Consider the following 72,089-nt stretch of genomic DNA (forward strand, 5'->3'; position numbering starts at 1 on the left):
ATATTAAGAGATTAGAAATCCCAGGCTTAAAAACAAAGGTGTCATTGTACGCTGATGATTCATGCTCTTTTAAAATCCACAATCAGAATCCCTCCACAGCCTCATAGAGGATCTAGATACTTTTTCTAACCTCTCTGGGTTAAAACCAAATTATGATAAGTGTATATTACGTACTGGATCACAAAAAATACAACTTTTAAGTTACTGTGTAGTTCACCAATAAAATAGTCTGACGGGGATGTGGACATACTTGGTATACATATCCCGAAAGAAAGAAATGATCATGACACAAGGCGAGACCCAGATGCAGACAAAGGAGGCAGATGGTTGGAATTTAAGATGTTTAATAATCCAAAAAAGAGTAGTGAAGAGAATGGTTATGGACAGGCAAAAGGTCAAAACCAGTTCAGAGTCCAGGAGGTACAGAGTGGCAGACAGGCTCAAGGTCAAGGGAGGCAGAATGGTCAGGCAGGCATGTACATAGTCCAGAACAGGCAAGGATCAAAACCGGGAGGACTAGAAAAAGGAGTATAGCAAAGGCAGCAGTACGGGAAAAACTGCTGGTAGACTTGGAACATACAAGATGAACTGGCACAGAGAAACAGGAAACACAGGGATAAATACACTGGGGAAAGCAAGCGACACTTGGAGGGGGTGGAGACAATAACAAGGACAGGTGAAACAGATATGATCTCAATCCAATACATTTTAATAGAAAGTTAGAAAAAATAGATAAGATCTTGCTACCATGGAAAGGAAAATAACTGATTAACTCTTTAGTCATATCACAGTTTACCTATTTGCTTATGGTTTTGCCTACACCTTGCGACCAGTTTTTGAAAATTATATGAGCAAAAAATATTCTATTTTATTTGGAATGGCAAGCCAGACAAAAGTAAAAGGGCCTATTTATATAATGAATATGAATTCGGAGGGCAGAAATGATGAAATACTAAAGCATTAGACCTCTCACTAAAGGCATCAGTCATACAAAAGTTACACTTAAATCCGAACTGGTTCTCCAGCAAATTAGTAAGAATGTCTCACCCCATGTTCAAGAATGGCCTTTTCCCCTTTATTCAGATTACAACCTCTCTCACTTTTGACGATTAGAAAACAAAATAATCTCCAAAATATAATTATTTTTTAAACAAGCCATAGAAAGTTAGTTGCGATTTCAGTTTAATACAGCAGAAAATACAGAACAAATAATACAACAAATATTGTGGTTAAAACTTCTTATGGACGAGGTCCCTGTGGCGGCTGGATATTTTAGAGTGCCACCTATTGTTTTCGATAAAACTCAAACTTTCATTAAAACACAAATGCAAGGTAGTGAATTAAAGCTACACTCGTTGTGAATCTAGCCACCAAGTCAGATTTGTCAAATGCTTTTCGGCGAAAGCATGAGAAGCTATTATATGATAGCAATCACCCCCCCAAAATACCAGACCGTCAACAAAACAACAGATTTTGCGGTAGCCGGCGCTACCCAAAACGCAGAAATAAAATATAAAACATTCATTACCTTTGACGAGCTTCTTTCTTGGCACTCCTATATGTCACATAAACAGCACAATTGGGTCTTTTTCCCGATTAAATCCGTCATTGTATACCCAAAATGTGATTTGCTGAAGACCGGTCTGATCCAGAAAAATGCCCCTTTACAAGACGCAACGTCACTTTTTAAAATTACAAAAGTTGCCTATATACTTTTACAAATCACTTCAAACTACTTTTCTAAACCAACTTTAGGTATTAATAAACGTTTATAATCTATTAAATTGATCACGGGGCGATCTGTATTCGATAGCAGCAAGTCTTGAAATCATCGTCCATGTTTTCACAATCATAACATCCTGTGGTGAGCCCAAAGAAAGGAAGTGCTTATACGTAACCAAACCAAGGATAAAGCCGCCCCTAAATGACAGCACTGGCAACATCGTGTGGAAGCTGTAGGCGTTTACAGGGGATTCCCATGTATTTTTTTCAGCCTTAGACAATACATTGACTGGCGGATGGATATTTTTTTGTGTGTTTTGGTGAACAGTTTTTCAACGGATTTTGACTCCTAAACACGTTATGTTATAGCCACAGACACGATTTAACCAGTTTTAGAGACTTCAGAGTGTTTTCTATACACACACACTTATCATATGCATATACTATATTCCTGGCATGAGTAGCAGGACGCTGAAATGTTGCGCGATTTTTAACAAAAAGCTGCGAAAATTCGCAGCCTCTTAAGATTAAACTCAAATATTCTCATTGATAATTTTTTTTATTTAATTACATTTAAAAAAAAGGTATAATCTTTGTAAATGATATCATAAATGGGACTGATGGAGTTGTCACACATGCAGCTAATACAAATATATGGAAATGTCTGCTCTACCCAAAATTACAACAAAGTAATTGCAGCATTACCACAAAAATGGAAGAGGCATGTGGAAGGCGGGAAAAGTGTCAGTCCAGCATGAAAGATCAAAATTAGCTAAATAAAATTGTGATTAAAAAAAATACATACCAGTTTCATTTAAGGACCAAAAATGACCAGCTGTGCCATATTGATTGCTAAATAGATGGGAAGAGATTTTCGATGTACCGATTCCATGGCACATGACTTGACACGCAACACAATGCCAGATTCAAAACTTAAAATGTTTCCATTCAAATTATATGCAACCAATAGAATGTTATATACTGTTGAAGTCTGAAGTTAACATAAACCTTAGCCAAATACATTTAAACTTACACCTTAGCCAAATACATTTAAACTCAGTTTTTCACAATTCCTGACATATAAATCCTAGTAAAATCCCTGTCTTAGGTCAGTTTGTATCACCACTTTATTTTAAGAATGTGAAATGTCAGAATAATTGTAGAGAATGATTTATTTCTTTCTTTCATCACATTCCCAGTGGGTCAGTAGTTTACATAGACTCAATTAGTATCTGGTAGCATTGCCTTTAAATTGTTTAACTTGGGTCAAACGTTTTGGGTACCCTTCCACAAGCTTCCCACAATAAGTTGGGTGAATTTTGGCCCATTCCTCTTGACAGAGCTGGTGTAAGTGAATCATGTTTGTAGGCCTCCTTGCTCGCACACGCTTTTTCAGTTCTTCCCACAGATTTTCTACAGGTTAGATGTCCTAACCGACTTGCCAAAACTATAGTTTGTTAACAAGAAATGTTTTAAGTGGTTGAAAAACAAGTTTTAATGACTCCAACCTAAGTGTATGTAAACTTCCTACTTCAACTGTATATTTACCCCCAAAATATATGGGGGATTGGAAATTATGCAGACAATTACATTGATGGAAGCTACAATCTATTTGCAATATTAAAGCTGATCTACCCAAATAATATTTTAACACAAAAAGAAATGGTAAAGAATTCTGAAAAAATCACTAGTCTATTTTGTTCAGAATAAATCGTAAAAAGGTGGTCCTATTTTACCAAAATGGCCTACATTTTCTAACTGTGTGAGACATCATTTTTGAGGTGAAATGGTGAGACTATTCATAACCCAAGGAAATTTAAAACAATGATGAGCATAATGGTCTGAAAATGCTGAGCACACATAAAGTTATATAGCCCAAGTCCATTCTGCCTTCTTTTACTCTTTCTGGGCATTATATAAGAAGATGCTGTAGACACATGGAATGTTTAATTTGCCAAAGAGAATATGAGAGGAAAAATTAGATCTGCCTGAGACTTTAAAAAATGACTCCAACTTTGACATCAGCATGGAAATGGAGTGTCACTGTGGTCGAGAGGGGCTGTTCAAATTGCTGTTTGGATTAAGAACTTATTTTATGAAGTTATTTCAGTGCAGTGTGACTCAGTTGGTAGAGCATAGTGCTTTCAACAACAGGGTTGAGGGTTCAATTCCCATGGGGGACCAGTACAAATATGTATGCAATCACTACTGTAAGTCACTCTGGATAAGTGTGTCTGCTAAATGTAAATATTAAAGAGAAATAGATTTTAGATTAGCACAATTCATGCATTTGCAAAATGTTGAAACTTATTAAAACCGAAAAGTAGGTTAGTGATGATGTTACACAAGCCACAATTTACATAAACACTAACCTTCGACCTTTGTAGTCATGAGTGAGATGCCCTTGTGAGTTAGAGGCCTAGTCGGAGCAAGCACGTTAAAGCTTTAAAAAATGGTGTGTTGTAGCCTTTTGTATGTCTCTCTGGAATACTAAACTAGTCTTCACTTGACATTTTTAACTGAGTGCAGTTGCCATACTCTGGAACACAGTGCAATGGTCTTGAACAAAGAAAAGCTTGAATGTTGCCAGCTTACAGAGATTCTAGGTTAAAGAGCAATGCGTGTCTGCATGACACTCAGTACCTGGGGAAACTAGTGCTGGTAGATGTACACATGAAGAATAGCAAAGTTAACCCTAGACATTCCATCCTGTTGATGTGTTTCATGTGAATGTAGCAGTTAACCTCTCTAGGGGGTTTGGGACGCTACCGTCCCACCTGGCCAACATCCAGTGAAATTGCAGAGCTCCAAATTCAAAAACAGAAATACTCATGATAAAAATTCATGAAACATACACGTGTTATACATTGGTTTAAAGATTAACTTCTTGTTAATCCAACCACGGTGTCAGATTTCAAAAATACTTTACGGCGAAAGCAAACCATGCGATTATCTGAGAACAGAGCCCAGCAGACAAATCATTACAAACAGTAACCAGCCAAGTAGACGAGTAACAAAAATAGCAATAAAAGTAATCACTTACCTTTGATGATCTTCATATGATTACAGTCACAAAACTCCCAGTTACCCAATAAATGTTTGTTTTGTTTGATCAAGTCCCTCTTTATATCCAAAAACCTCCATTTTGTTAGCGCATTTTGTTCAGTAAAACACTGTCTCAAACAGCATCCGGTGAAATTGCAGAGCGTGAAACTCAACAAAACAGAAATTCTCATAATAAACATACATAAAAGATACAAATGTTATTCACCAGCTTAAAGATAAACTTCTTGTTAATCCAACCGCTGTGTCAGACTTCAAAAAGCCTTTACGGCGAAAGCAAACCATGCGATTATCTGAGAACAGCGCCCAGCAGACAAATCATTACAAACAGTTAGCAGACAAGAAGAGGAGTAATAAAAGTCAGAAATAGCGTTAAAATGTATCACTTACCTTTGATGATCTTCATATGGTTCATATGGTTTATGTTACACAATAAATGTTTGTTTTGTTCAATAAAGTCCCTCTTTATATTCAAAAACCTCAGTTTTGTTGGTGCGTTTAGTTCAGTAATACAACAGACAGACGAAAAATCTAAAAAGTACCATAAAAGTCAAACGGCATTTATAATTAACCCTCAGGTTGTTTTTGTCATAAATAATCAATCATATTTCAACCGGACAAAATTTTCGTCAATTGAAAAGGAGAAACAAGAAAGGCACGCTCCCGGTCACGCGCTGGGCTCATGTCTGGAAATTTCCACTGTCCACTCGTTGAAAGTGATGTTTCTCCCTCATTTTTCAGAGTAAAGCCTGAAACAATGCCTAAAGACTGGCCACATGTAGAGGAAGCCACAGAGATCGTGAACTGGGTCATACATCTTTGTATGGTGGATAGGCTTTCAATGGAAAAACAGGCATTTCAAAATAAAAGCACTTCATGAATGGATTTTCCTCAGGTTTTCGCCTGCCATTTCAGTTCTGTTATACTCACAGACATTATTTTAACAGGTTTGGAAACTTTGGAGTGTTTTCTATCCACATCTACCAATTATATGTATATCCTAGTTTCTGGACCTGAGTAGCAGGCAGTTTACTTTGGGCACGCTTTTCATCCAAAATTCCAAATGCTGCCCCCTACCCTAGTGAGGTTAAAGGATTTTCAAGGATCTCTAAAGGCCTTGTGAGAAAAGGGTAAGACAACAGAAAAAAGGAGAACTTTCACTATGATTGAATCAAAGCTGCGTGTAGCTCAACTCAGCTGTACCAAAGGAGGCATAACTAGAAGTCTTCAAAGATAACATGGCCTGTGTCTCCCTAAATAGGTTTAAATTAAAATGAAGCTGTTACACTTGTGCACCTACAGTTGAATAAAAATGTCTCCATCAGTTTCAGGCTTCACCTCTATTACAGAACAATAATTTACAGAAGAGTATTATAACCTCCTTTCGATCACCCACCCACAAACCGCTCAAATTATGCAATGACTTATAGGACCTTGAAGGGTTAACCTGCTGTTCACCATTAGCCAATTCAATAGCAAAGACTTTGAGCATTATGTTTAGTAACCATTACTTCCTCGATCTGTCCTGTATGTTGACATCAATATATCACAACTCCTTCCCTATTAATGGACTGTGTTTCTGCGTTCCTTCACCACACATTGAGAGATACAGTTGAAAACATACGATTTTAAGATATGCTCTATCAATAATTTAGTGTTTTTCCCCTCCTTCTACAGTTTGCAGCATTATATTTCATTTAGCCCTCCCCTTCAAAACCACCCATACTTCCGTATGACTTTTAACATAGAGAAATGGCGCAGACAATTGTGTCATAAACAAAATCTGCAGAGGTGACAGACGGACTAAATAGAACAACCATCGTTAAATGACGGCGCTTGGCATTTGCTTTCACCTGCTGCCTGTTTCTCTTTTGATATATGGCAGACAAATAAATTGTTTTGTCAGAGTGAGCAAGTACTTTGAAATTGCAAAGGGCTCAAGGGCTAACATGTTTGTAGTACGCCTCTTTCCTTTGCGTGGTTCATTTCCCCTCTAACTAATTGGAGTATTTTCTAATCTGAATTCCCTTAGCCAGCACCAGTTTTAATGCCTTCCTCTGCCTTATTAAGAAAGTCCTTATCTCTGCCTCTTTATTAATGTGGACTAAACTTCTCTATATGAAGACAGATAGAGGCAGTGTATCAGCCTACAACGACGCATCTAATGACTATGCAGAAGGGGACTTCATGTGGCTGTAAACCACAGTGGTTGGTTACCCCACACTTACAGTACATAGCAGCTCGTGTTATTATTGATCATGTTCTTGTCCCAAGAGGAAGCAGCCACTCAAACATTTCCCTTGTTGTCTTCGGGGCCCAGATCTCTCTCTCTCTTTCTCTTTCTCTGTAGTCTGTTTCTCTCCATCTCTCCCTCTCTCTCTCTCTCTTTCTCTGTAGTCTGTTCCCTCCCTCTCTCTCTCTCTCACTGTATCTCTCTGTATTTTTCTATATCTCTCTCTGTCTCTCTTTTTCTCTACCTATGTGTAGCACAACACAAATGGCTGCTTGCAAAAAACATATGCCAAACAATACATGAATACATGCCAAACAATATATGATTAAATATGGTGGTATCTACCAGTTGTGACACATTTATTTAGCACTGATGAATCTATTATATTTGCTTTATGAGAGAGTTCAAGCAAAGTGTACATCTATGAAATATGGCCAGGCCAATAACATTTCCTGACAGTGTAGCTATTTGCAGCAGATAGATAGAGTACTGGACTAAAGATGTAGAGATGAGTCCTTTCATGGGACTGTATTTGTCACGACTTCTGCCGAAGTTGATGCCTCTCCTTGTTCGGGCAGTGCTCGGCGGTCGACGTCGACGGTCTTCTAGCCATCGCCGATCCATTTTTAATTTTCCATTTGTCTTGTCTTGTTTTTCCACACACCTGGTTCTCATTTCCCTCATTATGTGTTGTGTATTTAAACCTCTGTTCCCCCCATGTCTTTGTGTGGTGTGGCTTATTCTGTTTCATGTAATGCGCACGTTAATCTGTTGTGCTGGGTTATGTTAACCCGAATTGTTATTTAGTGTTTATTTTGACATTTGCTTCTGGTTCGCCTAAATAAAAGGCTCTGTTGGCTACCCAATGTCTGCTCTCCTGCACCTGACTCCCTTACAGCCATTTACGCATACCTGGCAGCATTATTATTTTGTCACATCGTAGCACCTGCCTTCTGTACATAAGACACACTACAGTCCCTATGGTCCCTTGTGACTAGACAGGCAGGCTTTGAGCAAAGAGATATAATGAGAATCAGTGCATCACAATTGCCTGGAGTTAGACTTTGTAGCTGTGTCCGTTATTAAATAAGGAGATTCATGTCAGTCAGACTGGCAGATTGAACTGTTCAATAGAAAAAGAATGATAAATAATGATGATCCCTACATTCTATATCAGGCAGGATTTTGCTGGTTCGTACTAAAGAATATACCCAAGTAGAGGCTTGGAGTGGTGTAGTGGTCTAAGCCTCTGCCTCTGGAGCACATGTACAAAGTACAGCTGCCAGCATGACCTACAATCCAACCCACTACTCTCTCAGCACTGTTTCTCCTACCTTTCAGCTCTTGTATCGCTCTATCCAATAAGCATACAACATCCCTAAATATATATATAAACAAAAATTATATAAATAAATAAGGAGCTGATGCTTGAAATTAGAAGTTACCGTGATGTATTTTTTGCAATCTACAGTTGTCATCTCATCAGCCCAAGTTAATAGAGGTTGTTGGTGGCAGTGCCTAGCTTTAATGGTAGCCCCGTGGCACTATGGCGGGTGTGAGCTGTTAGTGCCCATGGTCAGGGATGTGACTGGAGAAGACAGGCGGATTGATAGGAACACTGTTCTTGTCATGACAAGGACATTCAAACCCATGAGGTGTTTCTGATCATGTGTGCATCCCAAATGGCACCCTATTCTCTATATAGTACACTACTTAAGTTCTGACCAGAGCCCTATGGGTCCTGGTCAAAAGTAGAACATTACATAACGAACAGGGTGCAATTAGGGGCGCAGCCCACCTCTGTTCTCTCTGTCCTTTACACCCCATGGGAGATGGGTGGATGTCGTATAGAGGCAATGGTTTCTTCCTCTCTTTTCTACTTTATATTCTATTGGGTGATTGTGATTGATTTGACACAATCTGTTTGATCATGTGCTTGTTCTGTCATGAACATTTTAAGATGTCATTGTTCTATAGTGGGTTTGCAGTGCTGCATACATAATGGTCCCGAGAGCATTATGTCATCTACATAAAAAAATGGCACAAATGATCTCAACTGCCTCCTTGGTAATATGTTTGCCAGTTCGATTTCAGTCCAGTGGCTGTAAGTATTTGGGCCTTTTGATTTACTGTCATCAGTATAGTATCTGATGTGATGTCTGCAAAGCACAGTTGTTGCAACTGTGGAGGAGCACATTTCTGCCACTGGGAGTAAAACATAGCAAATTTGTCAAACTTACTATACTGTTTAATGAAGTGAAGACTCACACCTCACACCTCACTCAAGTCACACCTCACGTGTTCTAATATTATATGCCAGTCATTGTATTTGTAAGCAAAGGCTACGCTGTATGTGTTAACTTCACATAAAATCCCAAGTTCAAGAAACATCGGGAAACTGCGGCACTCCAAAACGTTTCTTTAAAAAAATGGACAAAAAGACATCACTTCAATTCACCTTTCTATTGTTTGTCCGGGCAGGCTAACGCGTTTCGGCAGTTATGCCTTTCTTCAGAGATGTGCGGAAGCCATTGTTTTTTTTTATGAGCTGGTGAATAGGTGATAACTACAATTGCCCACACCTGTGGAAGGGCGGTACATAGTGGTAATAACAACATTAGTGAACCAACAATTATTACAATATACATATAAATACATATACAAACACAGATCAGCAGAATAAACTTGATAAATAGCATTCAGGTATCATGATGACATATTGGAAATTTGAGACATTTTTAGTGGATTTAGTTACTTCCTACTGCACAGTAAAGGCTACAAAAATAGATGCTTGGGGGTATCTGGATAGAGAGACTGTAGTTGAATGTATGTAGGAAAATATACATAGGTACTCAAAATACAGCACATCCATATGATCTACATGTTAGCATCTCTGTAATCCTATGGGTTGGTAAAACGTATTTTACTGTAAGAGTGGCATATTAGAAATCAATTGAAATCTTTAGGAAAAGTTATGGTCCTATTCTTTAGAGAATACTTCCAGTTGCCTTACTAGTGTGTGTGTGTGTGTGTGTGTGTGTGTGTGTGTGTGTGTGTGTGTGTGTGTGTGTGTGTGTGTGCATGCGTAAGTACAGTATGTGACTGGAGCATGGTTCTCTAAAGGGGTTTTAGGAATACACTGAACTTTTCAACTTTGTGGAAACACTCACCTGCTCCCTTTTAGGAATGTAAATGGCATAGTTTGGTAAATGAGCAGTTTTATTTTCACATGAAATATGAATGTTGACCTTGTGATCCAAGACACCCACTACCTATAAATGTTTGTCATTGTCTCTCAATCCAGGTGTGAACAGATCATTGGTCATGTAAAACTTGATTCACACCTTTACATGAACATCTTCAATTGCTTAATTTATAAATAACGATGAACAACTTGCAGGCATCTCTATAATTGTCTAACATAATGCCCTTTGGGACTCCTTAACATATATTTAAAGAGGCATCTCCTTAAAATATTCTACATCGAATTTAGGCGGGCCAACAATTCCACTGTCATTCGTATTAAAATAATACAGATATGTCCGGCAGACTACATAAACTCAAGATAACTGTGTCTTTTAAAGAGAAAAATGCGCTTATGCTTTCCCCCCCAAAGGTTTAAGAACTAGCCCCGCCTTAATTTTACAGTCTGTTCTGCTCGTTATAGTTGGAGCGACTGTTCCACCGTCAGCGTTGAAGGTTACCTCGTGCATAGTGCGTAAACGGTGCAGGGGGAGACGGATATTCCGCTGCTCTCACACACACTCTATCAACCGCGCGGTAATGATGCTAGCCTGAATCTTACCTAAGGTTTTCAACAAACCAAAATAATATGAACTTGAGTAGGATATTGTAAAAAAAACTATGTTTTTGTGAAGAGCGTTCGTCAGACCATATGGCAGTGCCTTTGGTGGAGCAACTTATCATTTGCTTCTGAACAACCAGACTCGATGAACAATTTGAGAACTTTGAGCAAAATGTTCAAGCCAAACGGAGGACTTCAAACGCGGTGAATTTGGATATCGTTGGATTTAAAAGACGGATCCCTGTAAGAGCAGTGATTCAATCAAACTTATGGCGTGAAGGTAAGAGCATATCTTGCTCTGACATCTTAATTAACACAGGTCTAACGCTCTAGAGGTTAAATTGTCCACATTTAAGATAGACTAACCGATACCTGCACTATAAAGGAAAGTGTAGACTAGATCCAGTTGCTTAAAGTGATATTTCAAGATCATAATAGTTTTTTTTCATGTAATTAATGCTTCTTCCTTTTTAAGTTTTCAATTGGTAACAATTTGCGCACGGCTGAATTTGAGAAATCGATGAGGTATTGAGTAATTTTATTGAATTGGAGCATATGCTGTAGGGCAGTGAAAATTTCATGATCAACTAAACGATGTGCTCTAGGCTATGACATTTGCGTGCGTGAGTGCCTGCGTGCGTTATTATGTGTGTTTTTTCGTGGGTGTCTGTGTGCATGCATAAATATGTATTTATCTGTTGCGTGTTTGTTTGCAAGCATGCTCTCGGCATCAAAGTGAATTTTTGTGGATTTAAGGATGATTTCTGTGTAATATGCCAGTGATGGAACATGAAAAGGTTGCATATTGGTTTTCTTCAAAGGCCTTGATGATGGAGCAAAGCAAACATGTGATTATGTACACACTCACCACTAGTAAGTAATTTAAAGACTTATTGAATGTTTATGGTCTGCTGTGCCCCAGTGACGGTGTGTTTTTGTGATCCTGTGAGGGAACTGCCTGTTTATCTCATGCAGCTTCTTGTTCCTATCAACAGTCTCCCGAGAGCAGCAACACCATCTTTAATATGTCTTAAATGTTTTGCCTTAGAATAGAAACTACTGTTACATACAGTAGGCTACACCTGAATCAATGAGGGTTGTACATGTAAGGGGTTTTGTTTTGACTCTACTCCACTTTATTGTTGTATTTATTACTCTTTATGGGGTCTAGCAAAAATTAAGGCAATTATACAACAACATAGATTTCACAACAGATTGAGTGTATGCCCTCAGGCCACTACTACCACCACATATCTACAACACAAAATCCATCTGTATGTGTGTATTTTATCGTGTGTGTGTGCATGTCTGTGCCTGTGTGTGTGTGTGTGTGTGTGTGTCTCCTCACAATCTCTGCTGTTCCATAAGGTGTATTTTTTTAAATCAGTTTTTAAAAATATATATCTAATTTAGCTAAAACAGTGTTTAATCCCTCAATTAAATTTATTATATGAGCAATGATAAAAATAACAAGGTGGAATCCACAGCCGACAGTCGTACTCATGAAAAAAGATGATGATAATTGCTATTTTCATCATTGCTCATATAATAATTTACTTGTGAGGTACCAAACACTCTTTTAGCATAAAATGCCAGCAGGCTTTTGGAACATATTTAAAACAATTACACAATTACTGAGAAATACCTAATTAGCCTGAATGGTGACAAATTAAAATGACTCAATACTCTCCAACTGCAGAGAAACATCTTTAAATGCAAACTGCGGAGAGACAGGAATAAATGGACACACTGTGTGCAATAATTATTTTAAGCCACAGAGAATAGCAACTGTTATTACAACTGAATTGCAGTGATTTTGGGTCTGATCAAGCTATGTTATGCTACTTTTATGATTATTTCTGTTTGTGCTGTCCGTTGTCTTGCTTACTGGCAGGTCGGAAGCCTATAGCTCCATACCATCTCAATTACGATCCTCTCAGCTCTCTGGTTACTCTGTACTGTATCTCACTCTTGTGCTGCTGATGGCATTCCAAGCTGCTGCAATTACCCTACAGATCAGGGTTTCCCAAACTCAACCCCCCCCCCCCCCCCCACCCCCCCACCCCCGGGTGCATATTTTGGTTTTTGCCCTAAACAGCTGATTCAAGTCATCAAAGCTTGACTATGAGTTGGTTATTTGAATCCACTGTGAAGTACTAAGGCAAAACCCAGGAGGGTGCACGTTGCCTACCCTATTTTCTAAACTAGAAGGATTCGAACAATCTAGCTTTGTTTACACGCTTGAGTCATGTTTGGTTTGTTTGGAGGTAGACTGTAGGCTTCAGCAGATTTCCCCCTTGCAGATAGCTAGCTGTCTCCCATGATTTATGAAGACCTCCATTTGAATAGTTGAGACACCACCACACTAGTACTGTAGTCTGCCAATACATCATGGCTCATGTTTCCATACCTTCAGTTTCAATAACCACAACATTAAGACATCATTTTCTGGTGTGGGTAGACGTTATGTGACATTGGGGTTTTTCACATGTCATCTACAAAATTGCTTCCAACACTCTACTCAGCAAACTGGATGCAGTTTATCACAGTGCCATCCGTTTTGTCACTAAAGCACCTTATACCACCCACCACTGCGACTTGTATGCTCTAGTCGGCTGGCCCTCGCTACATATTCGTCGCCAGACCCCCTGGCTCCAGGTCATCTACAAGTCCATGCTAGGTAAAGCTCCGCCTTATCTCAGTTCACTGGTCACGATGGCAACACCCATCCGTAGCACGCGCTCCAGCAGGTGTATCTCACTGATCATCCCTAAAGCCAACACCTCATTTGGCCGCCTTTCGTTCCAGTTCTCTGCTGCCTGTGACTGGAACGAATTGCAAAAATCGCTGAAGTTGGAGACTTTTATCTCCCTCACCAACTTCAAACATCTGCTGTCTGAGCAGTTAACCGATCGCTGCAGCTGTACATAGTCAATCGGTAAATAGCCCACCCATTTTTACCTACCTCATCCCCATACTGTTTTTATTTATTTACTTTTCTGCTCTTTTGCACACCAATATCTCTACCTGTACATGACCATCTGATCATTTATCACTCCAGTGTTATTAATCTGCAAAATTGTAATTATTCGCCTACCTCCTCATGCCTTTTGCACACAATGCATATAGACTCCCCTTTTTTCTACTGTGTTATTGACTTGTTAATTGTTTACTCCATGTGTAACTCTGTGTTGTCTGTTCACACTGCTATGCTTTATCTTGGCCAGGTCGCAGTTGCAAATGAGAACTTGTTCTCAATTAGCCTACCTGGTTAAATAAAGGTGAAATAAAAAAAATAAAAAATAAAAATCATTTAATTGTATTGGTAAACAACTGAACTGATATTCCCACTTCGAGTACCTTTTCCCGAGTGTGTCAACTACCGGACATCTCTTGCAAGCAATGCTCACAGAAAGGACTGGAGATGGAGGAGGCAATTAAGTCCAAAAACCAATAAAATGTATGGTCTGCTTATGATGGTGCAGGTTACAGTCATACACTGACACAGTGCATCTGTCTGGTCATTAAGGGGCTGTAGGGGCCAACACGATGAAGGGGGTGTAACGTGTCTGACCAGGAATGAGAATGTTATGTATTTTAAATGGTATTTATGGCATGTGTCATATGTTCAGACAAACTTGGGTTCAAATAGCATTTGTTTTCTTCCAAATTAAAATATGGAGTGTTTGATTGTCTGCCAGCTATGAGGGGTATACACTTTTAAGACTTATTCCATTGGTTGCAATGTGCCATGCAAGCTCAATCAAGCACAGCTCAATTATTTTATAGAAAATGAATACTACTTGAACCCAGGTCTGATGTACAGTATCCCTAGTATTTGTTGCATCCAAAATACCATCTACTGTATACTGTCTGGATAACAGCTCTTCTTATTGAAACACAGAGGAGTACATTTTTACATAACATAGGGAACATTTCAATTGCATACTCCGCACGTCCTCTCTCATTTCTCCTCAAAACCCATTGGAGGAGAAGGTCAGAAGGGAGGGACCGTATAAACCTTTAGTTGGCCCTTAGTCCCTTTGAACTCTTATCCTAAGCTGATCAAAACGTCATATTTCTGGCATCACACTTGATTTTAAATGTTTCCTGACAAACCTTATCTAAACAAATGGTCCACGGTGAAATCCTTGCCTTATCATAAGTAAGCAGTCTTGGTTATTTTGGGTTCTTAGAAGCAGAGATCCTTTCTCCCCCTCTATCTCTCTCTCATCCACTGCAGGATTATAAAGAGACAATGCTCCCCTGGGAGACGTTTAACTCCTTTTAGTCACAGTCAGGCTAAATTGTCAAAGCTCTCTCCACAGACATACGAACACGTGCACACAACAATACACACAGGCATAAACACACACATTCATATGGGTGTCCTCTATGGTTACTTCTGCATGGCATGATAAAGTATCACAGGTACAGGAGCAGTGCGTGGGTAAAATCACCAGTGAAGCCAAGCCAGGAAAAAAATCTGTATTACAACCTATGTGTTGTGATAATTGCGTCGTTCACCTGTTAGTTCATATGCCTTGGCACTGTTATATATCTATATCTAGGCCTAAGGCCGAGACCATAAGAAGACACAGTGGCAGAATAAATTCAAGTCCAGAAAATATATTGCATGCAACAAACAGTTACATTACCTACAGTATGGTCAAGCAAGTTCATGTTTCTGACATTTTTGGACTAATAAACAACTATCGATTTAAAACCAAAGAGTTGACGCAAATCACAAAGAATACACTATTGCAGCATCATTTCAACTTAAAAATTTCAACATCAATCAATCATCAATCAAATTTATTTAGAAAGCGCTTTTTAAATCAGCTGATGTTACAAAGTGTGCAGGTGTAGAAGCACGGTGGCTAGGAAAAACTAGGTAAGGCCGGAACCTAGGAGGAAACCTAGAGATGAACCAGGCTATGAGGGGTGGCCAGTCCTCTTCTGGCTGTGCCGGGTGGAGATTATAACCGGCCAAGATGTTCAAATGTTCATAGATGACGAGCAGGGTCAAATAATAAATCAAAGTGGTTGTAGAGGGTGCAACTGGTCAGCACCTCAGGAGTAAATGTCAGTTGGTTTTTCATAGCCAATCATTCAGAGTATCTCTACTGCTCCTGCTGTCTCTAGAGAGTTGAGAACAGCGGGTCTTGGACAAGGTAGCACGTCCGGTGAACAGGTCAGGGTTCCATAGCCGCAGGCAGAACAGTTAAAAAAGGAGCAGCAACACGACCAGGTGGACTGGGGACAGCAAGGAGTCATCAGGCCAGGTAGTTCTGAGGCATGGTACTAGGGCTGAGCGAGAGAGAGAAAATATACTTACATTCACACAGGACACTGGATAAGACAGGAGAAATACTCAGATATAACAGACTGACCCTAGCCCCCCTGACACAAACTTTTGCAGCATAAATACTGGAGGCTGAGACAGGAGGGGTCGGGAGACACTGTGTCCCCGTCCGACGATACCCACGAATAGGGCCAACCAGGCAGAATATAACCCCATCCGCTTTGCCAAAGCACAGCCCCCACACCACTAGAGGGATATCTTCAACCACCAACTTACTACCCTGAGACCAGGCCTAGTATAGCCCACGAAGATCTCCCCCACGGCACGAACCCAAGGGGGGGGGGGCGCCAAACCAGACAGGAAGATAACGTCAGTGACTCAGTGGCGCACCCCTCCTAGGGATGGCATGGAAGAGCACCAGTACGCCAGTGACTCAACCCCTGTAATAGGGGACAGCAAGGGTGGTTCGTTGCTCCAGTGCCTTTCCGTTCACCTTCACACTCCTGGGCCAGACTACACTCAATAATAGGACCTACTGAAGACATGAGTCTTCAATAAAGGCTTAAAGGTCAAGCCCGAGTCTCTCTCCTATGGATAGGCAGACCATTCCATAAAAATTTAGCTCTAAAGGAGAAAGCCCTGCCTCCAGCTGTTTGCTTAGAAATTACTTGGGATAGGAGACCTGCGTCTTGTGACCGTAGCATACATGTACGTCAGGACCAAATCGGAAAGATGGGTAGGAGCAAGACCATGTAATGCTTTATAGATTAGCAGTACAACGTTGAAATCAGACCTAGCATTAACAGGAAGCCAGTGTAGAGAGGCTAGCACTGGAGTAATATGATCACATTTTTTGGTTATAGTCAAGATTCTAGCAGCCGTGTTTTTAGCACTAACTGAAGTTTATTTAGTGCTTTATCCGGGTAGCCGGAAGTAGAGCATCGCAGACTGATATCTAGCCGACAGATAAGATCAACACCAGGCCAGAACTTGTCTGTGAAGACCAATTTGTGTTTACAATCTCTCCAAAAGTATGTGGTGATCGATGGTATCAAAAGCAGCATGAAGGTCTAGGAGCACAGATGCAGAGCCTCGGTCTGACACCATTAAAAGGTAATTTACCACCTTCACAAGTGCAGTCTCAGTGCTATGATGGGGTCTAAAACATTGTTTGTCTTCAGGAAGGCAGTGAGTTGAAGCGCAACAGCTTTTTCCATTTTTCTTTTGAGGAATGGGAGATTCCCTTTTTTTTTCTGGGTCAAAGTTTGGCTTTTTCAAGAGGTTTTATTACTGCCACTTTTAGTGAGTTTGGTACACATCCGGTGGATAGAGAGCCGTTTATTATGTTCAACATAGGAGGGCCAAGCACAGGAAGCAGCTCTTTCAGTAGTTTAGTTGGAATAGGGTCCCGTATGCAGCCACCAGAGGACTACGACACAACCTGATGCAAGTGTTTTCTGTCAATGACATTTAGCTTCTGGTGTGACGTGATTGGTATGAACCAAATCTAAACTGGCTTCCATTGACACTTTTTTTGGTGCGCCAGGAACATTCAAAGATGAGCTCACTCAGATTAGCTCAACTCCGATTGGACAATTATTTTATGAATGTTTTATCTAAGGAGGCCAAATGCTCGCTGGCTTGCTGTGCATTCAATGCTATGAATGGCAACAATATCATACCCTTTTTGACCAGACAGCATCAGATGGATGGGCTACACATACTGAGACAGAGGGGTACTGTTTTGTTTGCTCGGACGCTTTCTCCGGTGAGATACATTCCGCTTCTTGCGAATTGAAGGAAATTCATGAAACACAGAAACTATTTGTAAATGTTTTGGGGAAGCCTGGCTTCTCTTGGCAGCCATGAATACACACCACTGCACAGGTAAAAAAAAATGTACAAAAAGATGCATGTTAAGCTCTGTACAAGATCGAGACAACGATTGTCCAAATAACTGACTATTGTGCACAAAAAGAGAGAGAAGAAAAGTGCTTGAGTGACATGAAATCTCTCAACAACATCTCAATGTGGTAACGTGTTCAGTCAAAAGACCATTAACTGTGAATGTGGCACTAGATCTGGCCTTAGACATTTAGTCAGAATGACTAGCTTTAGATTAAGCCTTGGTACAAACAGATGGTTGGTGACATTGACAGACTCCGAGGTGTGTAGGGAACAACATTTACCCAGGTATGAAGTGCAGTACCTCTCTTTTGTGATGTTAGTCTGGAAATGTTTCAATAAGATCTAAATGTTAGACTACACAGTGTGGGTTAGAGTGTGTATAGTTTAAATAGCTTTTTAACTGCAGTTTAGAAATGTTCCCCCAAACTGGTACAAAACCTTACTGTGTGACCATTACTCTGGGCTTTGATACATACAAGTAATGGTCCAATCAAATATGTTCTTATTAAAGATGAAAGATTTACATCTGGAAATAGCATGTGTCCATTTAGACCTTGGCCCATAACCTCATCATCACATGCATTCATTAAAGGGTTCAGTGTTGTTATGGCTTAGGATCTGCCATGATCGGCGGGCTGTCAGTCATTCTGGGATGTTAGCTAGTAGCTACACCATGGGAGCCCTGTTCATGTGGAGAGTGAAGGTGGTTTGTGAAATAAGAATGGGTTAATCAGGCTCTTGGGAATGAAGTAGAAGCATAGGCTATATGTAAAAAATATCTCTCTCTCTCTCACTCATAACAAAGAAGTATGTGGACACCTGCTAGTCAAACAGCTCATTCCAAAATAATGGGCATTAATATGGAGTTGGTCCCCCCTTTGCTGCTATAATAGCCTTCCACATTGCTGTGGGGACTTCCATTCAGCCACGAGCATTAGTGAGGTCGGGCACTGATGTTGGGTGATTATCCCTGGTTCGCAGTCAGTGTTCCAATTAATATTAAAGGTGTTCGATGGGGTTGAGGTCAGGGATCTTTGCAGGCCAGTCAAGTTCTTCCACACCGATCTCGACAAACCATTTCTGTATGGATCTCGCTTTGTGTACAGAGGCATTGTCATGCTGAAACAGGAAAGGGCCTTCCCAAAACTGTTACCACAAAATTGGAAGCACAGAATCATCTACAATGTATGCTGTAGTATTTAGATTTCCCTTCACTGTAACTAAGGGGCCTAGCCCAAACCATGAAAAATAGCCCCATACCATTATTCTTCCTCCTCCAAACTTTACAATTGGCACTATGCATTCGGCCAGGTAGTGTTCTCCTTGCATCCGTTAAACCAGTTTTTGCGTGTCCAACTGCCAATAGGTGAAGCGTGATTTCTCTCCCCTGAGAACGCATTTCCAATGCTCCAGAGTCTATTGGCGGCAAGCTTTACACCACTCCAGCCGGCGCTTGGCATTGCGCATGGTGATTTTAGGCTTGTGTACGGCTATTCAGTCAAAGGACCATTAACTGTGAATGTGGCACTAGATGTGGGCTGGTCCTCTTAGACATTTAGTCAGAATGACTAGCTTTAGATTAAGCCTCGGTGCAAACAGATGGTTGGTGACATTGACAGACCCCGAGGTGTGTAGGGAACAACATTTACCCAGGTTTGATGTGCAGAACCTCTCTTTTGTGATGTTAGTCTGGAAATGTTTCAATAAGATCTAAATGTTAGACTACACAGTGTGGGTTAGAGTGTGTATAGTTCAAATCGTTTTTAACAGCAGTTTTGAAATGTTCCCCCAACTGGTACAAAACCTTACTGTGTGACCGTTACTCTGGGCTTTGATACATACAAGTAATGGTCCAATCAACTATGTTCTTATTAAAGATTTACATCTTGAAATAGCATGTACCCATTTAGACCTTGGCCCATAACCTCAACATCACAGGCATTCATTAAAGGGTTTAGTGTTGTTAAATGAATAATATCTCTGCAGCGTAGCCTAGTGGTTAGAGCGTTGGACTAGTAACCGGAAGGTTGTGAGTTCAAACCCCCGAGCTGACCAGGTACAAATCTGTCGTTCTACCCCTGAACAGGCAGTTAACCCACTGTTCCCAGGCCGTCATTGAAAATAAGAATGTGTTCTTAACTGACTTGCCTGGTTAAATAAAGGTCAAATAAATTAAAAAAAATTGCTCCTGTGTGGGATTCATACTCTCCATAGGCTCCCCTTTTCATAATTTAGTCCTTGATCTCTCTGATTGAACTGTCTTACGCACAGATTTTCAAGTTTACATTTTCAAGTTTTTATGTCACATGTACAAGTACAGTGAAATGTCTTTCTTGCACACTCAAAACCCAACAACGCAATAATCAATAACAATGTAATACTAGAAAAAAAACACATGAGCGATAATAAGAAATATGAAAAACACTAAGTAAGTAAGCATACTATATACAGGGTAGGGCTGACTCCATTTAGTAGACTGGTAAATTGTTTGGTCGATAGGCTGTTGGTCGACTGAGATTTTTTTTGTTGAGCAGTCGAGCAAATAATGGTGCAATAAATCTAATGTTATTTAAGGACAGACAAATGCGGTTTCTCCCACGCTGGATATGGTCGCTGTTTCAGAACCGCGGACAATCTTCAGTGTGCAGTAGAATTACCTTATTTCCCTATGTTGCTATGTGCATAACAGCAAAGTTAACCAACATATTGGGATGAAAACAATGTGGGGGAAGCAGCAGCAGCAGAGACAAGGAAACGGCCCTTTCTTTAGCCTGTCTCCAAATTGAGGAGGTCTATAATCAAAAGCCTAACTTTTAAATGTGCCTGGCTTTATAAATCAACCATATACAGTGGGGCAAAAAAGTATTTAGTCAGCCACCAATTGTGCAAGTTCTCCCACTTAAAAAGATAGGTACACTTCAACTATGACTGACAAAATGAGAAAAGAAATCCAGAAAATCACATGGTAGGATTTTTTATGAATTTATTTGCAAATTATGGTGGAAAATAAGTATTTGGTCAATAACAAAAGTTTATCTCAATACTTTGTTATATAACCTTTGTTGGCAATGACAGAGGTCAAACGTTTTCTGTAAGTCTTCACAAGGTTTTCACACACTGTTGCTGGTATTTTGGCCCATTCCTCCATGCAGATCTCCTCTAGAGCAGTGATGTTTTGGGGCTGTTGCTGGGCAACACGGACTTTCAACTCCCTCCAAAGATTTTCTATGGAGTTAAGATCTGGAGACTGGCTAGGCCACTCCAGGACCTTGAAATGTTTCTTACGAAGCCACTCCTTCGTTGCCCAGGCGGTGTGTTTGGGCTCATTGTCATGCTGAAAGACCCAGCCACGTTTCATCTTCAATGACCTTGCTGATGGAAGGAGGTTTTCACTCAAAATCTCACGATACACGGCCCCATTCATTCTTTCCTTTACACGGATCAGTCGTCCTGGTCCCTTTGATGTTCCCACCCCCATGCTTCACAGTAGGTATGGTGTTCTTTGGATGCAACTCAGCATTCTTTGTCCTCCAAACACGACGAGTTGAGTTTTTACCAAAAAGTTATATTTAGGTTTCATCTGACCATATGACATTCTCCCAATCTTCTTCTGGATCATCCAAATGCTCTCTAGCAAACTTCAGACGGGCCTGGACATGTACTGGCTTAAGCAGGGGGACACGTCTGGCACTGCAGGATTTGAGTCCCTGGCGTCGTAGTGTGTGGTAGGCTTTTTTACTTTGGTCCCAGCTCTCTGCAGGTCATTCACTAGGTCCCCCCGTGTGGTTCTGGGATTTTTGCTCACCATTCTTGTGATCATTTTCACCCCACGGGGTGAGATCTTGCATGGAGCCCCAGATCGAGGGAGATAATCAGTGGTCTTGTATGTCTTCCATTTCCTAATAATTGCTCCCACAGTTGATTTCTTCAAACCAAGCTGCTTATCTATTGTAGATTCAGTCTTCCCAGCCTGGTGCAGGTCTACAATTTTGTTTCTGGTATCCTTTGACAGCTCGTTGGTCTTGGCCATAGTGGAGTTTGGAGTGTGACTGTTTGAGGTTGTGGACAGGTGTCTTTTATACTGATAAAAAGTTCGAACAGGTGCCATTAATACAGGTAACGAGTGGAGGACAGAGGAGCCTCTTATTAAAGAATAAGTTACAGGTCTGTGAGAGCCAGAAATCTTGTTTGTTTGTAGGTGACCAAATACTTATTTTCCACCATAATTTGCAAATAAATTCATAAAAAATGCTACAATGTGATTTTCTGGATTTTTTTTCTCATTTTGTCTGTCATAGTTGAAGTGTACCTATGATGAAAATTACAGGCCTCTCTCATCTTTTTAAGTGGGAGAACTTGCACAATTGGTGGCTGACTAAATACTTTTTTGCCCCACTGTATATATCTACATAAATAAGACAGATCTGGCTTCTGTTGCCTCTTTGAGTGTTTGTTTGTTTAATAGCCTACTACTGCCTTATGCAACTGCAAAATGTTGGATCAAGAAATTTCACAGATTCGTCAGTTTAAAAAAATCTTTGCTATACTGCAATAAAGGCTTTACTTTTTAATTTTTTAAAAATAAACTGTTAGTACTTATTGATTTTAGTGTTTACACTGTTCCAAACACGCAGAAAAACTATATTGTAATCTAACAGCACTTGTTTGTCACACATAATATGCACGCAGCTCTCGCCCCTACACCCTCCTTTTTCTTGATCACCTTATTGTTGTTATTATTATGATCATCATTATTATAATAATAATAATGTCCTAATCATTAGTAAGCTTTGTGTAGTAGCTTTGTATAACCACCATCGAGCTGTAGGCCTAAGTGCGTGTCCTGTTTAGTCTTAATGCCGTAACTTAGGCCTATATTTCAATATATAGGCTACTGTATCATTCATTCATTTGTTCATGCCATCACACAACATACATACATTCATGCTTTGAAATGCAATCAAGCATTTTAGTTTAACAATGCAATAACAAGGGGAGCTTTGTATAATTAGACTGAACATGAAATAAACAGCAATTCATGAATGTGTGATGTAATACAGGCTTTTATATATCATTTTTCCCCCTGTTAGAACACTCTCTGGTACACTTATTTGGTGATTACACTGTTCCAAATGGTCAGAAAAAGTAATAATATTGTAGCCTAAAAGCAACTGTTTGGCACACATGATACTCACTCAACTCTTGCTCCTATACCCTCCTTTCTCTTGATCTCCAATAGTTTCCACAACTAAGTCAAATGTCTTCCACAGATCGGATTTCCCCTTTCCCTCCTGAGCAACTAGTCAACATTTTCCCGTTTTAGAGTTTATTTTTCATGTCCTCTGCATCAATTTTTTCTGTCACGTGTTTTATTGATGTGATTATGATAGGCTATAGGTCAGGCCCTATTGGTTACATGCATGGATGTTTACATGTTTCACATAAAGAGAGCAACGGTTGAGAGAATAGGGAATGTTTTGCCTACACAAATTAGGGATTTCAATAACAGAACTTTTCAATCAGAAACAAGTAAGAAACTAAATGGCTGAAATGATGTTGCTGCTTCAGTACAGACCGCGCAATAAACACTTGCTGTATTCTGTTTTTTTTGTCTTCGGTGTGACTTCTGGAGAACACTGTGGCATCAAGCACAATTGTTAGTGTGCTTTTCATCAAATATTGCAAGACCGTTGAGTGAGTTTTGATGTCAAAGTCACAAGATGCAATGAATTTACCATAGAATGTTAGGTATTTATTGAACTTGCATCGGGACAATAGAAAAAAACACATGGCAAAGCGACACAACTGATCAAAGGGAAAACCATCTCAGAAAAACAAAAAGGGACATTTTTTGGTAGCAGCGTGACTACATACACAAATTGAATTCTTTAGTAACAAAAAACGACCTATGTTTGCCATGGGTTTGCGAATAACATCTCAAACAGGTTCAAGGCAGAATTCAATGGATTGTTTTCTGTCATTCTCTGTTGCTAGCTGCTTCAGGTAGGGCTTTACCTACAAGCATGAGCTTCACCTGGGCCTCCTATGCAGACAGCTGAGTAGGAAAGTAGGCAGAGAATCTCAGCAGAGGCGTGGCTAGGTGTTAGGAAAGAGCTTCCCCACAACCTAATGAGGTCATTAGAGGCTCGCTTAACGTCCCCCTTCTCTGATGCCTCCAGAAGGCAGATGCTCCACAGCTTCCCAGACTACTTTATTTGAGTAGCTACTAGCTAAAATCAGCAGAATTAGTACCTGGCTTCTGTTATATTCTGATAGCATGTCTAAAGTTAAGTGTTTATTAAAAGGCTATTGGTTTCCAATGCTTACATTGCAGTTTATGGAATCTATGAGTCAGTTCAGCTGGTGTGAACTTTGTATGTCTTCTTGAATCCATCAGGAGATTCATAAATATTTCATTAGTCGGATACTATCAAAAGTGAACGCCTTTTATTCCTATGTTGTCCTATCACGATATGGCCACAATTTAAATCTTAGCTCTCAGTGTATTGGAATTAATAAGCCTTCACCGAACACATTTAGTATCAATCGTAAGAAGTGTAAATCGTAAACATCTGGGCATTTTTCTTCGCCAATGTTTGCGGCATTCATCAAAGTGTAAACTAACAATTTCCCGAGTTGTAAAATATGTGACCTGCAAATCTCCTCCGTAAACATTTATAGAGTGATGGAGTGCTGCTCGTGTTCAAACATCCCCTCGGAGGCTTAAAGAGTTACTCAGCCATTTCTGACCAGCTGTTATTTGATTCACTAAACCCAACACCTCTTGGATTTGAAAAACAATTTGTGAGCCATATTCTTTTGGACCTTGAAAGAGCCTCGTTGCAGGTCGTACTTTGAGTTGGAGCCTGAGAAATGTTAGATCATTATTACTCTGGAAACACTCCCCAGTCTTTGTTCAAATCGAGGACCCAATATTTTCTAAGATGATACAGTGAATTCATTTTGTATCTGGAACAGCTTGTACTATTTTATTAATGCAATCAATTCTCACTTTTTCCAATTTTCTCTTGTTTAAAAAAAATATGTATCTGGGAAAGGTTCCAAACCGGAATAGATGCACATTTTAGAGGGCAAGGGTGGTAATTATTCTTAGTGATGTAACCATTTTGAAGGAAATAATTGCACTAAGAAGATAAATAAGATAAAGGGAAGAGTCTGTAATTGCTACTGTATGCAGGCCAGGGAGGGCTTTTTCTTCTCTGCACAGTAGAGGTACAATGACCCTGCTTAGTAAATGGCTAAATGATGACTACCTACCGAAAGCATGTCAGTAGGTAGCCAGACAGAGGTAAAATGGGTATGCAGTATAATGACTATCTAGGACAAGGGCAGACTGGGACCAGAAATCAGCCCAAGCATTTCTAACACACCGGACCATTTTATTACTTGAGGCCCCCACACTGTCCAATTTTTTTCCTCAAGGCCCCATTATTGGCCAAATAATTATAATTCGGCAATAAAATAAACATTTTGCAGGCCCACTGGGCTAAAAATCAGCCCATCTGGCATTTGCCCCGAACAGCTGGTATCAACTGGAGGTTTTTCCAGTCATCTGTGCTGCTATGGGAGTAAGACATAGCAGGCTATGCTGGGCGTATGGATGCTTGTGGTTAGACAGGGGTCGTTGAGTGTTCATCCAGGTCAGCACTTCATGGCAGGTCACCTGCTCATGGATGATGTAGGTCAAGGTTATGCGGTCAGCTTATGATTGGACATGGAGTCATTTGATGTCAAATGATGCCGGAGAGGAGACACTACTAGAAACACACTGTGTTTCTTATAAAGGTTATCAGCAATAGAATGTATGATATTGCATCTCAAAACAAATTCTGTAAATCCATGGATTGTCAATCAATGGTCATATCTGGCTTGGCTTATTCATTTTAGCTCCTAGTGGACCATAGGGCCTGAATGTCTGGTTATACCTTGACACAATCCACTAGTTTTATCTGTACGACCTTCAGGATTAGCCCCCTGACTTCAACTTCCTAGCACACCCTGAGCTCGGTGTATGCGATTGGGAGATAGTAGCAACGGCTAGCTATCTCTCATCTTGGAATAGGCGTACATGATGCGCTGCAGGGATACGGCTGGATGCTGTTACTGCCCCAGTGAGCACTGCAAGGACAACCAGTTCAAACACAAGCTTTCAGGACAGCAGTGAGAACAATCTTTCATAAATAAAGAATTGGAGCGGGCAAATAAATGAGATCAGACAGCACAGGGCATCTGCAGGGTAAAGGCACAGGCCTGGGTCCCCGGTGCAATGCTTTCAGGTAGGCAGGAGCACGTGAGGAAGGGGGAGAGAGAGAGAGCGAGAGAGAGGGGGATAGAATCCCAGAGCCAACCTCTCGGCTGCTGAGTCGAAAGACAGTTCCTCATGTACGGCGCACACCGTCGTACACACAGATGCGTGCATTCACACAGACACGAATGCACGCACACGTACGCACAAAAAATGCACACACGTAGAGAGAGATGAAGACAATCAAGTAAATGCGCAAATCCCCAATTTATGTATGTTACACACACACACACAGCTCTTATAATTAGCATATTTAGCTTTAATTACCTCTCTTTTTCTTTGTGTCCATTTCAGGGCCCGTTCTCGGCCTTCGTCACTCACAGCTAATGGATGTCCTCACACAGTATGCCTACAATGAGAGTTTCTGGGACAATGGGAATGGGAGCTTCAATGACACGGAGAGTGGGCAGAAGCACCCGTACAATTACTATGCCATGCTCCTGACGCTGCTCATCCTCGTCATCGTCTTTGGCAATGTGTTGGTGTGCATGGCCGTGTCCAGGGAGAAGGCCCTCCAGTCCACCACCAATTACCTGATCGTCAGCCTGGCCGTGGCTGACCTGCTGGTGGCCACCTTGGTTATGCCCTGGGTGGTCTATCTGGAGGTAGGTTACCTACACACCCACGCATGCTTTTTCATTGGCAGAAAGGCTTGAAGCTAAAGATACAGTTTTGTTTTTTACCCTGTGGTTGCTGGAGGTAGGCTTCCTGTACACTCATGCACATTTGTCATTGGCTAAAGGCTTAAAGGTGCAGTGTAGTATTCTTTCAAATGAGGTTGCACAGCAAATTGCATACATAGCTGAAGCAAAACAAATGCACATAAACAAGAAGTTGTTTGATTACGCTTATGCCAATCAGGGTTCCTTTTACCCTTCCTCTTGGATTTTGCCCTTGCATTGACCCTCCTCAGTCCTCCAAAATGAAAACAAACCTTTAGGGCCACATTATTGATCTGAAAAGAATATATTCACAGTGCTCCTTTATTAAAGGTCTGGTAATACAACAGCTTTCCCAAGATGTCGGTCATTGAAGCAATGAGCATTACACAAACAGAAAGGATAAAGGCAACAACTACCATTGCTGGAACAATGTGAATGCAATGTGTGTCTGTTTTCATTGTGGAGCTTCTCCACATAACTGGTTAAAGATATTCATTTTAACTAAATGAGTAATAAATACAATTTAAATATTACAAATAAAATGTTCTGCGTGGCTTAAAAGTGCATGAGAAATAATAGCTCTGCCATTTAAAAAAAGTACATACATGTTATTGCATTTTATGATGCCAATTTACCACGCAATAAAATATTAAAGTTTAAATCCATCAAAAATGTTTCCCTGTCAACAAGAAAATATGTAAGTAATTATGGTTCCATACAATGTAATTATGGAATTTCATAGATAATAATTAAGATAGCATCAGCATTAAATTGTGGGAAATAGCATTGCATATTATAACTGACAGTTTAATCAGTCACTCAATAAAAAAGTTATCACTGTAGCAAATAGGCTGTAATGTTGATCAAATGTCTACTGTATACAGGAGGTCAGACAATTAAGTTTGAGCAAAGTGAGGAAATCAATAAATTCACATCATGAAAATAAATGGCACTGTACCTACAAAGCTATCTAAACTCAGCAAAAAAAAGAAACATCCCTTTTTCAGGACCCTGTCTTTCAAAGATAATTTATAAATGTGTACTTGTCCTCTTGCGCTGTTGTGCACCGGGGCCTCCCACTCCTCTATCTATTCTGGTTAGAGCCCGTTTGCGCTATTCTGTGAAGGGACTATTACACAGCGTTGTACTAGATCTTCAGTTTCTTGGCAATTTCTTGCATGGAATAGCCTTCATTTCTCAGAAAAAATAATAGACTGACGAGTTTCAGAAGAAAGGTCTTTGTTTCTGTCCATTTGGAGCCTGTAATCGAACCCACAAATGCTGATGCTCCAGATACTCACCTAGTCTAAGGAAGCCTAGTTGTATTGCTTCTTTAATCAGGACAACAGTTTTCAGCTGTGCTAACATAATTGCAAAAGGGTTTTCTAATGATCAATTAGCTAATCCAAGTTTATCATTTTCAAAGGCTAACACAACGTGCCATTGGAACACAGGAGTGATGGCTGCTGATAATGGGCCTATGTAGATATTCCATTTTAAAAAATCTACCGTTTCCAGCTACAATATTCATTTACAACATTAACAATGTTTACACTGTATTTCTGATCAATTTGATGTTATTTTAATGGGCAGAAAATGTGCTTTTCTTTCAAAAAACAAGGACATTTCTAAGTGACCCCAAACTTTTGAATGGTAGTGTATGTACTCTTTCCCAGCTATAGCTAGGTTAGACAACATTGGTGAATTATTATGTATTATCTTGTGATGTGACTTTTAAAACTGTCTTGTGTGATCTAGGTGTGTGCTGTGTAAACCACGTAAGGTTGAATCAATGCCCAGTGACATTTGCGACGTAAAACAGCAGAACGGTAGCCTTGGGCAGCAATACAATAACCTCATTCCAGCAAATCAATTGAGAGCAGGAAGTAGTACAGGTTTCGGAGGAAAAACTCCTTGTTTTACCTCGCTGTGTTAGGATGTTATTTTTTTACCGTGGTCTTTGGCCAGTGACGTGAGAGGCTATCCAAGACTGCAGCGAAATAATCCTCCTATGTGTGTATCAATGAGCCTGCCTCCTGATTTACCAGGGCTATTAAGTTACTCTAAAATTATAGTCTGTCGTGTGCTCGGGAGAAAAACTGTGACTTGATCTCTTGCTCTAGCATCCAAGAAAACGCCAATAATTCTCCTCTGGTCTACTTACATTTAAAAATCTTCTCATTTTGCAGATGCTCTTATGCAGAGCAATTTACAGGAGCAATCGGGGTTAAGTGCCTTGCTCAAGGGCACATTGACATATTTTTCACTTAGTTGGCTCGGGGATTCAAACCAGCGACCTTTTGGTTACTGGCCCAACGCTCTAAACCGCTAGGCTACATCTGACTAAAAGTAGAGAAATGCCACATACAGTAGGCTAACTCGTTACACAACCTTTCCACAGTGACCCTCAGCTCCCTTCAAACGGGCCTCTCAATTGTATTACAAAGGATACCAAGTTTAAGGTCGTGTGGATTAGTACAGGTTTAACAAGAAGTTAAGGAGATTTGATGGTTTGTTGTGCACAAATCCCTTTATTTGTCTTACCGACTAATAGTAGCATAACCAGCCTTTACAATGCTATGGAAATGGCACAAATTAAAATCTGTGCCTCTTATGCAGTAGGCTGCAGCTTGGCAACATAACAAGGGCTTAGTGTTAGCATGAGAATAAGCACTGCCCTTAAGTGAAACTGGTGGATTTTTTGGGATGATTCACACTCATGAAACGTTAGATTTCTAGCAGAGAAAAGAGATGTTATGTAGGATTATGCTTCGACACAACGAAAATAAACACGTTGATCTTTTATTACAATGCCGTGTTTTGGATTATCGTCCCTCTTCCGGGAGAACATTGTAATTTGCTGCGTGACCATTGTCTATTTGTTTTCATCTTGCTGAGATCTTGTTCAGGTTCATTTATCTTCCTAGTCTAACAACAAGCTGTGGTAATGTGTTGGTCACAGTCTGCTGCAGGAGCACTGTTGCCCTTTCTCGCTAAATGCTACATTTGCATGAATTATGAATATGTTACGCCTTAGTTCGACCACGCCAAATGTGGTATATTAAGAGCCTCTTCTTGACATATGCTAGATGACCTTAGGTCTTCAGATGTTTATTGGCTTTGATGAGCAGCTGGGAAATATGCTTAGCCTCTCTCCTCCCAGCCAGCCTCACAGTATGTTAAACAAAGTGTCTGTGCAGATGGCAAACGAAATGTTGACATTTCTGAGAAAGTGCGAGATCTAATGTACAATCCCCGCGCAAAATGAGAAAAACAAAACGTCAGGACTGAATCAGAAAATATGTATCGGGCCGCAGTTGACGTTAACATAGCAATTGGGTTTCTCGCTATGTTTTATTTTTACGATGTCAGGGCAGTCACCGACCAAATCGATCCAACATTTTCCAGCATCACTTATATCATGGTGAAGGTAGATATATGTTTCCAATAAGCCCTTACCATGATGTCTATGGGTGTTCATAATGATCTCCATTCCCTCCAGTTTGGGAGGTGGGTTAGGAGGCTGATTTGTGGAGCCTGGTATAAAGAGTCTCTCATTAGGTTTGTCAGATCATTATTTAATCACTGGCAGGGCTGCAGACTGACAACCAGGAGCAAAGACATAACCCTCTTCAAGCCTGAGTTTGGCATAATTAATAACACACTGCCTCAGGACAGAGATTAATCAGACAGGTCTCCGTGAGAGCGGCTTCGCAGCTCTGGCTGTTTAAAAAAAGAAAAAGGTGAGATGCAGATATCTCTGAGCTTGACGTCTCCAATATGATTGAGTGAGAAGCAAAGCACCACTCTCGGTAGTGGTGCAGGGCAAAGGCTTAGGATCTGCCACGATGGGCAGGCTTCGAAGCGCAGTAGCTAGACCATGGCAGCCCTGTTAATGTAGAGAGTGGAGGTGGTTTGTGAATACGAATGGGTTCATCAGGCTCTTGGGAATGAAGTAGAAGCATCGGCTACTCGTTATTAAAATCTCTCTCTCGGTCATGACCAAAAGTATGTGGACACCTGCTCGTCTGACATCTCATTCCAAAATCATGGGCATTAATATGGAGTTGGTCCCTGCCTTTGCTGCTATAACAGCCTCCACTTTTAGGGGAAGGCTTTCCACTAGATGTTGGAACATTGCGGTGGGGACTTGCTTCCATTCAGCCACAAGCATTAGTGAGGTTTTGTGATTAGGCCTGGAACTTGGCGTTCCAATTAATTCCAAAGGTTTTCGATGTGGTTGATGTCAGGGCTCTGTGCAGGCCAGGCAAGTTCTTCCACACCAACCATTTCTGTATGGACCTCGCTTTGTGCACTGGGGCATTGTCATGCTGAAACAGGAATGGGCCTTCCCCAAACGGTTGCCACAAAGTTCAAAGCACCGAAGCGTCTAGAACAGTGGTTCCCATATTTGTTATAGTCCCGTACCTCTTCAAACATTCAACCTCCAGCTGCCTACCCCCTCTAGTGCAAAGGTCAGTGCACTCTCAAATGTTGTTTTTTGCCATCATTGTAAGCCTGCCACACACACACTATACGATACATTTATTAAACATAAGAATGAGTGTGAGTTTTTTTCACAATCCGGCTGGTGGGAAGGGCACAAATAATCATGTACAAATAATCAACATTTTTGCTCTTTTATTAACCATCTTACATATAAAACCTTATTTGTTCATCGGAAATTGTCAATAACTCACCACAGGTTAATGAGAAGGGTGTGCTTGAAAGGATGCACAACAAAGGGTATATAACAAAGTATTGAGAAACTTTTGTTATTGACCAAATACTTATTTTCCACCATTTGCAAATAAATTCATTAAAAATCCTACAATGTGATTTTCTGGATTTCTTTTTCTCATTTAGTCTGTCATAGTTGAAGTGTACCTATGATGAAAATTACAGGCCTCTCTCATCTTTTTAAGTGGGAGAACTTGCACAGTTGGTGGCTGACTAAAACCTTTTTTTGCCCCACTGTAGGTACAGGTCGGCAGGTCTCAGTTGTTGAACCTTGTTATGTTCCTACAATAATTGACATGTTAAGTTTGCTGAAAATAAATGCTGTTGACAGTGAGCGGATGTTTCTTTTTTTGCCGTGTTTGTTTGTTTGTTTTTATATATATATATATATATATATATATATATATATATATATATATTTACAGACCTCTACATGTTTTGTAAGTAGGAAAACCTGCAGAATTGGCCATGTATCAAATACTTGTTCTCCCATACATGCATACAGTGGGGAGAGCAAGTATTTGATACATGGCCAATTCTGCAGGTTTTCCTACTTACAAAGCATGTAGAGGTCTGTAAATTTTATCATAGGTACACTTCAACTGTGAGAGACGGAATATAAAACAAAAATCCAGAAAATCACATTGTATGATTTTTTAAAAGTAATTAATTAGCATTTTATTGCATGACATAAGTATTTGATCACCTACCAACCAGTAAGAATTCCGGCTCTCATAGACCTGTTAGTGTTTCTTTAAGAAGCCCTCCTGTTCTCCACTCATTACTTGTATTAACTGCACCTGTTTGAACTCGTTACCTGTATAAAAGACATCTGTCCACACACTCAATCAAACAGACTCCAACCTCTCCACAATGGCCAAGACCAGAGAGCTGTGTAAGGACATCAGGGATAAAATTGTAGACCTGCACAAGGCTGGGATGGGCTACAGGACAATAGGCAAGCAGCTTGGTGAGAAGGCAACAACTGTTGGCGCAGTTATTAGAAAATGGAAGAAGTTCAAGATGACTGTCAATCAACCTCGGTCTGGGGCTCCATGCAAGATCTCACCTCGTGGGGCATCAATGATCATGAGGAAGGTGAGGGATCAGCCCAGAACTACACGGCAGGACCTGGTCAATGACCTGAAGAGAGCTGGGACCACAGTCTCAAAGAAAACCATTAGTAACACACTACGCCGTCATGGATTAAAATCCTGAAGCGTACACAAGGTCCCCCTGCTCAAGCCAGCGCATGTCCAGGCCCGTCTGAAGTTTGCCAATGACCATCTGGATGATCCAGAGGAAGAATTGGAGGAAGTCATGATACAAAAATAGAGCTTTTTGGTCTAAACTCCACTCGCCGTGTTTGGAGGAAGAAGAAGGATGAGTACAACCCCAAGAACACCATCCCAACCGTGAAGCATGGAGGTGGAAACATCATTCTTTGGAGATGCTTTTCTGCAAAGGGGACAGGACGACTGCACCGTATTGAGGGGAGGGAGGATGGATGGGGCCATGTATCGCGAGATCTTCACCAACAACCTCCTTCCCTCAGTAAGAGCATTGAAGATGGGTCGTGGCTGGGTCTTCCAGCATGACAACGACCCGCAACACACAGCCAGGGCAACTAAGGAGTGGCTCCGTAAAAAGCATCTCAAGGTCCTGGAGTGGCCTAGCCAGTCTCCAGACCTGAACCCAATAGAAAATCTTTGGAGGGAGCTGAAAGTCCGTATTGCCCAGCGACAGCCCCGAAACCTGAAGGATCTGGAGAAGGTCTGTATGGAGGAGTGGGCCAAAATCTCTGCATTAGTGTGTGCAAACCTGGTCAAGAACTACAGGAAACGTAGGTTTCTGTAGGTTTCTGTACCAAATATTATGTTTTTCTGCTTTTCTGATGTATCAAATACTTATGTCATGCAATAAAATGCAAATTAATTACTTAAAAATCATACAATGTGATTTTCCAGATTTTTGTTTTAGATTCCGTCACTCACATTTGAAGTGTACCTATGACAGAACTCTACATGCTTTGTAAGTAGGAAAGCCTGCAAAATCGGCAGTGTATTAAATACTTAACACCCCGGCAGTCCTACAATCTAAGCTAGATGCCCTCAATCTCACACAAATCATCAAGGAACCCACCATGTACAACCCTAAATCTGTAAACAAGGGCACCCTCATAGACGTCATCCTGACCAACTGGCCCTCCAAATACACCTCTGCTGTCTTCAACCAGGATCTCAGCGATCACTGCCTCATTGCCTGTATCCGCTACGGATCCGCAGTCAAACGACCACCCCTCATCACTGTCAAACGCTCCCTAAAACACTTCTGCGAGCAGGCCTTTCTAATCGACCTGGCCCGGGTATCCTGGAAGGATATTGACCTCATCTCGTCAGTTGAGGATGCCTGGTCATTCTTTAAAAGTAACTTCCTCACCATTTTAGATAAGCATGCTCCGTTCAAAAAATGCAGAACTAAGTACAGATATAGCCCTTGGTTCACTCCAGACCTGACTGCCCTCGACCAGCACAAAAACATCCTGTGGCAGACTGCAATAGCAACGAATAGTCCCCGCGATATGCAACTGTTCAGGGAAGTCAGGAACCAATACACGCAGTCAGTCAGGAAAGCCAAGGCCAGCTTCTTCAGGCAGAAATTTGCATCCTGTAGCTCTAACTCCAAAACGTTCTGGGACACTGTAAAGTCCATGGAGAACAAGAGCACCTCCTCCCAGCTGCCCACTGCGCTGAGGTAACACGGTCACCACCGATAAATCCATGATTATCGAAAACTTCAACAAGCACTTTTCAACGGCTGGCCATGCCTTCCTCCTGGCTACTCCAATCTCGGCCAACAGCTCCGCCCCCCCCCCCCTCCGCAGCTACTCGCCCAAGCCTCTCCAGGTTCTCCTTTACCCAAATCCAGATAGCAGATGTTCTGAAAGAGCTGCAAAACCTGGACCCGTACAAATCAGCTGGGCTTGACAATCTGGACCCTCTATTTCTGAAACTATCCGCCGCCATTGTCGCAACCCCTATTACCAGCCTGTTCAACCTCTCTTTCATATCGTCTGAGATCCCCAAGGATTGGAAAGCTGCCGCAGTCATCCCCCTCTTCAAAGGGGGAGACACCCTGGACCCAAACTGTTACAGACCTATATCCATCCTGCCCTGCCTGTCTAAGGTCTTCGAAAGCCAAGTCAACAAACAGGTCACTGACCATCTCGAATCCAACCGTACCTTCTCCACTGTGCAATCTGGTTTCTGAGCCGATCACAGGTGCACCTCAGCGACGCTCAAGGTACTAAATGATATCATAACCGCCATCAATAAAAGACAGTACTGTGTAGACGTCTTCATCGACCTGGCCAAGGCTTTCGACTCTGTCAATCACCATATTCTTATCGGCAGACTCAGTAGCCTCGGTTGTTCTAATGACTGCCTTGCCTGGTTCACCAACTACTTTGCAGACAGAGTTCAGTGTGTCAAATCGGAGGGTATGTTGTCCGGTCCTCTGGCAGTCTCTATGGGGGTGCCACAGGGTTCAATTCTCGGGCCGACTCTTTTCTCTGTATATATCAATGATGTTGCTCTTGCTGCGGGCGATTCACTGATCCACCTCTACGCAGACGACACCATTCTGTATACTTCCGGCCCTTCCTTGGACACGGTGCTATCTAACCTCCAAACGAGCTTCAACGCCATACAACACTCCTTCCGTGGCCTCCAACTGCTCTTAAACACTAGTAAAACCAAATGCATGCTTTTCAACCGTTCGCTGCCTGCACCCGCACGCCCTCACCAACTTCAAACATCTGCTATCTGAGCATCTAACCGATCGCTGCAGCTGTACATAGTCTATCGGTAAATAGCCCACCCAATTTACCTACCTCATCCCCATACTGTTTATATCTTTTGCACACCAGTATCTCTACCTGTACATGACCATCTGATCATTTGTCACTCCAGTGTTAATCTACAAAATTGTAATTATTCGCCTACCTCCTCATGCCTTTTGCACACAATGTATATAGACTCTCTTGTTCTTTTTTTCTACTGTGTTATTGAATTGTTCATTGTTTACTCCATGTGTAACTCTGTGTTGTCTGTTCACACTGCTATGCTTTATCTTGGCCAGGTCGCTGTTGTAAATGAGAACTTGTTCTCAACTAGCCTACCTGGTTAAACAGGTGAAATAAAAATAAATAAATAAAACTTGTTCTCCCCATGTATGTGTGTGTGTGTGTATGTATGTATGTATGTATGTATATATATATACATACATATGTGTGTGTGTGTGTGTGTATGTATGTATGTATATGTATGTATGTATGTATATATATATATATATATATATATATATATATATATATATATATATATATATATATATATATATATATATATATATACCCCCGAGCCTTATATGGACTTCCTGCCGCAACGAGGCGATTCCCAATTTTTCTATAAAGAAAAAGTTGCCATGTCAGGTCGTGAAGAAGAATGATGAATGTATGGAGTTGTTGTTGGTGCCCCGTCCCTTTGTACCATCTGTCCTACAGTTGGCGCACTCCCACCTTCTTGCGGCTCACCTATGGGTGTCGAAGACCTTAGACAGGCTCAAGGCACGCTTTGGTGGAGCACGTGGAAGACTTGATAGACCGCATGGCAACCCTGTGGCCCTTGGTATGGGAACACATACAAGAGGCCCAAGCGCGCGTGTACAACAGAGGGGCACAATGAAGGGACTTCCAGCCAGAAGACAAAGTGTTGTTCCCCACCTCAGAATGTAAGTTTTTGTCCCGATGGAACGGGCCATACGAAGTCATTGAGAAGGTGGGTGAAGTTAACTATAGGGTCAGATAACCGGGACTTAGGCATTTAACCCAGATTTACCATGTGAATTTGCTAAAGAAATGGAATGCACGTGATGCACTCTACTCTATTTCCCCGAAGAAGGTTTACCACAGAGACCAAGCCGGCAGAGGTGCCACTGGGGGAGCAGCTGAGCCAAACACAGAAGCAGGAGCTGAGGTAGTTGGTTTGCCAAAACCAGGATGTGTTCTCCAGTGAACCAGGACACACCGATCTGACACAACATCATCACCGAACCCGGAAAAAAGGTGAAGTTGAGACCTTACCGGATACCGGAAGCAACGAGAGAGGCTGGCAGGAAAAAACTATGTTGAAAGCTGATATAATCGAAGAGTCGCATAGCGAGTGGTGCAGCCCCATAGTGTTGGTGCCGAAACCAGACGGCACCATTCGCTTCTGTAGTTATTTTTAGAAAGGTAAATTAAATCTCAAAGTTCAACACCTACCCCATGCCTTGAGTTGATGAATTAATGGAATGGCTAGGGACCGCCCGATTTATCAGCACGCTCAACCTGACGAAGGGTTATTGGCAGGTGCCCTTAACTCCCGAGACACGGAGAAAAGCAGAAAACTGCTTTTGCCACCCCTGGCGGGCTGTTCCTTTACAAGAAGCTGTCCTTTGGGCTGCACGGGGCCCTTGGCCACCTTCCAGAGGATGATGGACCGGGTTCTCCGACCCCATCGGGAGTATGTGGTGGCATACATCGACGATAGTGTGATCCATGGGAGCGAGTGGGAGACACATCTAAAACGGGTGAGCGTGGTACTGCAGGCCTTACGGGAGGCGGGGCTAACAGCAAACCCAAATAATTGTATGCTCGGTCTACGGGAGGCTTGAGTATCCTGGGTACACGATCGCGAGGGGGCGTGTCAGACCCCAGGTGAGGAAAGCGGAGGCGATTCGGGACTGGCCTCGCCCCCTCACCAAGAAGCAGCTACGCACGTTTGTGGGGTTGACAAGCTATTACCGGAGATTTATTCCCCACTTTGCCTCCCTAGCCAGCCCCCTTACAGATCTGTCCAGGAGCCATCTGCCCGCTCAAGTGACCGAGGAGATGGAGAAAGTCTTCCAGGACCTAAAGGCGACACTCTGTTCTGGACCCGTGCTGGTGACCCTCGACTTCTCCAAAATACTGGTGGTACAGCCTGATGTGTCCGAAACAGGAGTGGGTGCCGTCCTGTCACAGCTACAAGAAGGTGAGGAACACCAGTCATGTACATTAGCTGGAAGCTGTTGCTGCGGGAACAAAGATATTCCACTGTGGCGAAAGAATATCTAGTGATCAAGTGGGTGCTGGAAACGTTGACGTATTACTTATTGTGACGGCACTTCACCCTCATAACGGACCATGCACCACTGGTTTGTATGTCACCGAATGAGGACAGTAACGCCCAGGTCATCCGCTGGTTCCTATCCTTACAGCCCTTTGCTTTCCCTGTCATCCACAGATCAGAAGCAGCCCATGGAAATGCCGATGCCCTCTCGAGAAGAGATGCTCTAGGGAGCTGGACCGCCCCTCTCTCCCGGTCGGAGCTGGGGTGTGTGTGGGGCAGACAGCAGGGAGAGGTGAGGGGAGTGGTTATTGAAGGGCGATATCTTGCAGCCCGCTGGCTCCACTCCCAAGTCTTATATGGACTTCCTGCCCCAACGAGGCGAGACTGTGGATCATTAAGCCAGGGAGTGCTTGGGGATAAAATAGGAAGCAGCCGGCACAAAGGGGCAGAGAATGGATAGCAAAGCGTGCGTGATGAAGAGTGGGAGAAGAGAGAGTAATATCTGTGTGTTAACCCGTTGTGACCTGGACTGTCTGATTTACCCCCCTTGTATACCAAACAGGATTGGCTGAGTTTTAGGATTACCCCTGGAGAACGGAACGGACAACGAGACCGGTTTGTGGACTGTGAAATAGTTGAATTCCCACCCTTTTCCCCAGTGTACAAAAATCCCTAATAAACTCCCCATTTGCGTTCTAGTTGTGCTACTGGTGCGTTATTGAGCCTGCTACAATATATATATCACACACTCTACCAGTCAAAGTTTTAGGACACCTACTCATTCAAGGGTTTTTCTTTATTTTTCATATTTTCTATGTTGTAGAATAATAGTGAAGACATCAAACTATGAAATAACACATATGGAATCATGTAGTAACCAAAATAGTGTGAAGGGAAAGCACCCAACAAGTTCTCAGCATATGTGGGAACTCCTTCAAGACTGTTGGAAAAGCCTTCCAGGTGAAGCTGGTTGAGAGAACTCCAAGAGTCTACAAAGCTGTCATCAAGACAAAGGGTGGCTATTTGAATAATCTCAAATATAAATATATTTTGATTTAACTACATGAGTCCATATGTTTTGATGACTTTACTACAATGTAGACAATAGTAAAAATAAAAACCCTTGAATGAGTTCAGTTCTAAAACGTGTTATAAAACTTTTTACCAGTTGTGTGTGTACATACATTCACTCAGTGGCCAGTTTATTAGGTACAACACCCCGCTCGCAAAAAAAACAACTATTTGCTTGCTATATAAAGCAGGCAGACACGCATCAAGGCATTCTGTTACTGTTCAATTGAACTTTAGAATGGGCAAATTTGAGTGACCTAAGAGACATTGAGCGTGGTACTGTATTGATCGTCTGTGCCTGCTGCGCCGGTTCCAGTATCTCAGAAACGACCAGACTCCTTGGCTTTTCACACACAACAATGTCTAGGGTTTATCAAAAATCGACTTTGGCGATGTCATTTACAAAATAGCCTCCAATACCCTACTCAACAAATTGGATGCAGTCTATCACAGTGCAATCCGTTTTATCACCAAAGCCCCATATACTACCCACCATTGCGACCTGTACGCTCTCGTTGGCTGGCCCTCGCTTCATACTCGTCGCCAAACCCACTGGCTCCATGTCATCTACAAGACCCTGCTAGGTAAAGTCCCCCCTTATCTCAGCTCGCTGGTCACCATAGCATCTCCCACCTGTAGCACACGCTCCAGCAGGTATATCTCTCTAGTCACCCCCAAAACCAATTCTTTCTTTGGCCGCCTCTCCTTCCAGTTCTCTGCTGCCAATGACTGGAACGAACTACAAAAATCTCTGAAACTGGAAACACTTATCTCCCTCACTAGCTTTAAGCACCAACTGTCAGAGCAGCTCACAGATTACTGCACCTGTACATAGCCCACCTATAATTTAGCCCAAACAACTACCTCTTTCCCAACTGTATTTAATTGTAATTAATTAATTAATTTTGCTCCTTTGCACCCCATTATTTTTATTTCCATTGCAAAACTACCATTCCAGTGTTTTACTTGCTATATTGTATTTACTTTTCCACCATGGCCTTTTTTGCCTTTACCTCCCTTCTCACCTCATTTGCTCACATTGTATATAGACTTGTTTATACTGTATTATTGACTGTATGTTTGTTTTACTCCATGTGTAACTCTGTGTCGTTGTATCTGTCGAACTGCTTTGCTTTATCTTGGCCAGGTCGCAATTGTAAATGAGAACTTGTTCTCAACTTGCCTACCTGGTTAAATAAAGGTAAATAAATAATAAATAAATTAACAGAAAACATCCAGTCAGCGGCAGTCCTATGGGCCGAAAACAGCTCGTTGAAGGAGAATGGCAAGAATCGTCGTGCAGGCTAACAGGCCAATAACGGCTCAATACAACTGTGGTGTGCAGAACGGCATCTCGGAATGCACAACTCGTCGGTCCTTGTGGGCTATTACAGCAGATAACTATACCTGATTCCACTCCTATCAGCGGCTCCAGTGGGCACGAGATCACCAACACTGGACAATTGAGGAGTGGAAAAACATTGCCTGGTCTGACAAATCCCAGTTCCTGTGCGTCATGCTGATTGCAGAGTCAGGATTTGGCGCGAGCAGCATGAGTCCATGGCCCCATACTGCCTGATGCCAATGGTACATGGTGGTTGTGTAATGGTGTGGGGAATGTTTTCCTGGCAAACGTTAGGTCCCTTTGATACCAATTGAGAAATGTTTGAAAATAGAATCAACCCATGCTCCGAAGAATTAAGGCTGTTCAAATCAAATTGTATTTGTCATAAACAACAGTGAAATGCTTACTTATGGGCCCTTCCCAACAATAATAATAAAAAAAGAGAAATAGTACAAAAAATAAAAATATATAAATAAAAATAACATAAGGAATAAATAGAAAAGTGATCATTTCTGGAGGCAAAAGAGGATCTGACCCAGTACTAGTTGGCTGTACCTAATAAACTTGGCACTGAGTTAATATACACTGACTATACCAAACATTAGGAACACCTTCCTCATATTGAGTTGCAATTCCTCCCTTTTCCCTCCAGAACAGACTCCATTTGTCGGGGCATGGGCTCTACAAGGTGTCGAAAGCGTTCCACAGGGATGCTGGACCACGTTGACTCTAATGCTTCCCACAGTTGTGTCAAGTTGGCTAGTAGTGAATAGCTTGTTCCATCTCATTCCACAGATGCAATTGAATTGAGATCTGGTGACTGGGCAGGCCACTGCAATAAGCTCAATTCACGGTCATGTTTGTGGAAAAATTTCTGGACAATCCTAGCTGCCATGCTGGGATGCACCTGATGGCAATGTTGTTCAGATATCCTGTGGCATTCAAACATTGCTCCACCTTTATGAAGGGGCCCAATGTGTGCCATTAAAAACACACCTCACACCACCACCGTAAGCTTGCAACGTTGACACCCTTCTTGATGGATACATGTACTCATGTGGTTTTCTCCATTCCCCTGTCCTCCCATCTGCGTGAAACGGCAGGAACCGAGATTCATCAGACCAGGCAATGTTTTTCCAATTCTCCAGTGTTTTCGTTCCTGAGCCCACTGCAACCGCAGAGTCTTGTTTTTTGCTGAAAGAAGTGAAACTCTGTCAGGTCATCCGCTGCCATAACCCATTTGTGTCAATGTACAATGAGTTGTGCTTTCTTTTATGGGTCAATGTTGTTCTTGACTGTTAGTTGACTAACAAGCCCCTCTGTTGCTCTGCACAATTTGTGTCTGCCTCCTTTGTCCTTTTTAATCAATGACACATTTTCGACAACTGGCCTGCCGTTGGCTGAATGTCCATTGGGTGGTGGGCCATTCTTGATACACACGGGAAACTGTTAAGCGTCAAAAACCCAGTAGCGTTGCAGTTCTTGACATACTCAAACCAGTGTGCCTGGCACCTACTACCATACCCCGTTCAAAGGCACTTACATCTTGTATCTTAACCGTTCACCTTCTGAATGGCACATGTACACAATCCATGTCTCAATTGTCTCGAGGCTTAAAAATCCTTCTTTAACCTGTCTCTTCCCCTCATCTACACTGATTTGAAGTGGATTTAACAAGGGACATCAATAGCAGATCATAATTTTCACCTGGATTCACCAGGTCAGTCTGTCATGGAAAGATATATTTGGAAAGCTATATTTGTACCAATACGAAATGGTCCAAGGCAAAGTATTATTCTTTTTTAAAAGGACACTACTTTCAAATATATATTCTTAAAATCTTGCAAAATATCTTTTTTTATACTATGTGTATATACTGTATATACATTGATTTCGGAAGGTATTCAGACCCTTTGACTTTTTCCACGTTTTGTTACGTTACAGCCTTATTCTAAAATGGAAATTGTTTTTCCCCTCATCAATCTACACACAATACCCAGTAATGACACAGCAAAAACAGGTTTTTAGAATTGTTTGATGGTGAATGGAGCAGGCATTGGAAGATTAATGAGAACAGCTGAAAAGATAAGAACATTTATTCAGGAACATGTAAGGTGTGCTTTTTAGTATCTGACTGAACTGCAACTGAAAAACAGTCAGTGTTTGAGTCTGTGCTTAAGGGGGATAAAACAAATATTTCTGTTGTCTCTAAATGTTGGAACATCTTTCTTTCAGGTGGTGGGAGAGTGGAGGTTTAGTAAAATCCACTGTGACATCTTTGTCACCCTAGATGTCATGATGTGCACTGCAAGCATCCTCAATCTCTGTGCCATCAGCATTGATCGGTAAGTGTTCTTGAAATTGTTGAATCGTGGCTGGAGGCAGGTGCCGTTGTGGATTTGCAGTGAAAATCTTTAAGCAAATTCATTGGAGTCTGGGCCTAAAAGGCCTACTTGCATAACCCAGCTGGTACTTTCTATTGAATACCAATGCCATTATTTATGGACTATGCAGTATGCCACTTTTCATTTTGAATGATTTTCCACTTCACTGATTTTCGTGTCACTCAAATGCATGTTCAGAACACCACCTTGGTTATGTGAATACATAACTCAGAGGTGATTTAAATATTTATTGAAGTAATTTGTATTTGAATACAAAATGTCTGCACATTCAGTATGTGTGCAGAAAATCTTGGAGTTGTTTTATACTGCAGATACTTATTTTAGAGTAAGAGAATAGTCCTATATAGAATAGTCCTATATAGTCCTGTGTCGTGTGATCTGTAATATTGAATAAAGAGTACCCATAAAGCTAGAGTCCTTAATTGAAACAACAACCACTCTCAAATTCATAGACAGAGCTATGGATGAAAGGACTGTCGCTCCATGATATCAAATGTACAGTTTTACTGTGATTTGAAGCTATATGGTGTTTATAGTTACATTGTTTACAAACATTGCAGTAAAACAAGCTAATTTTGAGTTCTGATGGGGTACAACAATGGAACTAAGCTCACAATATTATTATTATTATATTTTTCAAGAATGAATGGTTATTATGTACTGTACCAGTCAAAGGTTTGGACAGACCTACTTATTCCAAGGTTTTTCTTTACTATTTATATTTTCTACATTGTAGAATAATATCGAAGACATCGGAAATGTGGAATAACACACATGGAATCATGTAGTAACCAAAAAAGTGTTAAACAAATGAAAATATATTTTATATGTGAGATTCTTTAAAGTAGCCACCCTTTGCCTTGATGACAGCTTTGCATACTCTTGGCATTCTCTCAACCAGCTTTATGAGGTAGTCATCTGGAATGCATTTCAACTAACAGGTGTGCCTTGTTAAGTTAATTTGTGGAATTTCTTACCTTCTTAATGCGTTTGAGCCAATCAGTTGTGTTGTGACATGGTAGGGGTGGTATACAGAAGATAGCCCTATTTGGTAAAATACCAAGTCCATATTATGTAAAGACCAGCTCAAATAAGTAAAGAGAAATTACAGACCATCATTACTTTAAGACATGAAGGTCAGTCAATCCAGAATATTTCAAGAACTTCTAAAGTTTCTTCAAGTGCAGTCGCAAAAACCATCATGGTGAAACTGGCTCTTATGAGGACAGCAACAGGAAAGGAAGACCGAGTTACCTCTGTTGCAGAGGATACGTTCATTAGAGTTAACTGCACCTCAGGTTGCAGCCCAAATAAATGCTTCACAGAGTTCAAGTAACAGACGCATCTCAACATCAACTGTTCAGAGGAGACTGCATGAATCAGGCCTTGCTGCAATGAAACCACTACTAAAGGACACCAATAATAAGAAGAGACTTGCTTGGGCCAAGAAACACGAGCAATGGACATTAGACCGGTGGAAATCTGTCAAAATTTGAGATTTTTGGTTCCAACAGCTATGTCTTTGTGAGACGCAGAGTAGGTGAACGGATGATCTTCACATGTGTGGTTCCCACCGTGAAGCATGGAGGAGGAGGTGTGATGGTGTGGGAGTGTCACCAGCAAAGCACTATCTGTGATTTAGATGGTTTGGGATGAGTTGGACCGCAGAGTGAAGGAAAAGCCGCCAACAAGTGCTCAGCATATGTGGGAACTCCTTCAAGACTGTTGGGTTCCTTATGAAACTTGTTGAGAGAATCCCAAGAGTGTGCAAAGCTGTCATCAAGGCAAAGGGTGGCTACTTTGAATAATATAAAACATTTGTTCATTTGTTTAACACTTTGGGTTACTACATGATTCCATATGTTATTTCATAGTTTTGATTTCTTCACTATTATTCTACAATGTAAAAAATTGTCAAAATAAAGAAAAATCCTTAAATGAGTAGGTGTGTCCAAACTTTTGACTGGTGCTTGATATCATTCATTTCTAAGTCCAATGTATTTAGCAACTAAGGATTATAGCTTTAAGTGCTTAAGTCCTTAAGGTTCCAAACCAAATTACAATGAAATCAACAAAGTAAGTCTGTTAGTTGACATCCTTAGGAAGTAGGCATTCTCTAACTCACTTAAAAGGTCACACAGCAGGCTAGAGGTTAATTGATAAGGTTCCCTACCAGGGATGTAGTGGAGGGTTAATTCATATAAACACATTTAATGCACAAGGGTTAATGCACATTGAGCACCGTTTTATTTCCTGAATAGCATTTACCTGTTATGCTAAATTAGAGTTTTTTTTGCGTTTACTGTATGTTAGTCGTCTCCCATCATGTCAGAGTTTACCCACCTTTTTTCTACCCATACATCCCTGATGTATGTCCCTAAGAGAAGATGGAGAAAGATGTTGTCTGTTACTCCACGTGTAGTCTGCACAGTAGAAAAGCCAGTTTGTCTATTACTACTGTGTTTTCCCTTGTCTTTTCTCCCATCTGCTTCCTTCCACAACAGATACACAGCAGTCGCCATGCCCATGCTGTACAACACGCGCTACAGCTCCAGAAGACGAGTCACTGTTATGATCTCAGTGGTGTGGGTTCTGTCCTTTGCAATATCATGCCCCCTGTTGTTCGGCCTAAATAACACAGGTAATAGCAGGAACTGTGAGCTACACTTGCTCTGCTGCACTGTAATCTGTGCTATTGCACAGTGCTTCCACTGTGTTTTGGCTTTCATGGCACTAAGGAGTAGACTCAATTTGACAATGATAGGTGATACTAAACTGTATGACTGCTGTGAATGGGGGTTAACAGTGTGGTGGTTAGTTTGAATGCTCCTCTTTCAAACACAGAGTACAGTTGTGGCCAAAAGTTTTGAGAATGACACAAATATACATTTTCACAAAGTCTGCTGCCTCAGTTTGTATGATGGCAATTTGCATATACTCCAGAATGTTATGAAGAGTGATCAGATGAACTGCAATTAGATGCAAAGTCCCTATTTGCCATGCAAATGAACTGAATCCCCCCAAAAAATTCCACTGCATTTCAGCCCTGCCACAAAAGGACCAGCTGACATGTCAGTGATTCTCTCGTTAACACAAGTGTAGACGAGGACAAGGCTGGAAATCACTCTGCCATGCTAATTGAGTTCGAATAACAGACTGGAAGCTTCAAAAGGAGGGTGGTGCTTGGAATCATTGTACTTCCTCTGTCAACCATGGTTACCTGCAAGGAAACACATCCCGTCATCATTGCTTTGCACAAAAAGGGCTTCAAAGGCAAGGATATTGCTGCCAGTAAGATTGCACCTAAATCAAAAATGTATTGGATCATCAAGAACTTCAAGGAGAGCGATTCAATTGTTGTGAAGAAGGCTTCAGGGCGCCCATAAAAGTCCAGCGAGCGCCAGGACCGTCTCCTAAAGTGGAATCAGCTGCGGGATCGGGGCACCACCAGTACAGAGCTTGCTCAGGAATGTCAGCAGGCAGGTGTGAGTGCATCTGCATGCACAGTGAGGCGAAGACTTTTGGAGGATGGCCTGGTGTCAAGAAGGGCAGCAAAGAAGCCACTTCTCTCCAGGAAAAACATCACGGACAGACTGATATTCTGCAAAAGGTAAGGGATTGGACTGCTGAGGACTGGGGTAAAGTCATTTTCTCTGATGAATCCCCTTTCCGATTGTTTGGGGTATCCAGAAAAAAGCTTGTCCGGAGAAGACAAGGGGAGCGCTACCATCAGTCCTGTATCATGCCAACAGTAAAGCATCTTGAGACCATTCATGTGTGGGGTTGCTTCTCAGCCAAGGGAGTGGGCTTGGTCACAATTTTGCCTAAGAACACAGCCATGAATAAAGAATGGTATCAACACATCCTCCGAGAGCAACTTCTCCCAACCATCCAGGAACAGTTTGGTGACGAACAATGCCTTTTCCAGCAGGATGGAGCACCCTGCTCAGGGAACAAAACATTGATATTTTGGGTCCATGTTCAGGAAACTCCCCAGACCTTTATCCCATTGAGAACTTGTGATCAATCCTCAAGAGGTGGGTGGACAAACAAAAACTGACAAAAAGCCACTGAAGCAGCAAACTTTGTGGAAATTAATATTTGTGTTATTCTCAAAACTTTTGCCCACGACTGTATATTCATTCAAAATGTCAATTTGATGTATTTTGCACTGTTTTGACCAACTCCGTTGCCTTGTGGTTAGAGTACCCACCCTGAGATTGAAAGGTTGGGAGCCCGCTCGTCGGCTGAGTCATACCACCCTGTTTATATGGTACCCGATGCGTCTCAGCTTGGCACTCAGAATTAAGGAGGTACATTGGGGATAAGACTGCAATAGGGGTTGTACTTATACATCAAGCTGCTTCATGCTACAGAGAACGACTATTGCTCAAATGAGCTGTTCCTGTTCGCTCGTGCAAGGCTCCTTACATACAGTGGCAAGAAAAAGTATGTAAACCCTTTGGAAATACCTGACTTTCTGCATAAATTGGTCAAAAAAATGTATCTGATCTTCATCTAGGTCACAACAATAGACAAACATTCTGCTTAAACTAATAACACACAAACAATTATACGTTTTTACGTCTTTATTGAACACACTGTGTAAACATTTACAGTTTAGGGTGGAAAACTTATGTGAACCCTTGGATTTAATAACTGGTTGACCCGCTTTGGGCAGCAATGACCTCAACCAAATGTTTTCTGCAGTTGCTGATCAGAAATGCACAATAGTCATGAGGAATTTTGGACCATTCCTCTTACAAAACTGTTTCAGTTCAGCAATATTCTTGGGATGTCTGGTGTGAACTGCTCTCTTGAAATCATGCCACAGCATCTCAATCGTGTTGAGGTCAGGACTGACTGGGCTTCTGTTGAAGCCATTCTGTTGTTGATTTACATCTGTGTTTTGGGTCGTTGTCCTGATGCATCACCCAACTTTGGTTGAGATTCATTTGGCGGACAGATCGCCTAACATTCTCCTGCAAAATGTCTTGATAAAATTTATTTTCCCTTCGATGATAGCAAGCTGTCCAGGCCCTGAGGCAGCAAAGCAGCCCCAAACCATGATGCTCCCTCCACCATACTTTATAGTTGGGATGAGGTTTTTATGTTGGTGTGCTGTGCCTTTTTTTTTCTCCACACACAGTGTTGTGTGTTCTTTCCAAACAACTCAACTTTAGTTTCATCTGTCCACAGAATATTTTGCCAGTAGCGCTGTGGAACATCCAGGTGCAAACTTAAAAAAATGTTTTTTTGGACAGCAGTGGCTTCTTCTGTGATGTCCTTCCATGAACACCATTCTTCTGTAGTGTTTTCCATATCGTAGACTCGTCAACGGAGATGATAGCATGTTCCAGAGATTTCTTTAAGTCTTTAGCTGACACTTTAGGATTCTTCTTAACCTCATTGAGCATTCTACACTGTGCTCTTGCAGTTATCTTTGCAGGACGGTCACTCCTAGGGAGAGTAGCAACAGTACTGAACTTTCTCCATTTATAGACAATTTGTCTTACCGTGGACTGATGAACATCAAGGCTCTTAGAGATACCTTTGTAACCCTTTCCAGCTTTATGCAAGTCAACAATTCTTAATTTTAGGTCTTCTGAGCACTCTTTTGTTCGAGGCATGGTTCACATCAGGCAATGCTTCTTGTGAATAGTGTCGTGACGTTGTATTAGATAATGTGACGACTGTTGTTCATCGAATGATTAAAGTTTCTAATTGCGTGAATAACTGAATCAAGAAATTATGAACTCATTAACCTGGGGCACCATAGGAAAACTAGTTTTTATTGAGTTTCTATTTCCCAAATGAACTCAAAGAATATTAGAATATCGATTTTACAACGGCCGCTAATTAACCAGTTGCCTCTACCAATCTCGTTCTGAACGTCGTATAGCCAGTGAATCTGCACGATGAGTTCGTACCACACCAATCTTAGTTGAACATTTATTTACTAAAAAGCTAAAATGATGATAAAAGATACACATAGACAAAACACATTACAGGCTATTGATTAGAACTTAGTATAACGGGCCAACACACTATGGCGCGTGTTACCCAAAATGGGAATTTCAAAGAGAGAGAGAAAAAAGAAAGTGCACGAGAGAAATATACATTTGGGTGAATTTGTCAGCTATGCTATTTTAACCCTAGCCTTGCCCCAAACTGCCGCTCTTATGGGTCAGAATATAATGATGTAATTACATGGGGATGATCTCCGAAGATTCTCTGCGTGGACCATCCAGACTGCTCGATGACGCACTACTCTGGCGCACCTCACTGATCGTCCTCCCGATGTCAGTGTCCTTTTGGCTTAGGAGTCTGTTCCTTCACCCTTTGCTCTGGAAAGGGTCTTCTGAGGACACAGCTCTGTAGCTCAGAGCTAACAGCATAGGAATGAAACCCTTTAGATACCACGATTCGATGGGAGATGGAGGCTAGGTGGTTTGACTTGAATTCACCCGCTTAGACACAGCTACTCATCCGTAGCTTGGGTAGAAAATAATTTCTTTGTCTTCAAACTTGCGTTGCGTTCTGGGTTCATTGACTTTTTAGACCTTGCTGCAGCTTGGGTCACGTAGTCTTCATGTAAATTCTATCCTCACAGGTTTTATACCCTTGGGTCAGAAGTGGGCGTAACCGCCTTTAGGGCAATTCTCTGGGCGTACCAAGTTAATGAGGCAAGGTCTAGATTTTATTCAAATCCAATTTTAGACAACTAACTTAACATTTCATCTTCCCCAAAACATTCTCTTTGATTTGGATATTTTCCAAACAACGTACAATGTATAAACATCAAACATCTACTAGGAAAACTCTTCACGTTACAATGTTTTCCTAATAACATAATCTATTAACCTTTAATAACAAAACAAAAATGTCATACATTTTCATATTCCATCTATCGTCATGACCACCATTGTGGCTGACGGAAACCATTGTTCCAAAGTCCCTTTATTTCATGTTTAATGTTCTGAGGCTGGTTCTCCATAGTAACAGGACAAAGGAATTTGTCTGTGGCCTGAGATTTACCATAAAACCCTCCACATCTTCAGACCCCTAGATCTCTCCTCCTCTGTTGGGGTTGAGAGATAATCTGTAGGGTTGTGGTCTCCTGTAACCTGACCTGGTCAGGACAGTCATGACAATAGCAAACTCAAAATTTGTGAGTTTCTTTTTCTTTTCTTTTTATTTCACCTTTATTTAACCAGGTAGGCAAATTGAGAACAAGTTCTCATTTACAATTGCGACCTGGCCAAGATAAAGCAAAGCAGTTCGACATATACAACAACACAGAGTTACACATGGAGTAAAACAAACATACAGTCGAAAAAATAAGTCTATATACAATTAGAGCAAATGAGGTGAGATAAGGGAGGTAAAGGCAAAAAAAAGGCCATGGTGGCGAAGTTAATACAATATAGCAAATAAAACACTGGAATGGTAGATTTGCAGTGGAAGAATGTGCAAAGTAGAGATAGAAATAATGGGGTGCAATGGAGCAAAATAAATAAATAAATAAATACAGTAGGGGGAGAGGTAGTTGTTTGGGCTAAATTATAGATGGGCTATGTACAGGTGCAGTAATCTGTGAGCTGCTCTGACATCTGGTGCTTAAAGCTAGTGAGGGAGATAAGTGTTTCCAGTTTCAGAGATTTTTGTAGTTCGTTCCAGTCATTGGCAGCAGAGAACTGGAAGGATTGGCGGCCAAAGGAATAATTGGTTTTGGGGGTTACCAGAGAGATATACCTGCTGGACCGCGTGCTACACTTGGGTGCTGCTATGATGACCAGCGAGCTGAGATAAGGGGGGAATTTACCTAGCAGCGTCTTGTAGATGACATGGAGCCAGTGGGTTTGGCGACGAGTATGAAGCGAGGGCCAGCCAACGAGAGCGTACAGGTCGCAGTGGTGGGTAGTATATGGGGCTTTGGTGACAAAACGGATGGCACTGTGATAGACTACTACATCCAATTTATTGAGTCGGGTATTGGAGGCTATTTTGTAAATGACATCGCCGAAGTCGAGGATCGGTAGGATGGTCAGTTTTACAAGGGTATGTTTGGCAGCATGAGTGAAGGAGGCTTTGTTGCGAAACAGGAAGCCAATTCTAGATTTAACTTTGGATTGGAGATGTTTGATGTGAGTCTGGAAGGAGAGTTTACAGTCTAACCAGACACCTAGGTATTTGTAGTTGTCCACATATTCTAAGTCCGAACCGTCCAGAGTAGTGATGTTGGACGGGCGGGCAGGTGCAGGCAGCGATCGGTTGAAGAGCATGCATTTAGTTTTACTTGTATTTAAGAGCAATTGGAGGCCATGGAAGGAGAGTTGTATGGCATTGAAGCTCGTCTGGAGGGTTGTTAACACAGTGTCCAAAGAAGGGCCAGAAGTATACAGAATGGTGTCGTCTGCGTAGAGGTGGATCAGAGACTCACCAGCAGCAAGAGCGACATCAATGATGTATACAGAGAAGAGAGTCGGTCCAAGAATTAACCCTGTAGAGACTGTCAGAGGCCCTGACAACAGGCCCTCCGATTTGACACACTGAACTCTATTGGAGTAGTTGGTGAACCAGGCGAGCTAATCATTTGAGAAACCAAGGCTATCGAGTCTGCCAATGAGGATGTGGTGATTGACAGAATTGAAAGCCTTGGCCAGGTCAATGAATACGGCTGCACAGTATTGTTTCTTATCGATGGCGGTTAAGCTATCGTTTAGGACCTTGAGCGTGGCTGAGGTGCACCCATGACCAGCTCTGAAACCAGGTTGCATAGCGGAGAAGGTATGGTGGGATTCGAAATGGTCGGTAATCTGTTTGTTGACTTGGCTTTCGAAGACCTTAGAAAGGCAGGGTAGGACAGAAATAGGTTTGTAGCAGTTTGAGTGTCACACACTTTGAAGAGGGGGGATGACCGCAGCTGCTTTCCAATCTTTGGGAATCTCAGACGACATGAGAGGTTGAACAGGCTAGTAATAGGGGTTGCAAAAATTTCGGCAGAAAATTTTTAGAAAGGGTCCAGATTGTCTAGCCTGGCTGATTTGTAGGGGTTCAGATTTTGCAGCTCTTTCAGAACATCAGCTGACTGGATTTGGGAGAAGGAGAAATGGGGAAGGCTTGGGCGAGTTGCTGTGCAGTGCTGTTGACCGGGGTAGGGGTAGCCAGGTGAAAAGCATGGCCAGCCGTAGAAAAATGCTTATTGAAATTCTCAATTATAGTGGATTTATCGGTGGTGACAGTATTGCCTATCCTCAGTGCAGTGGGCAGCTGGAAGCAAATTGCTGGAAGCAAATTTCTGCTTGAAAAAGCTAGCCTTGGCTTTTCTAACTGCCTGTGTATATTGGTTTCTAGCTTCCCTGAAAAGGGAAGTGAGGAAGGCATTTTTTTTTAAATAACCAGGCATCCTCTACTGACGGGATGAGATCAATATCTTCCAGGATACCCCGGCCAGGTCGATTAGAAAGGCCTGCTCGCTGAAGTGTTTCAGGGAGCGTTTGACAGTGATGAGTGGAGGTCGTTTGACCGCTAACTCATTATGGATGCAGGCAATGAGGCAGTGATCACTTGGTTGAAAACAGCAGAGGTGTATTTAGAGGGCAAGTTGGTTAGGATGATATCTATGAGGGTGCCCGTGTTTACAGCTTTGGGGTTGTAGGTTCATTGATAATTTAGGTAGGTTCATTGATAATTTGTGTGAGATTGAGGGCATCAAGCTTAGATTGTAGGATGGCTGGGGTGTTAAAAGCATGTTCCATTTTAGGTTGCCTAGCAGCACGAGCTCTGAAGATAGATGGGGGGCAATCAGTTCACATATGGTGTCCAGAGCACAGCTGGGGGCAGAAGGGGGTCTATAGCAGGCGGCAACGGTGAGAGACTTGTTTTTAGAGAGGTGGATTTTTAAGAGTGGAAGTTCAAATTGTTTGGGTACAGACCTGGATAGTAGGACAGAACTCTGCAGGCTATCTTTGCAGTAGATTGCAACACCGCCCTCTGGCCGTTCTATCTTGTCTGAAAATGTTGTAGTTAGTAATGGAGATTTCAGAGTTTTTGGTGGTCTTCCTAAGCCAGAATTCAGACACGGCTAGAACATCCGGGTTGGCAGAGTGTGCTAAAGCAGTGAATAATACAAACTTAGGGAGAAGGCTTCTAATGTTAACATGCATGAAACCAAGGCTATTACGGTTACAGAAGTCATCAAAAGAGAGCGCCTGGGGAATAGTAGTGGAGCTAGGCACTGCAGGGCCTGGATTCACCTCTACATCACCAGAGGAACAGAGGAGGAGTAGGATAAAGGTTACGGCTAAAAACTATGAGAATTGGTCATCTAGAACGACTTGAACAGAGTAAAAGGAGGTTTCTGGGGGTGATAAAATAGATTCAAGGTGTAATGTACAGACCAAGTTATGGTAGGATGTGAATACAGTGCAGGTAAACCTAGGTATTGAGTGATGATGAGAGAGATATTGTCTCTAGAAACATCCTTGAAACCAGGTGATGTCATCGCATGTGTGGGTGGTGGAACTGAAAGGTTGGATAAGGTATAATGAGCAGGGCTAGAGGCTCTACAGTGAAATAAGCCAATAAACACTAACCAGAACAGCAATGGATGAGGCATATTGGCATTAAGGAGAGGCATGCTTTGTCGATCATAAGGGTCCAGTGAGTAGTAAGGTTGGTTGGGGTAACGGCGATTCAGACAGCTAGCCGGGCCATCGGTAGCAAGCTAGCTGTTTGTTTTTAGCCACCTCGTGCGTTTCCGTCAGTAGATTAGGGGGGTTCCGTGTGGTAGAGGGGATCAATCCAATTGGCAAAATAGTTATAGTGACCCAAGAAAAAATTGTCCGATAGACCTATTCAGATAGCAGCCGATAAGACAGCTAACGATTAGCGGGCCGCAGATGGGTGTTCATGTGACGGAGGGGCCAGTTGGATAACTCCCTCGGGCAGATAATGTCGGTAGTCCAATCGTGAAGGCCCGGTGGGGCTCCGCATCGGCAGTAAAATGGATCCGGATAGGTGATTGTAGCCCAGGGGTGGCTGATTGAACTCTTCAGCTGGCTAGCTCCGGAATAATTGATGTTTGGTCCGGGATCGACGTAAGCCAATAGTCACACGGATAGCAGCTAGCTAGCTGCGAGATACAGGTGTATATGTCCAGAGCTTGCGGTTGAAATCCGGGGATATGGAGAGAAAAATAGGTCCGGTATGTTCTGGTCTGAGTTGCGTTGTACAAAACTGGCGATAGCTTTTCGAGCTAAAGGATAGCTGATGACCACAAACCGTGGTTAGCTGAATACTAACGTTAGACAGTAAACTGGCTAGCTTCTGGCTAGCTTCTATTGTGAATTTCAGATTTTAGGTAAATAATACTTTTTTCTTTTTTAAATTGTATTTATTTTGTATATACGGCAAGGCAGCTCCAACATATCCAATCTCGTCTCATTGATTGGATTCCAGGTTAGCTGACTCCTGGCTCCAATTAACTTTTGGAGAAGTCATACATTTTCAAAAGATGTATTCAGTGTAGTCAAGAAAAATACAATAATTTGTGTGTTATTAGTTTAAGCACACTATGTCTGTCTATTGTTGTGACTTAGATGAAGATCAGATCCATTTTGATGACCAATTTATGCAGAAATCCAGGTAATTTCAAAGTTCACATACTTTTTCTTGCCACTGTACGTTTGACTAGTATTGTTGTTTTCTGTCATTTTGTTTTCCTCCCTAGCGACTCGCGACGAGTCCCTGTGCATCATCGCCAACCCGGCCTTTGTGGTGTACTCCTCCATTGTGTCCTTCTACATTCCCTTCATCATCACTCTGCTGGTCTACGTGCAAATTTATGTGGTGCTTCGCAAGCGGCGAAAACGGGTGAACACAAAGCGCCCGTGTCAAGGGACAGGCGACCGCGACACAGGCGTCACATTAAAGGTGACTAGGCTGCAAATCATGTTTTTCAAAAATGAAGAGCTCGAAACACTTAGGATAGCCAATTCAATGAAATACTTTGTCAACAACACGTCATGTGTTTTTGGAGAATGTTATCTAACAGGAGGAAACAAAATATTGTCCATAAAGTGTTTGCTCTTCCCAGACATGAGAGGCCAAACACATACAGTTGAAGTCGGAAGTTTACATACACTTTGGAGTCATTAAAACTCGTTTTTCAACCACTCCACAAATTTCTTGTAAACAAACTATAGTTTTGGCAAGTCAGTAGAGGACATCTACTTTGTGCATAACACAAGTAATTTTTCCAATAATTGTTTGACAGATTATTTCACTTATAATTCACTGTATAACAATTCAGGTGGGTCAGAAGTTTACATACACTAAGTTGACTGTGCCCTTAAACATTTTGGAAAATTCCAGAAAATTATATCCTGGCTTTAGAAGCTTCTGATAGGCTAATTGACATCATTTGAGTCAATTGGAGGTGTACCTGTGGGTGTATTTCAAGGCCTACCTTCAATCTCAGTGCCTCTTTGCTTAACATCATGGGAAAATCAAAAGAAATCAGCCAAGACCTCAGAATAAAATTGTAGGCTTCCACAAATCTGGTTCATCCTTGGGAACAATTTCCAAATGCCTGAAGGTACCATGCTAATCTGTACAAACAATAGTACGCAAGTATAAACACCATGGGACCACACAGCCGTCATACTGCTCAGGAAGGAGACACGTTCTGTCTCCTAGAGATGAACGTACTTTGGTGCGAAAAGTGCAAATCAATACCAGAACAACAGCAAAGGACCTTGTGAAGATGCTGGATGAAACAGGTACAAAAGTATAGATATCCACAGTAAAATGAGTCCTATATCGACATAACCTGAAAGGCTGCTCAACAAGGAAAAAGCCACTGCTACAAAACCGGCATAATAAAGCTAGACTACGGTTTGCAACTGCAGATGGGGTCAAAATTGTACTTTTTGGAGAAATGTCCCCTGGTCTAATGAAACAAAAATAGAACTGTTTGGCCATAATGATCATCATTATGTTTGGAGGAAAAGGGGGAGCCAAAGAACACCATCCCATCCGTGAAGCACGGGGGTGGCAGCATCATGTTGTGGGGGTGCTTTGCTGCACGAGGGACTGGTGCAACATAGATGGCATCATGAAGGGGGGAAATTATGTGGATATATTGAAGCAGCATCTCAAGACATCAGTCAGGAAGTTGCAAATGGGTCTTCCAAATGGACAATAACCCTAAGCATACTTCCAAAGTTGTGGCAAAATGGCTTAAGGACAACAAAGTTAAGGTATTGGAGTGGCCATCACAAAGCCCTGACCTCTATCCCATTGAAAAATTGTGGGCAGAACTGAAAAAGCATGTGTGCAAGGAGGCCTACAAACCTGACTCAGTTACACCAGCTCTGTCAGGAGTAATGGGCCAAAATTCACCCAACTTATTATGGGAAGCTTTGTGGAAGGCTACCCAAAACGTTTGACCCAAGTTAAACTATTTTAAAGGCAATGCTACCAAGTACTAATTGAGCGTATGTAAACTTCTGATAGAAATAAAAGCTTAAATAAAGAATTCTCTCTTTTTATTTTGACCTTTCACATTCTTAAAATAAAGTGGTGATCCTAACTGAGCTAAAACAGGGAATTTTTACTAGGATTAAATGTCAGGAATTGTGAAAAACTGAGTTTAAATGTATTTGCCTAAGGTGTATGTAAACCTCCGACTTCGACTGTAGATAATGATCTTGTTGGAGGGGCATGAAATACACACGAGATAGCTTTCTAGCTGGGATGAAAAGGGCACACTCAATTAGCCTAAGGTGTTTTTAAGATGGTTATCTTTTGTGCAATGAGATTTTTAGCAACATATTGTGCTGTAATTGGTCATTTCACGCGACAAATCCCACTTGGCCATGTTACATTGGTCTACTAGATTAGGAGGAGACCTGAAATGCAACAGTAATTATGATGTGCCTTTTAAGTGACCTTTTCTGGATATTGATTTTAGTGACATTAAAGCGGATCAATACAGGAAAAGAAGACGTGTTTCTCTCACCCCTGTACATTACTCATGTACATGCATGCTTTTGTCTTGGTGTGGGGAAGGGAGAGCGAAGAGAAAATAAATTCACAAGGTACTGGGCAATTGCAAGAAAAATAGTCCTCATCACTTTCACACTGAGAGTCAATAAACCATTTCTGAAACAATATTGTCAGTTTAACTCCGTGGACTTTTTATTTCTGCCCTATTGAGTGTTATGGATGTAATGATTCGAATGGGAATCAAATAACGGTGTACGCTCAATAGAATTACAGTTTGTTTGGTTAATTGTTCTTTAGAATTGTGCCCTCTCAAAGAGCGACTCGGAGACCATTTGGTGCCTGTGCAGTGACTGTGTGCCGGCTTCTTTCCCCTGTTGTTGTTTCAGGAGAAGTGCAGTCACCCAGGAGATGTGAGTCTGTGCACTGTGATTGTGAAACCTAATGGGAGCTTTCCTGTCAACAAGAAAAAAGTGGTGCGTCAAGTATTTGTTGTGCTATTTTTTACAGAGTAACTCTCAGAAGGAAATGTATTTACTTTCAAAGGCAGTTAATGCAGTGTCTCCTCTATCGTTCCCATTTCTCCCCATAAGCAAGATATACAAGTTACTGCTCTATTAATAGTATTACTACTACTACTACTACTACTACTACTACTACTACTACTACTACTACTACTACTACTACATTGTTGTTGATCTCTGTCAGCAGATCTTCATCAAAGAGGTGGCCCACGAAGGGGACGACATGGAGTTGGACGAGAGGACCAATTGCAACCCTCAGAAACAGAAGAATGTGGACACTGCTACCGCCACGCCTGTCAGCCACCAGCTCCTCCCGCCAACCAAGGGTAACACCAGCCCCACCTCCGTGTCCTCCTCCCCGCCTGAAGGCTCCCTCAAAGTGGAGAAGAACAGCGACTCGAAGGACATACTGGCGGAAGTGCCCAAAGTGGCTAAAGTGTTTCAGACCGAGGCCTTACCCAATGGCAAAACCCAGACGTCTATCAAGCAGCAACCCACTCTCATGAGTAAGAGGAAGATCTCCCAACAGAAGGAAAAGAAAGCCACTCAAATGTTAGCCATAGTCCTTGGTAAGTTGTTAATATGAATACCACTTTGAAGGTACTGTTGAACTTTTCAGGAGAGAGGAGGGATATAAACATTGGGGTAAAGTCTATTTTACTTTCACACGTCATAAGCAGTAAGAGAACTCAATAAAATGTAGCTGATATATTTATTTTACTAGCTGTAGCTTTCTGATGGCCTGTATAGGTATATTATAGTCCCTTAGTAATCCTTAACTTGAAAAGAGCTTACAGGCAGCGAGGCAGACAATGTTGCAACAAAAGGAGACAGTTTAAAATTTTCATACATCAGAAGGACTTTTTTTAATCAAGTTTAACTTCAGGACATGATTCAATGTCAACATCAATCCAGTACCACGGTAATAGCTGGTTTCTCCGATCTCTTCACATTTTGTCTTCTCTCTCTCTCTCTTTAGGTGTATTTATCATATGCTGGCTACCTTTTTTCATCACTCATATATTGAACACCCACTGCACCACATGCAAGGTTCCTGCGGAGATGTATAATGCTTTCACGTGGCTGGGGTATGTGAACAGTGCCGTGAACCCCATCATATACACCACTTTCAATATAGAGTTCAGAAAAGCTTTCATCAAGATCCTGCATTGCTAAGGTTGGCATTTTCAGCAGGGAGCTGAAATGAAGAAAAGCATAACTTATAGCCTACTAAAATATACCTCATCCACATGAGGACTCTGCACGTGACCATAAGTCTCAGTGATGATCTTTTGAGAAATGGAGAGACTGAGTAAATGCCACACATGAAGACCTGGGGACTTTTGTTTGATTATTTTGTGGACTTATGATCTCCCACATGAATGTATATCGAGGAATAATGTCTTTTATCAATGAACTGTCTCTTGGAAATGTCATGTTGGTCTTAACCATCGTGCTTGTCACTTAAGAACTGTCCACTCCAGGAAATGTAAAGAAAACACAAGAAGATGTGCTTAAAAACACTAAAGCAAACCACCTATTTAATCTGTGTATATGATGTATTTTGATCATGGCTGAATCCTGCAAAGAACAACTAGATATCAACAAATCAGTGTTCATCTCAGTATTAAACCTGATCATATTAAACTGGTCATCTATGAGCTCTGCAGCTTTAAACCACCCACAGAATAAAATGTGTGTTGCATAGAGATGAAACATTTTGACTCATGGTTTTCTCACTGGTCCACTTGGCAAGAGAGGCACATGTTTGTGATACATTTCATTATTCTTATTAATATTATACCAAAACAACTTACAGCCACCACGTGACAATTGTTCCTATCTGGCTCGGAAGGACCATGAATAAGGTTTTTAAGCAATTATTATTTACATTTGCTGTAAATGCTTTTTATAAACCTGTTCTATGTGATTAAATGCCTGCAATGAAAATTTGATGCATGTTGCAATGCTCCTTTATATGGATTCTCATGAAATGTAAGTTTGACACCAAAAAAAAACTATGTCCAATAAATGAAGTAACGAGACGTGGTGTGCTATGTAAATGTGTTATTCTTTGGTACTCTATATACTGTTTATATAATGTAATACTGTATAAATAACTCATATAATAGTACAATGCAAAATCGTTATACCACTACTAGGCTGAATACTCTATTATAATTGGTCGAGAGGGCGTTCATTATTTTCCTGTAAATAAACAGCAAAAAAGTAATATGGCAATTCTGTAGTTCCAACTAAAAATAGGGACTCGCGCCATTCCATATCAATGTTTTCTGCAGATGACTCTAATGTTCTTTGTGCAGGAAACCATAGTGGGACACACAAAACAGGTTTGAATATTACTTTATTTCCATTATAGTGAAAAATCGAATACAATATATCTATCCATTTCAAAAAGACAAATCAAGAGCAAGTCTTTAGTGTCAAAGCCCCCTAGGCCTAGTCTATGGTTTATGTGCCATGACACAGCTTGATCTACAGGCCCCATCTCGTAGGATGTTATAATGTCATTAGTCCCATGGTAACCATTATCAGAGACTGTGGTTAGTCTCTCTACACAAGCTCAAAGCCACAGTTTCTGATGACAGCGCATAAATAGTTATGTCTTCAGTGTAAAAGGGATGCCTCCTCCCGTAATTAATGTGTAATCTTGAACCCTCAAGATGTTCTGCCCCACGAGCTACCTGTCTTGACATATCAAGTCCCTCATCACTACCCCATAAGATGGCTCCTCACTGCACTGAAAGTATACCCTGGCTGTCTGGCCTGATACCACCAACAATAGTAAAGAATAGAGCTGTACCAGCGGTCACACACAGAACCCCATTGTTGTACTGGTAGGATAGTGATGACACTTACCAGACGTTTCCTTAAAATCCAAATTGACTTGCAGTACAATGAGTGCATACACTTTTAGAATGTCTGTCTCATCCCTGTGGGACTTAAACCCACAACCGTGTCGTTGTTTTTTTCTGACCAAGTAATGTGCCTTTGTATACCTTGTCTGAATTTGTTTGGCATTCTGTCGTCACACTATACGTCTCATCACAGGCTACTGTGTTATTCTGGGTACTTTGATTTACACTTTAGCCATGGTTCATCTGTGCCAGAGCCAATTGAATAGTTACCTTTCTCTTTCATCATCCTTACACTGTAACAGGCTGTCCCTTAGAATTTTTTTGTAAATACTAGACGTTTCCTACAACCAGCATCCAGCCCCTGGCCCTGTGTCACATTTTAAGGAGGTCCCCAGGACCCCAATTCAAACAGCACCCTGAGTCTTCAAAATCCTGCTTTCAGATGCTATATCACCTTCAATGACCCCAATACCAACCATACATGTACTATCCCCTGTCACTGTCAATCTGAATGTCCTCCCCTCCATCCGTGATGATGACACAGTCAGGCCTCCACTGTGTTGTCTAAGATTTACGCAGCATTGAATGGTCTGTGACATTGATTCTCCTCAAGTTTAATTCACATCAACGGCAACTTTTGACAAGCACTTACCTCGAGGGACAACTGGAAACACTGTATAATCTCTGCACAGCCCTAATACAAACCATCAGGGGAGGACAGGGATAGGCCTCCCTTGGCCTCGCAAGTGCCTGCCTCCTTCCAGTGTATATCCCTCTTCCTCTGATCTCTGAAGCGACTTTTCCCCTTTTCCTCGTCTGCTATCACCCTAAGGCATGCCTGAGCCCCAGTGATTGGCATGTTCAAATAAAGTAGTAGTGGTGGTGTGTGTTCCAACACTGGGGCCCTTTAATGAACTGAGTGAAGAAGGCTTGCCAGACACTGCATTATTGAAAAGTTTCCACACCCGAGCTGTGATCAGGCGGCCTGAAAGGCTCTTAATGGACTTTGTGTCAGAGCTTTCCATGTGATTGCTAGATCAGCCATTGCCATTTACCTCCAGCGTGAGCTGTGAAGTCGTGCTGCTCTGACTAGTGATTGCTGTGCTGCAGGGAGTATGCTGGATGGATGATTGCCTCTCAGAGATGGAGCATCCTTGGTACTGCGTTGTGAAAATCTAACAGGATGTTTTGAACTGCAACTGATTTCACCTCTGTCTCGTCTCATTAACTGAAGAGCACATATCTACATCTATGCAGTTAGATCCAGTTTAGACCTATTCATCGCTAATGATGGACTAGACATGACTTTGCAACGACAGGGTTAGACAGGGTTAATGGAAATATTACAGTAAATATAGAGATGCAGTGCATTCGGAAAGTATTCAGATCCCTTCCCTTTGTTACGTTACAGCCTTATTCTAAAATGGATTAAATAAAAATCCTCATCAATCTACACACAATACCGCATAATGAAAAAGCGAAAACAGGTTTTTAGAAAAGTTTGCAAATGTACTAAAAATTTTAAACAGAAATACATTATTTACCCAAGTATTCAGACCCTTTGAAATTGAGCTCAAGTGCATCCTGTTTCCATTGATCATCCTTGAGATGTTTTTTAATCGGAGTCCTCCTGTTGTAAATTCAATTGATTGGACATGATTTGGAAAGGCACACACCTGCCTATATAAGGTCCCACATTTGACAGTGCATGTCAGAGCAAAAACCAAGGCACGAGGTCAAAGGAATTGTCCGTAGAGCTCTGAGACAGGATTGTGTCGAGGCACAGATCTAGGGAAGTGTACCAAAATTTTTTGGGCAGCATTGAAGGTCCCCATGAACACAGTGACCTCCATCATTCTTAAATGGAAGAAGTTTGTAACCACCAAGACTCTTCCAAGAGCTGGCTGCCCGGCCAAACTGAGCAATCAGGGGAGAAGAGCCTTGGTCAGAGAGGTGACCAAGAACCCGATGGTCACTCTGACAGTTACTCTGACAGAGCTCCAGAGATCCTCTGTGGAACCTTCCAGAACCTTCCAGAAGGTCAACCATCTCTGTAGCACTCCACCAATCAGGCCTTCATGGTAGAGTGGCCAGACTGAAGCCGCTCCTCAGTAACAGGCACATGACACCCTGCTTGGAATTCAGGATTCTCTGGTCTGATGAAACCAAGATTGAACTCTTTGGCTTGAATGCCAAGCGTCATGTCTGGAGGAAACTTGGAACCATCCCTATTGTGAATCATGGTGGTGGCAGCATCATGCTGTGGGGATGTTTTTCGGCGGCAGGGAATGGGAGACTAGGCAGGATCGAGGGAAAGATGAACGGTGCAAAGTACAGAGAGATCCTTGATGAAAACCTGCTCCAGAGCGCTCAGGACCTCAGACTGGGCCAAAGGTTAACTTTCCAACAGGACAACAACCCTAAGCACACAGCCAAGACAACGCAGGAGTGGCTTCGAGACAAGTCTGCGAATGTACTTGAGTGGCGGAGCCAGAGCCCGGACTTAAACCCGATCGAACATCTCTGGAGAGACCTCAAAATAGCTGAGCAGCCTGACAGAGCTTGAGAGGATCTGCTGAGAAGAATGGGAGAAACTCCCCCCCAAAATTAAAATGTTATTTGTCACATGCGCCGAATACAACAGGTGTAGACCTTCCAGTGAAATGCTTACTTACAAGCGTTTAACCAACAATGCAATTTTTTGAGAAATGAGTGTTAAGTTAAAAGAAAAATACAAATAATTCAACAGCAGTAGTAGTAGTATCAAGGCTATATATGTTGGCTATCGGTACAGAGTCAATGTGGGGCACAGGTTAGTCGAGGTAATTGAGGTAATATGTACATGTAGGTAGAGGTAAAGTGACTACGCATAGATAATAACCAGAGAGTAACAGCAGCGTAAAAGGGGGGGACAATGCAAATACTCTGGGTAGCCATTTGATTAGCTGTTCAGGAGTCTTATGACTTGGGGGTAGAAGCTGTTAAGAAGCCTTTTGAACCTAGACTTGGTATTCCAGTACCGCTTGCCGTGCGACAGCAGAGAGAACGGTCTATGTCTAGGATGGCTGGAGTCATTGATCATTTTTAGGGCCTTCCTCTGACAGGGGCTGGTATAGAGGTCCTGGAAGGCAGGAAGCTTATCCCCAGTGATGTACTGGGACATACGCACTACCCTCTGTAGTGCCTTGCGGTTGGATGCCGAGCAGTTGCTATACCAGGCAGTGATGCAACGCTCTCGATGGTGCAGCTGTAGAACTTTTTGAGTATGTGAGGATCCATGGCAAATCTTTTCAGTCTCCTGAGGCGGAATAGGCTTTGTCGTGCCCTGTTCACAACTGTCCTGACATTTACTCCTGAGGTGCTGACCTGTTGCACCCTCGACAACAACTGTGATTATCATTATTTGACCTTGTTGGTCATCTATGAACATTTGAACATCTTGGCCATGTTCTGTTATAATCTCCACCTGGCACAGCCAGAAGAGGACTGGCCACCCCTCATAGCCTGGTTCCTCTCTAGGTTTCTTCCCAGGTTCTGCCCTTTTCTAGGCAGTTTTTCCTAGCCACCATGCTTCTACAACTGCATTGCTTGCTGTTTGGTGTTTTAGGCTGGGTTTCTGTACAGCACTTTGTGACATCAGCTGATGTAAGAAGGGCTTTTTAAATACATTTGATTGATTGATTGTTTTCCTGGCACCACACGGCCCGGTCTCTGACCTCCTCCCTATAGGCTGTATCATCGTTATCAGTGATCAGGCCTACCACTGTTGTGTCGTCTGCAAACTTAATGATGGTGTTGGAGTCGTGCCTGGCCATGCAGTCATGGGTGAACAGGGGGTACAGGAGGGGACTGAGCAAGCACCCCTGAGGCCCCCTGAAGGCCACGCTGAACTCTAGTCAATGAATAGCATTCTCACATAGGTGTTATTTTTGTCCAGGTGGGAAAAGGCAGTGTTGAGTGCAATAGAGATTGCATCATCTGTGGATCTGTTGGGGTGGTATACAAATTGGAGTGGGTCTAGGGTATCTTGGATAGTTGTGTTGATGTGAGCTATGACCAGCCTTTCAAAGCACTGCATGACTACAGACGTGAGTGCTACGGGTCGGTAGTCATTTAGGCAGGTTACCTTAGTGTTCTTGGTCACAGGCACTATGGTGTTCTGCTTAAAATATTTTCATATTACAGACGCGGACAGTTTAAAGGTCTTATTCACATCTGCTACGGAAAGAGAGATCACACAGTCATCCGGGACAGCTGATGCTCTCATGCATGCTTTAGTGTTGCTTGTCTCGAAGTGAGCATAGAAGTAATTTTGCTCATCTGGTAGGCTCATGTCACTAGCTCGCGGCTTTGCTTCCCTTTGTAGTCTAATGGTTTGCAAGCCCTGCCAAATCCGACGAGCGTCGAAGCCAGTGAAGAATGATTCAATCTTAGTCCTGTATTGACTCTTTGCCAGTTTGATGGTTCGTCTGAGGGCATAGTGGGATTTCTTATACGCGTCCGGGTTAGAGTCCCGCTCCTTGAAAGCGGCAGCTCTACCCTTTAGTTCAGTTGCCTATAGTACATGGCTTCTGGTTGGGTATGTACTTGCAGTCACTGTGGGGACGACATCATCGGTCCACTTGTTGATGAAGCCAGTGACTGATGTGATATACTCCTCAATGCCATCGGAAGAATTCTGGAACATATACCAGTCTGTGCTCCCAAAACAGTCCTGCAGCTTAGCATCTGCTTTATCTGACCACTTCTTTTTCGACCGAGTCACTGGTGCTTCCTGCTTTAGATTTCAATTGTAAGCAGGAATCAGGAGGATAGAATTATGGCCAGAATTGCCAGATGGAAGGCGAGGGAGAGCTTTGACCGCGTCTCTGTGTGTGGAGTAAAAGTGGTCTAGAGTTTTATTTCACTCTGGTTGCACATGCTGGTAGAAATGAGGTAAAACGGAGTTAAGTACCCTCCATTAAAGTCATATACAGATGTGCCACGCTTGTAGCGACATACCCAAGAATACTCGAGGCTGTAATCCTTGCCAAAGGTGCTTCAACAAAGTATTGAGGAAAGGGTCTGAATACTTATGTAAATGTAATATTTCCTTATTTTTTTATATACATTTAAAAAAAAATTGTATTAATGACAGAAAATAAAGGCACTATATAAATACAGAAATTCAGAGACTTTCTTTTTCTTTTTCCAAAACCCTTCCATCTGCTGCTGTATGCGTTCACATGGCATGAACCGCATTGAATATTTATTTGAAAGACAATATTTTACCACAAATTGCATAGTGGAGACAAAAAGAAAACAAGTGGTGATTTTATAAAGTTGTTGATGCAACAGAACTGTAATGATTTAGCCCTGCACATTTTAGCTCTTTGAGAGCTTTCAGAGTCTGAGGGTTGGACCAAGGTGGTTGAAATGCCATCAGGAGGAATACTGTAGCAATTCATCCAGAAATCATTTTACTGGATAGAGAAATCCTGGGAGAGGTGTAATCAACATTGTGTTTGTGAGAATCTCCCCTTTCCACAGTGGGGTCACATTAGTTTGTAGCCAAATGTTTTTTTACGCTACAAACAGTAGTTGGCACATCAACGGTACTGGTTTCAGAAGAGTCCCTTGACACTTGTGTGGGTGATAGAGCAAACCGTTTGGATGCTATAGACATTTTTGTGAGAAGGCCGATTTTTCGGGACGTCTCAGGGTCTGTCGAACACTACTCTAGCTCTGCTACTTTCACCACAGATGCGTAAGTGCGACACAGGTGGGTGAGGTGGATTGAGACTCATCCAATGAAGAAAAAAAACGTATCTCTAGCTTAAACTGAAGGTGCACCGGTGCGTCAATCGACTCTAAGAGGTTATTAAATAAGCTTACTATTGTCCTAAAAGTATGCATATGTAAGTCCTTTGTAGATAAGCATGGAGAACAGATTTTGTGGCTGATAGACAATATTGGCAACTTGTCCCTAAGCCTTCGAAGCTCGACCCTTACTTAAAAGGGAACATTTTCTTTAATCAATGCAATTATTTTCACCTGGCACTTTTTCCATTTCACTAATGGCTGTGGAGTCAGGACGGAGTCGTTTGTAATAATTTATCCCTCCCAGGCACAGTATCAATCTAAATCTTGGTACAATCTATCGCATTTGAAGCTGGAGATCGCAAGAGGAGCCTGTTGTTAATTGTGTTGGGAGTGTGGTGGAAGATTGGAGAGCTCCCACAGCGTCGCGGCCATAATCACATGCTTGAGACACGCCGAAAGCCGCCTCCTCCCTCCTCCGGAGTCAGGGTGATGGGGAGAATAAGACTGCCACAGCTGAGCCACTGGCAGATGTTGTGTTTGTTTTTCTAATGTGTTAATAAGACTTCTAGCTGGACCCCAACTAGAGCAGGCTGGTTGATTTCCTTTATGCATTCATTTTTCAGACATATAAATCAATACTGTCAAGTACCTGGGCTGGGCTGTGTATGAGGTGCAGCCTCTGTTGTTTACTGAGGCTAGGGATAAAAGCTCTGCCACAGTCTGCCATCCCCTGGGAATATATATATATTTAAGTGGTACCAGCTGCGATGTGTGTCATTTCCATCCCAGATTTTTGCTCATATTCCAATCATTTCCTTAGAGATATGATCATGTTTGAGGAATCTTAATACAATTCTATATCATCAGTGATTGTGAGATAAATAAAATGGTGGATACTATCCAAGTATCTGATAAATACTTGAAACGTTAACCCACTTCAGACTCAATTATTCACTGCAATGGGAATTGTCTTTTGGCCTGATTACAACCGATGAATGTAGTTAATTAATTAACATGTAGTTCATTGACATGTCTTGCTCAGTCACAATCACAAATGTGTTTCTGAGACAGAATGTATGGTTTCACTTTCACAGGAGGAAATATTTTGAAGTCACGTTTCGTTCCTTGAAAGGCCTCAAAACCACTATCCCATATTCCACTTCAATCGAAACCATATTGAGGACGATCAATGCTATCTATGGGGATGTCTGAGTATGTCTGAAACGTTCAGGCTGCTCCAGCATCCAAAACCTTCCATAACCCATAAAATATGCACTTCTAGGCCTATAGCTATCTAGTTATTGATGTATTGATTCATTTTATAGGCCTACAGGCCTACAGGAACATAGCTGGGCAAAGCAATCAGGCAAGTTCGTCGGATCTAATCATAACGTTTTTCAATTCCTCCTGCAATAGACTCTTTTGTAACTTGCTGAATGGCTTCTGGGAATTACAAGCTATTGTTGGAGAAGTAGAATGGAAGGTCTTTTGGGGTTAATGTAAGTATGTAGGCCTGTTTAGGGGACTACATTACAACTGAACCAAGATGAATGTTGTATTGTCGTGTGCTCTGTGATTTTATTGTTACCTTCATTCTTACTTTCTATTGTGCATCTTTAACCATGGTATTAACCATGGTATTCATGGTATTCATACCGTCATGTATTGTAGCTATCTATTATCCAAGCAGTTAGTCACGTACCCTTGCTAAGTACACTGAATGTCAACAAATCAGGATTTTGACATGTCTAGTGAATGACAGTTGAGTGACTGTTTTCTAATAGGATATTTGGTAACACTTTTTAAGGGGTCCTTGTTACAGTGCAATTACATATGTAATTACACTGTAGCAAGTATTGTAATTGTAATAATAATTAGACTGTAATAACATGTAACTTCTGGCAATTGCAGTCGGTAATTACAGGGGTGTAACAACAAATTGTTTATTGTTTACTCCATGTGTAACTCTGTGTTGTTGTCTGTTCACACTGCTATGCTTTATCTTGGCCAGGCCACAGTTGTAAATGAGAACTTGTTCTCAACTAGCCTACCTGGTTAAATAAAGGTGAAATAAAAAAATTAAATTAAAATAAAATAAAAATGCTTGGTACCATGTTTGTTACAAATGTTAAAGTTTCCGATGGTGTCCCAACGCACCATATTTCATCCTGCACAAACTACGTGATACGTGTTAGCCAACTGAAAACCTGACTACCTCAATGTCACAATTCTGCAATTAAACAGCTCTGGCCCAATGGCAAAAACAAGGTTCACAAACGGCGCACATCAAAAAATACTTTAACTTGTTAAGTCATTTATAGGTGCATTCGACAATGGGTCAATTACTTTAACAATCAATTAAACATTTTTACACACATTAATAAAGAAGCTATGGTTAAGAGTATGAGATGGTAATTTGTTCTTGTCAAATTGTAAGCCTATTAACCTTGGTTGAATAATGGTTTGCACAGTAAATACACTTAAAATGGTGATAAAACCAACTCTTATTCTATCATTTAATCTTGCAAGGAATATTTCACTTTCTCTGGTCATAGGAGTAACAACAATTTGTACATGACTCGAGTTCCGCCATCAACTGGAAGACGGTGTCTCTTTTCGGTCAGTGTCAGCGGAGGAAAGGGTGAGCGGAGGGACATGACATTAAGAGGTGGACCCGTCTGCTGCCCTCTCCCTCTGTGACTGACCATTAGATGCAGGCTCAATCAGCCTAGGTGATGTAAAAAAGGTTCATTATTTAAATGTATGCTCACTCAGCTGTACCTCACAAGTAACACAACAACTGATCTACCACCGCTGTGATTATATAGCGTACCTGGAATGTTGAAATATAAATGATCTGAGAAGAACAACAATGCATTGGCAGGGCAATTCAAGCAAAGCCAATATATACAGTAATAATGTATTGTGGCCTATAGCCTGCTGCACAAACCTCATTACTAAAGTATTCTTTTAATAGGTTAATGTTGGATAGGCTTATTTTACGTTAGGAACACCTGCTATTTCCATGACATCGACAGACAAGGTGAACCCAGGTGAAACCTACGATCCCTTATTTATGTCACCTAAATCCACTTCAACCAGTTTGGATGAAGGGAAGGAGACAGGTTAAATAGAGACTTTAAGCCTTAAGACAATTGAGACATGGATTGTGGATGTGTGCCATTCAGAGGGTGAATGGGCAAGACAAAATATTTAAGTGCCTTTGAACGGGGTATGGTTCTAACGCTGAATGCTCGGCTATGAAAAGCCAACTGACATTTACTCCTGAGCTGCTGACCTGTTGCACACGCTGTGGCCACCCTTCAGAGCCTGGTTCCTCTCTAGGTTTCTTCATAGGTTCCTGCCTTTCTAGGGAGTTCTTCCTAGCCACCTTGCTTCTACATCTGCATTGCTTGCTGTTTGGGGTTTTAGGCTGGGTTTCTGTACAGCACTTTGTGACATCAGCTGATGTAAAAAAAAAGTTTTTATAAATACATTTGATTGATTGATTGATTGATTGATTGGTTGGTAGTAGGTGCCAGGCCCACCGGTATGAGTGTGTCAAGAACTGCAACGCTGCTGGGTTTTTCATTCGCAATAGTTTCCCGTGTGTATTAAGAATGGTCAAACACCCTACAGACATCCAGCCAACTTGATACAATTGTGGGAAGCATTAGAGTCAGCATGGGCCAGCATCTCTGTGGAACGCTTTCGACACCTTGTTGTCCATGACCCACCGAATTGAGGCTGTTCTCAGGGCAAACAGGGATGAAACTCTATATTAGGAACGTGTCCTGATGTTTTGTACACTCAGTGTATATCTGATCTGTTTCTGTAAACTCAACCAAGTTAACCCAGGTGGTACACTTTTTGGGGTGAAAGTGCTAGTAACAACACTAAGTGTATATTTTGAAGAGTGTGCATTCACGGTTAGGTAATTATAGCCTACTGAGCCTCCAACCGTTTTAATCTCGGGCACCCAGCAATCTTTCCACAAGAGATTACAACCTTGTGACAGTTACTGAATTGGATGCAGCTGAGAAGAACCAAAACACTCAATTATTTGTAACAAGCATTTGTTGTTACACCTCTGCAATTACTGACAGCTAATTTTGTTATTAAGGTGTAACTACGACTTATTACAATTAAATACAATACTAATTGCACATTTAATTACACTGTAATAAGGAGCAGAGACATCACCAGACATTCAGAAAATCGGGCGGGGGGAGATTTGATCGCTGTGCGACCAAAATGAAGCACCCCGCACACTTGGCCTCGCAAGCTAGCAGTGAACATTTTGCAGAAACATACAGTACCAGTCAAAAAATTTACACACCTACTCATTCAAGGGTTTTTCTTAATTTTTTACTATTTTCTATATTGTAGAATCAAAGGAAGACATCAAAACTATGAAATAACACACATGGAATCATGTAGTAACCAAAAAAGTGTTAAACAAATCAAAATATATTTTATATTTGACATTCTTCAAAGTAGCCACCCTTTGCCTTGATGACAGCTTTGCACACTCTTCGGATTCTCTGAACCAACTTCACCTGGAATGGTTTTCCAACAGTCTTGAAGGAGTTCCCACATATGCTGAGCACTTTTTGGCTGCTTTTCCTTCGCTCTGTGGTCCAACTCATCCCAAATAATCTCAATTGGGTCGAGGTCAGGTGATTGTGGAGGCCAGGTCATCTGATGTAAGCACTCCATCACTCACCTTCTAGGTCAAATAGTCCTTACACAGCCTGGAGGTTTGTTGGGTTATTGTCCTGTTGAAAAACAAATGATTGTCCCACTAAGCGCAAACCAGATGGGACGGTGAATGGCTGCAGAATGCTGTGATAGCCATGCTGGTTAAATAACTGACAATGTCACCAGCAAAGCACACCATCACACCTCCTCCTCCATGCTTCATGGTGGGAACTACACATGCTGAGATCATCCGTTCAACTACATTACTCTGCGTCTCACAAAGACACGGCTGTTTGAACCAAAAATCTCAAATTCAGACCAAAGGACAGATTTCCATTGGTCTAATGTTCATTGCTCGTGTTCTTTGGCCCAAGGAAGCCTCTTCTTCTTACTGGTGTCCTTTAGTAATGGTTTCTTTGTAGCAATTCCACCATGAAGGCTTGATTCACGCAGTCTCCTCTGAACAGTTGATGTTGAGATGTGTCTGTTACTTGAACTCTGTGAAGCATTTATTTGGGGTGCAATTTCTGAGGCTGGTAACTCTAATGAATGTATCCTCTGCAGCAGAGATAACTCTGTGTCTTTCTTCCCTGATGTGGTCCTCATGAGAGCTAGTTTCATCAAAGCGCTTGATGGTTTTTGCAACTGCACTTGAAGAAACTTTCAAAGTTCTTGAAATTTTCCGGATTGACTGACCATCATGTCTTAAAGTAATGATGGATTGTCATTTCTCTTTGGTTATTTGAGCTGTGCTTGTCATAATATGGACTTGTTCTTTTGCCAAATAGGGCAGTGTTCTGTATATCACCCCTACTGTGTCACAACACCACTGATTGTCTCAGTTGACCCCCTTTAAATTAAGTGTGATCCGGATTTTTCAATTCCATTTAGGTTTTCTGGTTGAAATGAACTCACAACTGTTATGATAATACCTACAGGTGACAATTAGGTTTACGATTGACAACTGATTGTTTGAAAGAGTGGCAGCCCAGCCTAACTTCTTCCCATCGAAATTGATTTGCTGTTCATTTCTGGAGCCTCTAATCCTCAGCTTCCTATACTCCATTCCTAATTCTTCTCACATGTGCAAGTAAGAATTAACACACATGAATATTTGAGTTGGTTACAAACATTTCTTCATGACAGTTAGCCTCCCCTTCAACTAGTCGCTAGGATGCATTGCCTCTATGTCTTCAGTCAAACCATCTTCCCATATAGTACAGTAGTGTGACATCAAAAAGCTCCCAGTTCCAGACTACAAGGAATGTCTGATTGCCATTGCGCGACAGTAGTGTGAGCGGAAGATTTTTTAGAAGGGTTGTGGATGTGATTTTTAAAGGGAATTGGCCGGCCATGAGAAGAACAATCCCGTTCCTCTCCCATTATGGTGCTATCTGTGCGTAAGCATGAAGGACAAAGAGGAGAAACGGAGGAAA

General features: G+C 41.7%; 1 protein-coding gene across 1 annotated transcript; it reads left to right on the forward strand.

Moving 5' to 3' along the window:
- The first annotated feature begins 10,695 nt into the window (after positions 1-10,695).
- Positions 10,696-59,316, forward strand: LOC109909573 (D(2)-like dopamine receptor). The gene is made up of 8 exons (XM_020508596.2): positions 10,696-11,103; positions 26,657-26,967; positions 42,568-42,677; positions 45,242-45,378; positions 54,472-54,674; positions 57,137-57,223; positions 57,459-57,840; positions 58,251-59,316. The coding sequence occupies exons 2-8, from the start codon at positions 26,689-26,691 to the stop codon at positions 58,445-58,447; spliced, it is 1,395 nt and encodes a 464-aa protein (XP_020364185.1). The 5' UTR covers positions 10,696-11,103; positions 26,657-26,688; the 3' UTR covers positions 58,448-59,316.
- The last annotated feature ends 12,773 nt before the right edge of the window (positions 59,317-72,089 follow it).

The sequence above is a fragment of the Oncorhynchus kisutch genome, linkage group LG18 (assembly GCF_002021735.2).
Source record: "Oncorhynchus kisutch isolate 150728-3 linkage group LG18, Okis_V2, whole genome shotgun sequence".
NCBI lineage: Eukaryota > Metazoa > Chordata > Actinopteri > Salmoniformes > Salmonidae > Oncorhynchus > Oncorhynchus kisutch.

Bases quoted from the DNA above. Each gene is read 5' to 3' on its own strand.
- LOC109909573 (XM_020508596.2), top strand. From the start codon at position 26,689: ATGGATGTCCTCACACAGTATGCCTACAATGAGAGTTTCTGGGACAAT. The intron at 54,675-57,136 runs GTGACTAGGCTG...TTGTTGTTTCAG, and splicing joins ACACAGGCGTCACATTAAAG to GAGAAGTGCAGTCACCCAGG. The intron at 57,841-58,250 runs GTAAGTTGTTAA...CTCTCTCTTTAG, and splicing joins AATGTTAGCCATAGTCCTTG to GTGTATTTATCATATGCTGG.